This window comes from Cibotium barometz, chromosome 42 (genome assembly GCF_041138505.1).
Source record: "Cibotium barometz isolate CiBa-2024 chromosome 42, ASM4113850v1, whole genome shotgun sequence".
Classification (NCBI taxonomy): Eukaryota; Viridiplantae; Streptophyta; class Polypodiopsida; order Cyatheales; family Cibotiaceae; genus Cibotium; species Cibotium barometz.
Genome location: NC_141087.1, coordinates 5,785,366 through 5,857,454, shown reverse-complemented (window position 1 = coordinate 5,857,454; position 72,089 = coordinate 5,785,366). Strand labels below are relative to the sequence as shown.

The 72,089-nt window shown below is 40.5% G+C and overlaps 2 protein-coding genes across 4 annotated transcripts; one reads left to right on the top strand and one right to left on the bottom strand.

Annotated features, from left to right (window-relative positions):
- Nucleotides 1-2,793: 2,793 nt before the first annotated feature.
- On the top strand, nt 2,794-4,316 carry LOC147614108 (uncharacterized). The gene is made up of 2 exons (XM_086780643.1): nt 2,794-3,299; nt 4,069-4,316. The coding sequence occupies exons 1-2, from the start codon at nt 2,831-2,833 to the stop codon at nt 4,179-4,181; spliced, it is 582 nt and encodes a 193-aa protein (XP_086636769.1). The 5' UTR covers nt 2,794-2,830; the 3' UTR covers nt 4,182-4,316.
- Nucleotides 4,317-31,315: 26,999 nt separating this feature from the next.
- Nucleotides 31,316-66,419, bottom strand: LOC147614107 (serine/threonine-protein kinase STY46-like). Of its 3 annotated transcripts, XR_015263067.1 has the most exons (17): nt 65,551-66,419; nt 49,231-49,345; nt 42,706-42,806; nt 42,453-42,575; nt 42,278-42,344; nt 42,039-42,149; nt 41,771-41,821; nt 34,334-34,509; nt 34,127-34,234; nt 33,169-33,242; nt 32,825-33,000; nt 32,481-32,576; nt 32,280-32,360; nt 32,119-32,172; nt 31,871-32,005; nt 31,615-31,746; nt 31,316-31,508 (listed from the first exon to the last, which is right to left on the bottom strand). XR_015263067.1 is itself a non-coding variant. In XM_086780642.1 (16 exons), exons 1-16 carry the CDS (start codon nt 65,760-65,762, stop codon nt 31,675-31,677), a joined length of 1,752 nt encoding a protein of 583 aa, XP_086636768.1. In that variant the 5' UTR covers nt 65,763-66,419; the 3' UTR covers nt 31,316-31,674. The 3 variants fall into 3 exon arrangements, 1 of the variants encoding a protein (XP_086636768.1); XR_015263068.1 differs by having other exon boundaries at nt 31,316-31,746; nt 32,275-32,360; XM_086780642.1 differs by having other exon boundaries at nt 31,316-31,746.
- Between the last annotated feature and the right edge of the window lie 5,670 nt (nt 66,420-72,089).

The window sequence follows — 72,089 nt, the reverse complement described above, 5'->3', positions numbered from 1 at the left end:
TAGTTTAGTAAGTTTTTTTGGCTTTAAAAGGTAAAATTTTAGGTCATTTGCTGAATTGTTTGGGTGATACAAATTAATTTGGCATTTCCTCTATGCTTACAATTTTTTTTTGGGTTTTTTAGATCGACATAAACATTGATACATGTGTGCTTCATATAGGATTAGAATGAGGAATTGTTTTGCGTTGACTCCTTTTATGTTTCTCGCTGTCTCCTTTGCTCGGGTGGAAGATACACAATTGTAAAAGTACTAAGGGTATTGCTTATGTGTCTTTAGTAACAACACAAAAGTCCTTTACCTAAGAAATAATGCAGATCCCTTTTTATAGAGAGCTCATGTCCCTACTCAATTGGTTGAGCTCCTGGACATAGCAAAATTTGCAAGTTAATGTTTCAACCTTCTTGTATTGATTATTCTTTGTGAAGGAGATATCATTCTTTGGTACATGCATGAGTAACAAGTACATTCTTGATGTATCTTATTTTGACTTTTTGGACGTGATCCTTGCGGATCTTGAGTGAGTGTTTTATTTTAGCTTGATGGGGTTGTCGGCTCTAAGAGTCCATGTTGTATTGATACATTCTTTTTGGCTACCAAAAGCTTGTAACTATGGGGCATGGTTGTAATGAGGACTATTTATATAGCTTTTTTAAGGTTAATCTGTACTCTTGTTGAAGAAGATGTGGCATCTATTAGCCAAGGCTGGTTGAATATCGTGATTGTATGATTGTAGAGCTCTTTGGTCACTATCTATGTGATGTAGATTAAAGTTTGAGATTTTTTTAGCCTCCGCATACACATTGGTACGTATGTACTTTAAATAGGATTAGGATGACATGATCTTTTACGTTTGTCACCGACTCTACTGCTCAAGTTGAAGGTACATAAATGTACAAGTGCTAAGCATTTAGCTTATATGTTTATATGTTTCAATAATCCTACTAAAGTTATTTATCTTTTACGTTTGTCACCGACTCTACTGCTCAAGTTGAAGGTACATAAATGTACAAGTGCTAAGCATTTAGCTTATATGTTTCAATAATCCTACTAAAGTTATTTATCTAAGAAAATATACAGATCCCTTTTGTGGAGAGCTCTTGTCTTGTCAGTTGACCTCCTCGAGATAGTAAGTATTTGGTGGGTACGTAAATGTACAAGTGCTAAGCATTTAGCTTATATGTTTCAATAATCCTACTAAAGTTATTTATCTAAGAAAATATACAGATCCCTTTTGTGGAGAGCTCTTGTCTATGCTTAGTTGTCAGTTGACCTCCTCGAGATAGTAAGTATTTGGTGGGTACATATTCTAATCTTTTATTGCTAATTATTCTTTGTGAAGAAGAGAGTGTTGTTTGGTTCATGCATAAGTGCGTATAAGGGATCTTCTTTTTGTAACAAGTTCATTCCTGATGTGGCTATGTTTATATTAAAACTCTTTATACATTTGGTAAAACCATCAGACGATACCTAGGATGGGAGTTCTGTAAACCAGAAGGAGCCATAGTCATGTGCAAAGGGCTATGACAGATTCAAATGCACACATTCGAAGGCATTGTCAGTTATTACATGAAAGATCTTCACAAAGCACACTTCAAATTCTTCTCACACAATGTATCAGCAGAAGAAATAACTAGAGGCAGACAACTTTACGCACTCTACGGACATGCAGATCTTAAAAATAAAGTTCGTTTATCTCCTGTAAATCTTTTTGAGAGAGCCTATGTTTTTATGGATAACTATGTATCTAACAAGCTAGGTGCATCGCTTGAAAGCACACTTTTGAAAATGGTACGCACAGGCAAGTACTACCCTGCCGCGTCCTGGATAATACCAAAGACAGGGAACAGAATGAGCAGGAGGAGGTCATTGCGATTTGGAACGTGATGAAACTACCTCACCTAACACAGTGCATCGAAATTGATGAGATTTTCTTTGCAGAGAACCCTGGAGGTAGAGGGAGATATTTTGATGCAGCATACCAACATTCGGACAGCGATGAGGATGAAAATCCGAGGAACAATGGAGCGTATGCCAACATGCGGCCTGGGAGTCAGAACAATCCTATTATTATAGATGATAATGATGGTAGTTCCCAAGCAGAGCCAAATTATAGTTAATCTTATCTCTCTGCTTGTGAGAAAACATATAACTTCAAAAAAGCAATCGTGGATGGTGATGAGTTTGTTCCATTATCACCTTCCGTCTGTAAATATGTTGGGCTTACAGAGGAAGAGGGATGTTTTCTCTAGTTAAATTTACATTGTGTCTGTAAAAATGTTATACACTGGAATAGTCTGGTTTTTTGTAGTTTGTTTTGGAGTCCCTCTGTAATACTGTGATTTTCACAGAGAAGATGGTGATTACATGTACATTGCTTTTACTATCATGCCTTTGCACTATCACATGTATATTTTCTCATCAATATGATCAGCAGTTTTCCAATTTTGTGTTTCTCAAATTTTCCTTGTATATTTTCTCGTCAATATAATATATAATATAATATTTGAGGACTTCTCCATTATTGTATTTGTCAGATATTCTTGTTTTCAGTAATTGTTTCGTGAATTTATAATTTGCCTTTAAGTCTAATCTTCAAACCTTCGTTTACGAATATTTTGTTTGTCAAATATTTTTTATTTTCAGCAAATGTTTATTAAATTAAAATACTTGTCTTTAATCCTTCATGTGATGAGATTCGAACCCTTTGATTGTTAAAGTTATAATATTAATTAGTGCAGCTAATTAATGCAACACCGAAAAAAACCTGAATATGCAACACCGAAAAAAGTTGAGAAGCTATGTTTTTTGTGGATCAATTTATCACGATTTGATGAGGAAGCGGGGTAAGGAGTGGTTATGCTCTGATTATGAAGCAAAAGCTCAAGAAGGTAGCGCATATGATGGCCAGGAGGAGGAGGAGGAGGAGGAGCAGGAGCAGGAGCAGAATGTTGATCACGGCTGGACACCAGAATGGTGCAGGACTCCCTCTAGAGAGACAGAATCCTGGGAGCCGTGGGCGTCGTCGAAGGATGCCATAGCCTTGCAGGAGCCTTTGGCAAAAGAGGTAAGCGACTTGATTCTGTTGCACAGTAAGAGCGGTGAGAAAGGCCACGGGCCTGTGCTCAGCATGGACCCTTCCACAGTCTTGGCTTCTTACAAAGATTGCCGCGAGCGTTTCGTCATGCTTTACTTCACCGGCCTCGCCCATGGCAGGCCCCTCCCTCGCCCTTGTGAGCTCCAGTGCTGGGCCCACTCCGAATCCATGCTGCCGTACGGCATCCAGCACGTGTGGCTTCTGGGTAAGGGCTTTCTTGTCGCTTCTTTACAATCCAAATCCCATGCTGATGCCTTGCTTGCCATGGCTTCCATCTCATGGGGCAGCACCTCCTTGATGGTTTTCCCATACATGCCCTCCTTCTCCCCCGAGTCTGAGCCCATCGAAAACGGATACCCCGTCTGGGCCATATTTTCAAACATCCCCTTGTTCCTGCTCTCCCATTTGAAAGATCTAGCTGCCCAACTGGGCAGTAGCATGATTGTGCCACCATTCCATGAGTACATGACACATGCCTGCTCCCAGAAGGTCTGGCTTTACTGGGACCGGACCAAAAAGGTACCCCCCGATGTGACCCTTGACTTGGGTCCTCTCGGTGCAGTGGTCGTGCAGGTTGAATTTGGCCGTTTCCCGCCCTTCTGCTCCCTATGCAAAAAACCAGGGCATTTTTATGATGACTTGTTGTGCAGTTATCATTAGCATTACCGAGGAGCTATGTAACAAGTCATAGAGAGACTGTGTAGCTCTGTTCCCACAGCAACATTTGTTTTAAGGTTTAATTCAATGCCCCAATCTGTCTGCAAGCAAGTGGGATGTTTGCATGATCTTCATTGAGGACGTCCATGTGCAGGTGTAATGAAGAATTGTATCTTTTTTATCTTAAAAATTTGATTTGCCTTCGTAATTTTCAGCCTTTGTGGTAGTGTAACCAAGAGTTCCTAGTGGCCATACAATTTCACACCCATATAGCAGGTACGCTGTATGAGCTCTGAGACTTTTTATGTGTGTTACAGGTATCTCAAACATCATGAGCGATTTTGGAATTCTGCTTGTTAATTTAACAATGATCTTGAACGTTTTTTGCTATCCGGTAACCATAGCTAAATGTCGTGCCGTTGTATCATAGGTTTGGATGCAGGTTAGTCCGTGATGTGTATGAGGATGTTGAACTATTTCTTGGTACTCAACCTCTAGTTATTGAGATTGAGAAGGCTCTGAACCAGGTTGCTCACTGAATAAAACTTCATGAAGGTTGTTTGGAGTTGCATTTTTGATGCTCTCGATGCAAGAGTTTGCATGCTCATGTGTATGGTCATTAAACCTCGAACAAATGACAGTTTAAAGGTATTGTCCCAATTTGAGTTATTTAATCAGACTCTCTAGTAGTGCATTAGGTGGTCCATCCATGAGATAGCAAGAGTCGTTAAAAAGCATAGTAAGAAAGTGAAGCTGGTTCGGTAGGGTGTGGTGTCTTGTTATAGATGTATACAAGGAATTCAGTGAGTAATTGAACTAGTATTTAAATAGACTGTGGAATGAGGTCTGTAGGTTGCTATGTAGTGTTTCTTGCTTTAGCACACCATCTGACTCTACATGTTACACCATGTTTTTGGCCCAGCGAGATGTCAGCCATTAGCATGGATCTTCATATTTGGAATTAGTATGAGGACTGCTTTCGGTTGCCTCTTTGAACACAAAAGTGCTTTCAATGATGTGCTAGTCATACTTAGTATGCTCTGACAGCTCCAACTGACTTGAAAGGTGGAAGTTTATCTTGGTCATGCATTTTACAGGTGCATAATATTTCCATGGTTCACACATGGTTTGTTTCATATTGTGCTTTACACACAGTCTTCTTCAACTGTCCCTTTTCATTCTTACTACAGCCAATGTAGTACACATGGTGTAAGTTCGTTTAAGTGTAGTTTATGTTGAAGTGGATGTGTGTTTATTAGTTAAGGTCTTGGTTCGTTCCGTTCTTACTACAGCCAACGTAGCCTCATGATGTAGTACACATGGTGTAAGTTTATGTTGGAGTGGATGTGTGTTTATTAGTTTAGGTCTTGGTTCATTCCGTTCTTACTACAGCCAATGTAGCCTGATGATGTAGTACACATGGTGTAAGTTAGTTTGAGTGTAGTTTATGTTGGATCGGATGTGTGTTTATTTTTTTAGGTCTTGGTTCCTTCCTTTAACTGCTAGTATGGTGAGTGCTTGTAGTGGGTCCCCACGCTTGGCACTTATTACGGGTGTACCTTTGCATTTCTACATTTTTATGAGCGCAAACGAGGGCCTTAACAATGCATACAGGTGAAGAGAATGCACGTAAATATTTTAAACGATCCATGTTACAAACAACTCTCTGATACTCAAACTCCCCCATGGAAATGGTTGTGAAGTGCTTGAGAGTATGGGAGTTGCTCATTGTGAAGTGGTACACATGGTGTAAGTTAGGTTAGGTTAGAGTGGAGTGGCTAGTTTAGGTCTTGGGTCCTTTTGTTAACCGCTAGGATGGTCAGAGCTTTATGATGGGTATCCAATCTAGAAAGCTTTGCATTTCTATATTTTGAGAGTCCAAGCAAGGTGCCAACAGTGCATATGGGTGAAGAGTGTGCACATAAATTTGTATAAAGGACCAGCAACAACTCTGTGGTGACACAAAAGCAAGTGTGTACACACATGTGCACAAGAAAAATGACATCAAAATTTACTAAGGGTATTGTATCAAGTGTAGAGATTAATTGAACAACTGCATATTTACATCTACACTTGTATACACACACACACAAGAAAAAGGAAATCAAATATAACCAAAGGGCATTCTATCAATTGTAGGTATCAACCAAACAAATGCATATTTACATCTATCCTTGCTACCATGCTTCTTGTTAGAAGGCACATCTTCATGGTTGTGTTATCAAATAACATTCATAACAAAACAAAAAAAGTGAGTTCCAACAAATTTAGATGACTTATAATGATTGTTTCTATGGATAATACAATACTTTTTATACACCTAGAATCATTTCTTTAATCAAACTCTAATAAGCCATTTTTTCTCATTGAGATAGGGGAAGGATCTAGAGAGGTTAGTCATTTTCATCTCTTGTGCATACAATCGAGCCTTAATCAATATATAAGAAGATAAGATTTTCAACACAAGAAACATAGGGAAGTTGTGATTATTTGCATGTTCAGAGGATGTGGATTTCTCCTATTAACCTAGTTGTTACAAGTGTTTAAAGTTTTTCCGATTGGTTTGTGATCAATAGTTTGGCTAGTAGCTACTATGTTGAGATGGGATAGATTTCTCCCTATTAAGCCAGTTGTTACATAAGTCTTTCCTTTGGTTTATGATTAGTAGTCAGGTATGTTGAGATGGGATAGATAAGGCCTAAGATGAACCATTATATTTGTCTATTCCTCCCTCTTTAGTTATCACCTAGAAGACCTAGCACTAGATCAACAAGGGCAATGACAACACCATAAATCTACCCACGCCTACTTAAATCGTCTCCCTCTCACTGCCTAAACTAATACATTGAGTTGGAGTCTCTATCGGAGTAAATGCTCACTACCTCAAGATGAATTTAGGATGGGAGCTCCATAAACTTATTTGTCTTGAGAGAGCTCTTGCTACTGTGTTATGCCTTTTGCATGCTTGCACTTGCTTGTGAGTGTGAGAGAGTAAGAGAGTCAATCCTTCTTGTATGACTACCACCGTGAGTGACACGTTGGTGGAGTGAATGAGGGAATGGAGTGTCCATCCTTCCCATTCTCCTATCCAATACCTAACCATTGAAATGCAAAGAGATGCAATCCACTTGATCTTGCTAGTCTTTCAAGAATAACATCTGAAACCTTGTTTATTACTCAAAGAGATAAGAATCATTTGTTCTTTAAGACTTTCTTTCTCTTCTTGGCAATGTGGGTGCTAGTTTGAGAATTTCTTGCCCAATCTGAGTCACAAAATCCAATCAACTTGATGTGTACTTAAGTGATGCCATACCCAATGGTACCTATTTCTTCTCCCTCTTCACACAGAGGGGGATAAACTCTCATCCACCATTGGGTCCTTTCCATTATATCCTACCTTGGGGCCCCTTGAAATTCCAAGAATTCGATGTTTCTTCTCTCTTCCATCGATTCCATGCCTTCTAGGTTCTCTTTCTCCAAGATTATAAAGTTGTTACATAATAGGGGTAATTTATTCTTTTTGGGGCTATTCTCCTATCTTTGCTCCTAATAACTTCTTTCCCGGGTTGGTAGGAAGTTTCCCCTACCAACTTCTTTCTAGGGTTGGGAAGTTTCTTGAGCTTGCTTGGGTTCTTTTTGCTCCTAGTTTTTGCCCATTTCCACTAGATGAGAAATGATTTGGGTGTTGACGTCTTCTATATGGGTAGTCTCTAGCCCATCACCATAGTAAAAGCATGATTTTAAGCAAGTTCTTGTATAGAACCTTGGCCACTCTACTCATAGTTTGGAATAGCTAATTCCAATTCAATGATTCTCTCCTCTTGGAGTTTTACCATTACAAAAGCTATGCAACTTTGTAGATAGGGCATGCAGCTCTTATAAGATGATGAGACTCATTTCAATGCTGATATAAAGTTGTTTTTATTTTTTCTTTCTTGTTAAAAAATACAAAAAGTTAAAATTGTGTGAATACTTCTAAATTGAGTATACACAAGTACTTGATCTATCACAAAGGACCCCAAAAACACCACACAAGAACATTGATTTGGCTAAAAATCTCAAAAATTGAAAAAACATCTCTGCAACAGTATGCCTACTCTTTATAATAGTGCACATACTTTTTTTGAAATAGGACATGATCCACTGTATATTGCATAAAAAGTTGGTCAAACCATTTGTTAACACATGGTCAATTGACTTGACCATTCAATGTATGCCACATGGCATCTTAACCGTATCGTACCTGCATAATTATAATGGTATGTGTTTGGTTGAAAAAACTTTTAACATTGCAATGCTAAAAGAAAGTGTTGTAACAACACCCATGGCTAGCCTACATAAGGTATTGAGACCCAAGCAAAGGAAAAATAGTGGAAAACCAACTCAAAATTGAAACTTGCATTGTATAAGATACATGGGACATGTATCTGATACTCATCAAATAATGTTGTTCAAAATCATTGAAATGACAACTCCACCATTGAAGGATTCCTTAAAACCAGTTATGGGAAGAGTTGTAAAAGCATCAAAAGTGACAAGCGTGGTCATAGCAGGAGGAAAAGTGATAGAGACAAGAACCATGGGAATGCATACTTTATTATAATATCCCTATGTTCCAATATTCACAAGCGGGTATAGACCAACAATGAATGTTTCAGCATAAGCAATGAAGGCTATTATAGAAACACCCACATCTTGTGACCCCAAGAGCTATAACACCATTTTATGGAATGCCAAGGTAGTAGAAAGACCTCTAGCTCTAACAACTCTAATGGGGGATAAAGTGTTAACCAACCAACCTCGAACGGCACAATTGGAGCCATTTATATGGTAGTTATGTGTGGAGGTAGGGTAATAATGGGCGGGGCACTTTTTTCCCTCCTTAAGAGCGTGTGTACACTCTTATAAGTGTGTGCAAGTGAACTTATAATGTAACTTAACTTATACTTCGCTCATTCTCATCAATCTACTTTGTGTGTTATGCTTGCCTTGCTGCATCTGTGTGTGTGTTCTTTCTCTCCACTCTAACAATTAGTATCAGAACGGGTTCTCTTGGCCCTCACTCCCTTGTTATCTTCTCCTCAAGCTGTTGTTCTAATTGTCTCAAATTGAGTTATCCTCTTAGGTAGAGAAGATATACCCTATAGTGTGCCATTAATTATGTTAACAACTTTTTTATGCATTTCAGGGCTCATTCACATACTGTAAGATTTCCACAGATCATGCTTTGCTGCTAGTCAAAAAGATAAAGGCAAAGCCTTGTCTAAGGGTGGGTATAAATCAAAGTAGAACTAACCCAGTCTTCTAGAAAGGATGTTGAGAAGGGGGTGATAAGCCTAAGAAGAAAGGTAAATATAACTATTGTCAGAATCCAAGACATTACATCAATGAAATGCAAAAAGGGGAGAGAAGAAGAAGAAGAAGAGTTAGACATGGCTTTGGCTGATACATTAGCATGCAAGTGCTGAAAAGGAGTCGTCTTAGCAAACTATGCACATGATGATTGTGCACTGCAGTCATGACCCTTCTATCCATGATGATGTATGTGACTAATCAACATGTTTGGTGTTTTGATAGTTGTGCTAGCAAGCACATCACTTCACAACGTGATTTGTTTTCCTCCCTTGATTCTACTTCTCAAAGAGGCACAATCAACTATCAAGCATGTCTAGTGTTTTGATAGTTGTGCTAGCAAGCACATTACTTCTCAATGTAAGTTTGTTTTCCTCCCTTGAGTCTGCTTCTCAAAGAGGCACAATAAAATGTGCAAACAACTCCTCATATATAATAAAAGGAGTTGGTAAGGTTGTGCTCAAATGCTGTTGCAAATGGTGGGACAATCACTCTCTCATAAGTCTTGTTTATTCTCGAAATTAAAAAGAACTTGCTCTGCCAGACTCTCTGCCATTGCTAATGGTCAGATTTGTTGATGAGAGGTGTACAGTTCATGGCCGGATTGATGGAGACATAACTATGGTATAAGCTATGGGCTTTACAGGTTGGATAAGTATAAGAGATTGGCACATAATGCCTGTTTAGTTTACTGCCACATGTGCTATGAGTAATGCAGAACTATGGCCATGATTTGGTCGATTAAATTTTGGCAGTTTGTTATACCTTAAAAGGCAAGAGATGGTGCTAGAGTTTCCAAATCTTGAGACCCCTATCAAACATGTATGTGAGGGGTGTATTTTGGACAAGATGCAACATGAAGCATTCCTAAAAGATAGATAAAAAAGGGTTACCTAAAAATTGTGGTCCTATGAGGACACCATCACTCAGTAGATATCTCTACTTTGTGACTTTTATTAATGACTACTCAAGGTACATCTCAATGTATCCTTTAAAGGTAAACTCAGAGGTTTTTACATGCTTTACATACTTTGTTTCTATGGCTGAAAATGTGTCTGCATGTAAAGTTCACACCCTTTGTACAGATCGGCGGGGGGGGGGGGGGGGGGGGGGGGGAGTATATATTAAAGGAGTTTCATGCTTATATGGTTGAAAGAGGCATAAAACATCAATGCATGGTGCTTTAGGCACCTCAACAAGATGGTGTGGCTAAGGGAAAGAACATATCTCTCATGGGGATGGCACATTGAATGGTTAACGGTTGGGATCTGTCTCATGTTTTGTGGTTGGAGGCAATTATATATGCCTGCTTATGTGCTAAATGCCCTACCAAGGCCTTGTAGAAAATTACCCTTTGTGAAGCTAGGAGTGGTAGGAAGTCCTATGTGGCTTATTTGACTATTTTCTTATTCTCTTGTGCCGCCTGAGCAACAACGTAATAAGTGGATGATATGGTGGTAAAATGCATTTTTGTGGGATACAACTCAGAAAGCTAAGGATATAGACTCAACCATCTAGCCACAAGGTGGATTTCGTGAGTAGAGATATTGTCTCTGTTGATAAGAACTCATTTTAGCCCATGTTTTCATGTAAAAAACAACAAAATGTATGCTTATATGACATCTTTAATACACTCCTATGTTTGTACAATGTTGAGCACCATATGTGGAGGAAATGAATGCTCAACAAATTGCTACAAATAAACCTATTCTGGCTGAAAATTAGCTTAAATTTTAGCCCACATATCAGCCTATTGATGGATGATGTAGTAGATAACAAAAGGATAGTCATACAGGCCTCTAAGTGTGCCAAAATGTCTAGTGCATACACTACAATAGTATAGCGACTCCTTTGCCTAGTAGGACACATGCATGCTCTCATCATGCATCTTATTCTTTTGTGGATCATGCTCTCATGTCTAGTATATGAAGTGAAGAGGAACTTGTTTTCTTTAAGAAAACACACAAAAATGATCAGTGTATGCAAGCCATGTAGAATGAGTACGAGTCAATCCTAAAAAATGATACTTAGTATTTAGGAGATGCCTGCTTTGGTCACTTGAATTTGGTATTTTGTTGCACCTAAAAGGCAAGAGATGGTGTTAGAGTTTCCAAATCTTGAGGCTCCTATGTCAAACATGTATGTAAGCGGTGCATTTTGGACAAGATGCAATGGGCATCATTCTTGAAAGATGGACCAATAAGGGCTACCCAAAAATTATGGTCCAATGAGGACACCATCGATTGGGGGATATCTCTTCTTTGTGACTTTATTAATGGCTACTTAAGGCACATCTCGGTGTATCCTTGAAGGCAAAGTCATAGGTTTTTACATGCTTTAAAGGCACTATGTTTCTATAACTACTAAAAATGTATTTACATGTAAAATTGGCACCCTTCGTATAGATCGAGAGGGGGAAGTATATATCAAAGGAGTTTTATGGATGTATGCTAAAAGAGGCATAAAACATCAATGCATGGTGCCTACACACCTCAACAAGATGGTATGGCCAATGGGAAGAACATATGTCTCATGTAGATGGCATGTTGAATGATTGAAAGGCTAGGATTTGCCTCATGTTTTTTGGTTGGAGGTAGTTATATGTGCCACTTATGTGCTATATAGATGCCCCACCAAGGTCTTGTATAGAAAATTATCCCTTGTGAAGCTTGGGATGATAGCAAGCCCTATGTGGCACATTTGCATGCATTTGATTGTCTTTCTTATGCTCTCATGTCTGAGCAACAATGTAATAAGCAGATGATACATCGGTCAAATGCAATTTTATGGGATATAGCTTAGAAAGTTAAGGGTACTATCTTTCTACAAGGTTGATTTTGATGAGTAGAGATATTGTCTTTGCTGACAACTATTAGTCCATGATTTTATGTTAAAAAATAGCCAAATGTATGCTCATAAGACATCTTTAATACTTCTACCTTTGTACAATGTTAGACACTATATATCTAGCAAATGAATGATCAGTAAGGAGATGTAAATCAACCCATGTCGGCTAAAAATTAGCTCAAATTTTAGCCCACATATCAGCCTGCTGTTGATGAGGCAATTGTGGATGACGTAGTGGATGAGGAAAGGGGAGCCATATGGCCATCCAAGTGTGCCAAAATGGCTAGTGTAGACACTATAGTGTAGCAAATTAGCTACTCCTTTGAGTATCAAGACACATGCAGATTCTCATCATGCATCTTATTCTTTTGTGGATCATGCTCTTGTCTCCAATATATGTACAATAAAAAGGGACTTGTTTTCTTTGACAAAGCATATGAAAATGATCATTGGATGCAGGCCATGCATGATGAGTACGACTCAGTCCTAAAAAATGACAAGGTGTTTGGGAGATGCCTGCTTTGGTCACTTGAATTTTGGCAATTTGTTGCACCTTAAAAGGCAAGAGAATCCTTTGAAGGCAAAGTCAAAGTTTTTTTACATGCTTTAAACACTTTGTTTCTATGGCTAAAAATGTGTGTGCATGTAAAATTAACACCCTTCGTATAGAACGAGGGGGGAAGTATATACCATAGGAGTTTCATGCATACATGATTGAAAGAGGGATAAAATATCAATGCATGGTGCTTTGCACACCTCAATAAGATGGTGTGGCTAAGAGGAAGAACATATCTCTCATGGACATGGCACGTTGAATGGTTAAAGTCCAAGATTTGGCTCATGTTTTTTGGTTAGAGGCTGTTATATGTGCTACTTGTGTGCTAAACAAATGCCCCACCAAGGTCTTGTAGAAAATTACCCCTTGTGAAGCTTGGAATGGTAGCAAGCCCTATGTGGCTCATTTGCGTGTTTTTGGTTGTTTTTTTATGATCTTGTGCCTGAGCAACAACATAATAAGCAGATGTGATACAATGGTAAAATGCAATTTATGGGATACAACTCAGAAAGCTAAGGGTACTATCTGGCCCACAAGGTGGATCTTGATGAGTAGAGATATTGTCTTTGTTGAGAACTCATTTTATCCCATGATTTCATGCAAAAAAATAGAAAAATGTATGCTCACAACACATCTTTGATACACTTCTACCTTTGTACAATGTTACACACTATATGTCGAGCAAATGAATGCTCAGTGTAAGAAGCTATAAATCAACCCATGTCGGCTAAAAATTAGCTCAAAATTTAGCCACATATCAGCCTACTGATGATGAGGAAATTGTGGATGAGGAAAGGGGAGCCATATAGGTATCCAAGTGTATGCCAAAATGGTTGGTGTAGACATTGTAATATAGCAAATCAGCTACTCCTTTGCATAGCAGAACACGTGCAGGTTCTCATCATGCATCTTATTCTTTTGTGGATCATGCTCTCATTTCCAATATATACAATAAAAAGGGACTTTTTTTCTTTGATGAAACATATGAAAATGATCATTGGATGCAGGCCATGTAGAATGAGTATGACTCAATCCTAAAAAATGACACAGTGTTTGGGAGATGCCTGCTTTGATTTCTTGAATTTTGGTAGTTTGTTGCACCTTAAAAGGCAAGAGATGATGCCAAAGTTTCCAATGCTTTAGGTCCCTATCAAACATGAAAGTGAGGGGTGCATTTGGAACAAGATGAAACATGCATCATTCTTGAAAGATGGATCAATAAGGGCTGCTTGAAAATTGTGGTCCTATGAGGACACCATCGATTGGGGGATATCTCTACTTTGTGACTTTTATTAATGACTACTCAAGGTACATCTCGGTGTATCCTTTGAAGGAAAAGTCAAAGGTTTTTACATGATTTAGACACTTTTTTCTATGGTTAAAAATGTGTTTGCATGTAAAATTGGCACCCTTCATACAAATCGAGGGGGGAAGTATATATCGAAGGAGTTTCATGCATATATGGCCAAAAGAGGCATAAAACGTCAATGTATGGTGCTTTACACACCTCAACAAGATCAACAAGATGATGTGGCTAAGAGGAAGAGCATATCTCTCATGGAGATGGCACTTTAAATGGTTGAAGGCTAGGATTTTCCTTATGTTTTTTGGTTAGAGGCAGACATATGTGCCACTTATGTGCTAGACAATCACCCCTTGTGCAGCTTGGCAAGAAGCCCTATGTGGATCATTTACATGTTTTTTGTTGTCTTGCTTATGCTCTTGTGCCTGAGCAGCAACAACACAATAAGAGAATGATATGGTAGTAAAATGAATTTTTGTGGGATACAGCTAAGAAAGCTAAGGGTATAGACTCTACCATCTAGCCACGAGGTATAGACTCTACCATCTAGCCACAAGGTGGATTTTGGTGAGAAGAGATATTGTCTTTTTTGAGAACTCATTTAAGGACAAGCTTTCATGCAAAAACAACAAAATGTATGCTCACATAACATCTTTGATACACTCCTAACTTTGTACAATGTTGGGCACCATATGTCGAGCACCACCTTTTTGTACAATGTCGGGCAGCTTGCTAGTCTTACACGCACTCTCTACATTTCTTGCGCTCCATGGCACCATATTTCTCAACACCCCCCATTGGTGCCATATCTCTTAGGCTACTGCAAGGTGGTGCTTAGATGTGACGATTACAACATTCAATACCCCCCTGCTGATGCTAGATGGGCTACTCACGGGTAGTTAGGTTTGATTACAACAAAACACAAAAGACTAGGTCTACTCATTTGGTGACCTTCCAACATTTAAGATAAAACATAGGTTTGATTACAACAAAACACAAAAGACTAGGTCTACTCATTTGGTGACCTTCCAACATAGGTTTGATTACAACAAAACACAAAAGACTAGGTCTACTCATTGGTGACCTTCCAACATTTAAGATAAAACATAGGTTTGGGTAGTGATGCTTGTTGATCGCTTGTTTGCTTTAGAGAAGTGAGTCGCTAGAGCTTTCCTCTTTTCTCAAATGAAGACTCCTAGGTGTTGACTTAATGCTTCTTGTTTGCTGCTTTTTGGCTCTTGGTCTTTGCTCCTTGTCTTGACTTTTGGCTCTTTCCTTCTTACAACATCTTCTTGTTTGTTGTCAGCTTCTTTGGCTCGCAACACTGATTTGATTGATGCTTTGTGCTTCATGTTTTCTTCATTGAGTGCCTTTGATGCATTATATGTGGATGTCATGCTACTTTGGACTATGCTCATTTCATGCACTTATGCTTTATGCATGCTTTGGATAGTGCTTGCTTAAAAATTACTTAGGAACATGTATACAGTTCGACCTAAGGCTCTAGCACAATACCCCTTCATAGAACTAAATCACATTGCATAGTGTCTTATATGCCCAAGGACATTGGTCCTTTGAAAACACCGAGTTACAAAAAATTACATTTGAATTATGGAAACGACAACCCTTTTTTGTTTTAAAAAAAACATGAAAAACACCTCTTTTTTATAAAAGTTAAGGTTTTGAGTGTTTTTTAGAAAAAAAGAAAGTTAAAAAACACATCATTTCTTAAAATTTTGATCACAATCCATTAACTAAAAAACTTCAAATCTAGAAATACATCACTTTTTCAAGTCAAAATTAAAGTTGGTACAATAAAAAACACAAAAAAATACAAAGATAAAAAACTATCTTTTTAGCACCATCATCTTCAGCTAGGAGAGGTCCTTCATATTTTTTCATGAGAATTATCATTGTTTACTTACATAATTGACCAAAAACCTACAAAGTGAATCCATATACTAAAATTTCAACATCCTCAACATTTAATTTAATTTATCAATATGTCGATGACTTGATTTTCCCTTTCTAACTTTTTTGTTGCTTCTAATCATCTATGGATCACATTTTCCTGTGAGCGAATCATCTTTTAGGTTTTCAATACCAAAGAATTTCAATTGCTTTCACTATGTGTTCTTCTTTAAAGCCTTTGTGATCTTTGCTATCTAGAATTGCTATCCCATGACCAAAATGGATAATCATCCTCATCATCTGAAGTTAGCACTATAATCATGGCAATTCACTAGCATTTCCTTCCCACATTTCTTTCTCTTGTTGATGACACTTTGAAGTTTTCCTTGGACTAACATACATTTCCCTAATTTCTCCTTCAACCATAATCAATTCCCACACAAAATTCATTAACATTTCTTTCCCACATTTCTATCGCTTGGGTTTGTTGATGTTTTGAAGTCTTTTCTTGGACCAACATACCTTTCTCTGGTTTCTCCTTGAACCACCATCAAGATATCTTCTAGAATTGAGGGTTGACTATAAGTATAAAGCGTAAGGTTTGTGTTGCCACTAGAAAGCTCATTTTCAAGCCACACAAATGGAACCTTTAATGTCAAATATGTTTTCATTTTTCTAATGGGCTCTCTTTGCTGTTCAAAAAAACACTCCCATCATTGTAATGAACCAGCACGAAAATAAACACGTGTACACTTAATTGTCTCCTTAATTTTTTCCAAGCATTTGAAGTAGTCAATATCACATTTTTCCTTTTTAGATTTCAAAAATCATTTAGAGTAGTTAAAATTATGTACTTTTCTCTATCTATTCGGCTTTCAAGAATGCATAAAAGAAACTTCAAACCCTTATTGAGATGCCATAGTTCAAAGTTTGATTAATTTGCCCAAACTAGCATCTCACTAAAATCCTTTTGTGTTTGATCTTGAATTGATGTTGAAAGCTAAGATCATTGAGCTATTCTAGAGACACATATGGGTGATCCTTTTACAAACAGAGCAAAAATTATATGTTTCCTCAAGGATTTTAATTATGGGATTAGGAACATAAGCTTCTTCTTAAACTTGGCATATTGTTGGAAGATCAAAAGCACTTTTTTATTTGCTAATCACATAGAAAATCTACTAAACATTTGATCAATTTAATCATGTGTGAGACCCACCTTGATCTTGTTAAAAATTTTCTTATACACCAACATGCACAAGTATGCAAGCTATACCCAGTTCGTGTTTTCTCTACATGTATTATCCAATTGCAATAAACTATTGATAGAAGAACTCCTGGCCATTCTGAAATTATGAGGTTTGGGGGTATTTTTGAATGTTTGGAAAATTAATGTGGACACGAGAAGACATTACACCATTGAACACTAGTGCATCCACAACATGCATCCACAACATGCAGCTTAATGTTTTCCTATTTCAAGTTCTTTGGGGAACATATGAAGTGAGGTACTGAAGTCTTGTTTTGGTTCATTCCATCTATCACAAACCCTAAGTATATTTCCTTGTTATCTAAGCACTTTTTATACGTTTTTCAAGTTTCTGTCACTTTGTTCAAAGCATGTTGAATGGTATCTAAAAAATAGCAAATACTTTACACATATCAAACATAAACACAAATGTAAAAATAAAAAATCAATCTAAATAATCATAGCTCACCTCTCTCCTCTTTGGTCTTTGCATTCTCTTGCCTTCCCTTTAATTGTGCACAAGTTTGACATACACCCATCCTGGTCTTTTTGGAAAATTTCAAGTGTTGTCTCCAAATACAAAGGAAAGATGGGACGGAGAGAGTGTTCTCTAGGATATCCTGAATGATTCAATGTACAAATTGTTGAAATTAGGGCATTGTGATGAGCTATGGTGGATCAAACACTAGAATCAACATCATTAAAGTATTGGTGGATCAAACATTAGGCCAATACCTCAATTTATAGAGTTTACATCCAAGCATCTATTCCCACTGATTTCTCCTTGATTCACTCCACCTCTTTTGCTTGATTCTGTCCACCTCTTCCTAGAATATCTCCACACCTCCTAAATCTCCTCATGCTACCCTTTATTCTCTCCCAGTAGATACTTCTCACCTTTTCACAGGCTCTCTCACATTTACAGATTCTCTTTTACAGCCTCTTGCCAAGGGCTTGTTCCTGCACACACCCTATTCACTTGTATTTTCAACACCTCCCCTCAAGTGAATACTCCTAGTATACCTAGACCCTATACCAAGTTTGCCTCCCCTTACTTGATAGTCTGCGCGACTAGTGTCTACTCCTCCCCTCAAGTTAACTTAGCACACCTGGACCCTATATCAAGTTTCTCTCTTACTTGATAGCCTTACTTGATAGCCTGCGAGACCAGTGTCTCGAGTCCCTAAACTCATAGTCGTTGTTGACACTCTCTCTCTCTCTATGTGTCCAAGGCTTACTATAGTTGCCCGCGACCTTGACTAAAGTGCTCACACATACATCTCTCTACCATGTGGCCTACATCATCGGTGGCTCCAGAGGTGGTTTTACTTTGTTGGGGCGGCAGGTTACATGGGGTTGTGGGGTCTCTCTCTCTCTCTCAGAGATTTTCACATGGCTCCTCACTCTTTGGAGCCTCACATCTTCTCTTGTCTTCAGTCTTCTTGTCATGGCAGCTTCTCTCCACGCGTCCATCTCTTCTTTCAGTCTTCTTGGGGCAGCTTCTCTTCTGGTGTCCATGTCTTCCTTCAATGCTTCCTTTAGATCTTCTTGGTGTGGATCTTCCTCTTGGAAGAAGATATTCTTCTTCTTTCATGGCTGGGGCCATGAGCTCGTTTGTCAGGTCTTCTTGCTCCATGTGAGCAACATGTTTAAACATTTTGTTGACAGTTCTTTTGGGGTTTTTCTGTTTATCTTGTGTCATTATGCAATGCAAACCCAAATTTATGCGGGAGGTCTTACCTCTTGCCTTATCCTGGACAAGGGCAGTGTCTGATCCCATATTTACACTAATGTAAATACATAATGCATATGGCATTCATTCTTATGCACATTCCCAAATGCAACTCTGGCTATGAATAATCTTGATTTTGAGTGAGATTTACAGGCATTAACCAAGGGTTAAATGCAAAATGATGATTATCACAAATTTATCAGCACAATTACGGGATGGTTGGAGTATCAAACCAACTCCGAATTGTAATCTAAAGTTAAAGGGATCTGTATCAGATACCTATGGTTAATTTGAATCCTCAATTGCACCAAAATACAATGATTAGCACTGATTAATCATTGATTAGTAAATTAATGTACTATTTTGTGTGTAAAAAACAGAGTATGCGGGGAGTCCAAATCTGGTGTCTTAGACTTCAAATGAGCTCAAATGCTTTCAAAGGCATCAATAGCAGCAATGATTCTAGTAGAGGATTAAGCCAAGAAACACAAGATTTGACCAAATATTGAAAGCTTAATCTCTGTTTTACCAAAGTCACCTGCAGATTTGATGAAGAGCCTGGATCTCACTGTAGACTTGATGAAACTGAATTTTGTCTTCACTAGCTTGTAGAGCATGCTTGAAAACACCTTGGGCTAAGAGGAATTAGAGACATTTGAACTGAGCAAGCAGAAATCTCAAATCCCCTTTAGAAAAACGACGCCTGGTAAATTCATGATTTCTGCCGCATCCGTTTCGGCGGTTTGCTGCGTGGAGTTGATGAGCTTGAAGAGTATTGAGGTGGCTAGCTATGGTTAGAAGCACTAGGGCTAATTTTAATTGTGCAAGGAGAATGAACTCCTTCACTCGCTGGGGGTACAGAGGCTAGTTGGAAAAAAGAGGGAAAATCATAATTTTCTACTAATTCTAATTAGCAAAATAATTAACAAGATAATGAGCTCACAAAATGATGGATTCTAGGCATGGCTCTAATACCATGTTGAAATTAGGGCATTGTGATGAGTTATGGTGGATCAAACACTAGAATCAACATCATTAACAAAGTGATTAGCAAATAATTAAGATGTAATTAGTGGATAATTAACAAATAGATTAATGTAGGCATAGATACTCAAAAACGAGCAAATTCTCATTAGGACAATGCCTCAATTTATAGAGTTTACATCAAGCACCAAATCCCACTGATTTCTCCATGATTCACTCCACCTCTTTTCCCTGATTCTCTCCACCTCTTCACTTTTCCCAGAATATCTCCACACTTCCCAGAATATCTCCACACTTCCTAAATCTTCTCATACTACCCTTTATTCTCTCCCAGTAGATTCTTCTCACCTTTTCATAGGTTCTTTCACATTTACATCTTCTCTTTTATAGCCTCTAACCAAGGGCTTGTTCCCGCACACACCCTATTCACTTGTATTTTCAACACAAATTATAGACTTCCTTCTTAGTGAAAGTGTGAGGAAGATGAGTGAAGCTAGAATTTGAGATTATTTCTCTATTCAACATCACAAAGTTTTTCAACCATTATCGCACAAAAAAAAGTTGTGGAGTTTTGTGTGAACCAAATGCCAAGCTTGAATTTCAAGCAAGTACAAAATTTACTAGTAGTGAGCTTGGCAAATTCTAGAATCCAATTGCACGTTGGCTTAGATTCTAGAATCCAACTTAGGAATTCAGGAACTCCCAATCGATTCAAGAATCTTGTTATCTCATTATCTTTGATATTTTTTATATTAAACTTTTTAGTGCTATTTTTGCGTGCTTTTTTGTGATATTTTTGCATACTTTTTTTTAAACTTTGTTACACACGCGCGCGTGCACACACACACACAACACTGTGTGTGTGTGTGTGTGTGTGTGTGTGTGTGTGTGTGTGTGTGTAACAAAAGTTTTTTAAAAAGGTATGCAAAAATATCACAAAAATAGCATACAAAAATAGCACTAAAATTTTTAATATAAAAAATATCAAAGATAATATATGGATCTATTTCTCTCCCCTAATCTTCTTGTGTCTTCTTGTAGAGCCAGTGTAAGTCTTCTTCCTCTCATTCTTTTCTTTCCCTTATTCTTTGTTATGTCTTCTTCTTCTTTTTGTTAAGGGGCGGAGAAGGGGGGAGGTGGAGGCAATTTTGGCTGGTTGAAGGGAGGAGATGATGGTGATAGCATTAGGAAGGGTTGAAGAACTGGAAGCAGGGGGGACAATGTGGTTGCAAAGCAGAAGAAGGGGAGGAGGTGTGGAGAGTGGGAGCAGGGGAAGTAGAGGCGACAATGTGTTTGCTAAGAAAAAGAAGGGAAGGAGGTGTGGTGAGTGGGAGAAGGGAGGAGGATGGGTGAAGGATAAGAGTAAGGGGTAGAGGGAGGAGCAGGGTAGCTGCTCTGCTGGTTGGGAAGGGGGAGGAAGATAGTGCAAAGGAAAAGGTGGATGGGAGAAGAAGGGATGGAGGATGGAAGAAAGGAGGAGGCGGTGGTGGGACCTCAACCAATAGAGATTTGATATACAAATTTACCCCCAAAAAATATATAGGGCATGCTATAACCATGTATACGAATTTACCCCCGAGACGCTTTGGCCACAAGGTGGGGGCCCCTTAAGTGTCCCCCCCCCTTCGCGCTATATATAGTGGCAGTTCTATTATGTGACTGGTGATAACACTCTTTTACCACACCATCTCTCATTCTACCATGAACATCCTACCATGAAACCAAGTGTTTTATTTTTTTAAATCCTTTTTTTAAATTAGTCTTCTATATTTATTGGTCTCTTTGACTTTTTACCAACATCTTATGTGGTTAGGATTCTAGAATCCCTTTTCCTTGATAGTTCCCATGGCTTTGTCCAATAAATAGTTTAAGGTTTTAAATTTGGATTCTAGAATCTGTTTTGGCCAGTTCTAGAATCTAAGTGAGCTTAGACTTGGATTCCAAAATCTGGGCAGATAGTATGTTTGATAAAGAAGAGGACTCAAGTGATGAAGATGCTTTAGATGAAGAAACAGAAGAGAGTGAAGAGGAATCAATTATGGTGTCGAAGCCTTCAAGACAACCAATAGAAATGCCAAAAATCCAAAAAAAGTAAGTCCAAATATTCTCAATTTTTATCTGAAGTCAAGCTAGTACCATGTGGTCTAAGGACACCTGTAAAATATTTTCAAGATAATGAGCTTAATACCTTGAGAGAAAAGATGAAAACACAAAATCTTGTAGATAAATAACCATTAGAATTACCCATTCAAAATATTAAATACCCTCCTTTTAATCCCAATACAAATAGTAGGCCACTTGAGGTGAGAGACTTGAATGAAACATGGTTTCACAATTTGAAGATCACCATGAAAGAAAAGCCAACTGCCAATGTCTTAACGTATGTAGCCCTCGTAGATCCCATGCCCAACGTCTTTTGACAAATCACATGAGGATGAGTATAAGTACTTTATGTTGGGAGGAAATCATTCTTTGCAAGCAAGAAAGATCTCAACATCGAGTATTCACATGTAGAATCTTTCAAGATAGCTCTTTCTTGGATATATGCAGGCTTAATAGATAAAGAAGCAAAGCTTATAGCTTAGGATCATAAAATCGATGTAGATATGAGGCTACAAATGACTTCCTTTTACAGAAGATTAGGTATTTCCACAAAGATTACTTCAATCATGTAAAAGTCGAAAATAAGCCTGATGGCTAGGGTCAACACAAAAGGAGGGCATGAAAGCACATGATAAATTTTTTCAGCATACTTTCCATAAAGGGAAAATATGGAACATGCAAGAAGAATTATGGGAGGTTGGCAAAATCAAATTAAGCCTCTAGTAGCCCCAAAATGAAGAGGGGGAACTCAAGAGCCCACAAAGAAGCCCATCCCAGAGGACTTGAAGATTAGACCATGGTGTTCTATAGGGAACCCAAGAGAACTCCATCATAATTGTTGTGTTATCAAAAGTTAAGTCTAATGAAATTTCCCTTGACAAAATGGAAAACGAATTTGAGAGGTATGACATCTTCAAAACTATAATTTTTTTTCATTTTATTTTTAAGTGAACATCTTTATAACTTTAGACCTTGTTTTGTATCTATAGACTAAAAAAATTTCTTCATATACAAAGGATCATGATTGAAAAAACTTAATTGCAAAGATTACGAAGAGGTTCGGAGGTTTTATCCTTCAAGTAGTGACTTTGAAAATTTGGAAAGATACTTCTTCGTTTTTTCAAAAGTGGCAAGTATAATTTTTATTTCTCTATGTTGAATTAGATTCTAGAATACAAAAAGGAATTTTTGGTTTATGTAATTATTCTAGTACCTTCTTAATACTATGTGTTTTTCTCTTAATATAAATAGATTCTAGAATCCATAAGTAGTTTTAGTTTCCTAGCACTTTTTGTTTTTCTTTCATTTAAAATAGTTTCATAAATAATATTTACTTTGTCTTAGTACTTTGAGTCTCTCTCTTACTTGAAATGTATTTTGGAATCCACAATAAAATTGTTTCTCTTATTATTTTACTACTTTCTTACTATTTTGTGTATTTTACTTTTTGAACTTAGATCCATAAGTTTCCACCAAGATGGTTCCTATAGAATTTGAGCAATATTTGAGTCATGCCCATAAGGAAAGAAGAAGAAGACAAGAGATAGTAGAGATTAAAAATGTTGTGCTCAATTCTCAACTTACATTTTAGATGATGTTAGTGCTCCACCATTGTGGTGGTGTGTGCACAAAGGTGATGTTGATGCTTCGCCATTGTGTTCACAAGGGTAGAGTTGAAGATATATCTCCATCTATAAATCCTCATGTATTCTCCTTGGGCATTACAAATATTCCTTATGGGTTTAATTTAGAAGGGTCAGTTAATGATGAAAAAATATAGCTAAAGTGATATAGTCAAAGTAATTGAAGCCTTCAGGAAGATCACTACAAGTGATTCTTGGAGGATTTTTTTGTTCATTCACATGAGTAAATAACAACAATGACAAAGGCCCTTCTTGATGCTGAAATGTCTCCTAGTCCATTATGTGGTAAGTATAATTAGTCTGTCTAGATTGCCTTTAAAGTTGCCATCACTTCTAACACTAATTTGCATCTATACTTTAACTATTATCCGTCTTTTCTTGCTATTTTATTATTATCTATAAAGGTTATGCTATGTGTGTCTAATGTACCTAGACCTTCTTGGAATAATTAGAATACCCCAAAGTGAAGTTATGTTCCCTTTGCATAGAAGAGGTTCTTGTGAAGCATTTTGTGCAACCTCATGCAGGACTATTTCCATCCTGGGCAACATTCACCCTCTTACAATTGTAGAGATGATTTCACCACTTATCTTAAAGTTAAGGACTTAAATCCATCAATATATGCACCAATGCTATTGGTCAGTTTGTTGTCGGCTAGGTTCAAGACTTGCCACATGATCATCTACTCATGGCAGGTGAAATGTGTCACACGTGTCATCCGAGTTTCTTTTAGCTTTCTCAAAATGTACAAAGTGCTCTCCCACATTGTACACTTTGAAATTCTCAAGAATTGGCCTAAGGTCTTCCAGCTTAGCACTTTCATCCACAATTCGATTGGCTTTCTCTCTCAGCTTTAGCCAAGGCTTTCTTTCTGGATCTTCTCTAGAGCGAGAGCTTATCAATTTTTGCAGAGCTTGTGGACTCTTCCCTTTGTGTTTGATAGGAATTTGGGTAATGTCTAGCTCTCTTTGTCATTGATGGTGGAAATCTACATGGGTGTCAATTGCATCAACGTATCAAAGCTAGTGATCTTCATTTCCACCCTTGCAGGAGAGATGCGACTCTTCAAGGTGGTTTTGTTTCTTTTCTTTTATTTTATACAAATATAGTTTATGTCCCAATTGTACCAATATTGCTTCCTAATGTAGGGTCTTATGTTTGCCTAAAATTAAAAAAATAGTTTGGATGCCGCACAAAGTTCATCATACAACTTAGGCTAAATGTCTGGACTTTCAAATCCCGCAAAAGTCCCATAGGTTTTATGGTGACACAATCAACAAGCTTCGCTTTTAGACTTGTGATGTAATGAAGGATGTTCTTCTCTCAATACTGCTTGGTGATGATGTTGACTCTAGCACCTCCATCCAAGATGTAGGTTGTTGTTGCTACTTCTCTTAGCACTTCTTGGTGATGATGTTGATTCCATCATCTCCATCCAAGATAGTTACTTGTAATCCTATGTACTTTATCGCATTGGTATTGTTACTCTTGAAGTAGTGACCTAGTTTGTTTGAAAGCAAAAACAAGAGAGTCTTTGATTTCTTGTTCCCTAGCAAGCACTTCTCCTTTAGACTCATGTGATGATTCTAGTGGCGGTTGCTCATCCATGCCTGCTCTAAGTCTTCCATCCGTCCATTTAAGTCCTTCCATGAACTTGGGCTTCAAGCAAGCAGCCAATGGGGATCTATACTTGAAAAGATATGAAGGCAAAGAGACCAACAATACTTCCAGGAGTTTGAACTCTCACCTCGGTAGCTATCCAAGCCTACAATAGTATACAAGACATGCACGGACCCTTCTAAGAGAGTGGAACTCTTAGGTCATCTCTCAAGACCTTTGAGATAATTGTGGCAAAGATCAACCCTACTAGAAGTGGCTCCTCCTTAGCCACAAAAAGCACTAGTTCTTTCTTGGGTCTTCTCTCTAGTATGGTTAAGGAACAATAGCAAGTCTTGGGGTTGTAGTTTCGAAAAATGTCTTAAAAAATTTCGAAGAAATTTGAAAGAATTTCAAGTGACCAAGTAATATTCATTAGTATAGTTCTTTTTCACTGCGAAATTACTAAGCAAAATAATCTTTGATTTATAAATAAGAACGTATATATTTTTTCCAGCAATTGGATTATGAATTTATTTACGTTTATGTAATAAACAATTAATAAAAATTTAATTATCACTAAAAATGCTCAAATTTATAGTATTAAAATGATTACTCTTTTTCATGATATCAATAAACTAGAATGTTTTTGTAATAAATAATCAATAAAAAATAAATTATTATAAAAATACTCAAATTTATAGTATTTAAAAAGAACTACTCTTTTTCATGATATCAATACACAAATAAATCAACTTTCATGATTGATATGAAAAAAAATTAAAATTTAAAAATCTTAATAAAACAAGACAAGTAATAGACAATGTTTGTTTTAATATTTAAATTCATCTAATTTATACATTAAAAAGTATATTTTAATATTTGTTGAAGAAACATTGCCATGATACTGAAATCACATGAACATGACTATTGAAAAAGAGAAAGAATATTGACTTCAAGACAAGAAATAAAAACATAAGGCTATTATCTTACGTTGAAAGTAAATAACATATGTTTTAAAAAAACTATCAAAGATGAAAATCTACTAGTGTAAATTTGTTGGAAATTCTCCTGTAAATCTCTTGGAAATTCTTCACGACGAGTACTTTCAGTAGCTGCAATTAGTGGGGTGTGTCAAGTAGTGTTTCATGAACCTACTTACCTTCCTCTTCATAGTGCACTAGGTCCATCATCTCTCCCCTGACATCACCTCCTATATAGGAGGTTGAGGTTTCCCAAATGTCTTGAGAACACGAGGATTATTCTCCATGCTTTTCATGCCCAACTCTTGATACTCATATGGAAATTCTTTTATAGCCCGCGTGACTCTTTGCTATTAAACTTCACTTGCAAACAAAGGGTCTAACTCCATAGCAGCAACATTTCGACCCTTTTTCAATGCACTTACTATGGTGCACTTGGAAACATATCTAAAATCAAATCTCCATAATGAAAAGAGTTCAATGATATCCATCATTAGCAAATGTGGCTTTTGATAAGCCCATGTGCTTGAGTTTTCTGTACACATCTAGTCTATCAAAAACATTTGTGCGGTTTAGTTTTACTGCGAAATTGTAGGTACCTTGACTTGGAAAAAAATTGGTTCCCATTCCCCATTTCAAAAGTCAATCTAACTTATAACCATGAATATTATGTTTTGTCCTTTTTAAAAAAAGTATAATCTTTTTAATGGACGAAAATGATAAAACAAGTTACTATAGCAAAACTAACTTTTTATATTTTTCCTCTAGCTTAAACTACTAAATTTGTGGGCCATTTAATTTATGTGCTAGAGATAAGGTAGAAAAAGGATCAATGTAGTATAAATGGACAACTTAGGTCTTATTACTTTTCTTCTAGCTTAATTTCTCAACTTTTGATACACAACTCAACCATCCATCCTAAGAAAGAGATCAGCTAGATAAAATGATTGATGGAAAAATAAACAAACTTTTAAAATAAAACTTCAACTATTTGATTGTGAGAACATAGACCCAAAGAGGTTTGAACAAAAAACTCTCACAATGTCTGCATTTGTAAAGTATTGCCAAATATGGAAAGTTAGAACCAATTTAATCTGGAGTTTTCTTTCAAAATAAATGATCTAAATATTACAACTATTCAATCATGCAAATAAATCCTTACCACTAAGTTAAGACTCCTCGCTTTTATGTAGTGGGCACAACAAAGCTCACCAAGTGTCCGAAGTGCAAAGTTCTTGGACAACACAATGTGAGGCATCACAACCATTGTCCTGAATTGGTTCGGGTTTGCAGATGTAGCTAGGGCATGGACGCCTTTGAGAATCAAAATGGTTCATGGCAAGGCCACACCACAATTGTCAGTCACATCACCATGTAGCCCGCATGCAGCATAACTGTCATCTTGTGCTGTTTTATGCTATTGAAGCATGTGCCACCTATGAGCACTCATTTTTTGACTCAACATCAAGAATCCTCCCAGCAAGCACCCAATTCAGCCAAATTGTTGTTGCATTGCGGGGTAGGCATCGGCAATATCTTGATAGCGGTGAAATTGTGAGGATTCAACGTGCAAACTACTAATTCACATCCTAGTCCTAGTAAACCCTTCCACTATTAGCATGTTGGTTAGCATTGATAACCCAATGTTCTCATTTAAATGTAGCAGGGTGGCTGGCTAGGTAAGTGACCTTGTTGAGTATACCGGTCACTATTCCTTTTTAACTGCTTGCACGTATAGTTCTTCTTGAAGTGCTTTGTCATCATACACAGTGCCATGATTTCAAAAGCTTAACATCAACCAATAGATATGACAGAGGATAAGCCTGGTGAAGGTGCCGAGGAAAGATCGAACACTGAAGAAGAAAAAGAAGAGATTTGGATGAAGGGTTTTTGAGAGCTGGAGCTCCCCCCCTGCATGCACCTGACCTCCTGAGCCATTGCTTCCCTCCCCTGCCTCCTCCCCCCTCCCCCCCCCTTCGAGCTATCCTCCATCCCACTGTCTCCTCACCCTTGCCTCTTGCTACTGCCCCCAACCGATGCACTGCCGCCCCCAGCCTGTGCATACCCCACCTTCTTTTGTGCCCTCATCTCCCGCTGCCTCCCTCTGCCTTCGTGCTGCACACCACCACCCCCCCCCCCGCCCCCTCCATCCTCCCATGTGCACCCTGCCCACCTTCCTCCATCCTCCTAGTGCCCCCACCTCACTACCTCTCCATTCATGCATCCCTCTGCCTCCTCTCCCGACTAAGAGCCCTTCCCCTTTCAGGCATCCTTTACATCTCTGCCCCCTTCTGCTGCTTTCCACCTCTGCCCATCGCTGTCCTCATTCTTTCTGTCCGTCGTCCCCCTTTTCTCCCGCTTCCTTCGCAACAAGTTTTTGCACTCAAGGCTGTTGTTCTTTCGGCAAGTGTCGGCTCCCTTTGGTCTTCACCTCTTCAGGAGGACTCCTGTCATGTGCACACATATGATCCAAAGCTAATCCCTGATTAGACAACAGATAAACAATAGGGTTTGGGCAGTAGCGGCCAAGCACTGGAAGGCAGCTTCATGGACCAGGATCAGGTTGGCCAGGCATTGCAGGAGGTTTACCACAGGTCGGCAGTTTTTATGTGCTTTTATATCCACTGGAGCTGGCCAACAGCAGTCGGCCAGATGGCCTGGTTGCCAAGGGACTAAAAAAAGGCACAACATTGTTCATTGTTATTCATCTCACTCCCTCAAGGAGTCGGGTCATAGGGAGTCTTAGAAAGGGCATTTAGTACCTCTTTGGGAAGACCAAAGGCCACAGAAAACTGTACACCGTTTTGTACCAATACACAGCCATCTCTCGCTCCTCTCTGTGCCTATGTTGACCGTTCTTGCGTGAAGAGTTCCTATGCAGTACTTATGGCTGAAAGAAGACTATCAGAGCTCCTGCATGTGACCGTGTATCAGAGTATCAGGCTCAGCTATGCTAAGTGCTGTCAGTGTCCCAGAAGAAGTGGACAAGTCCAAGGAGAGTTACTCAGCATGTGTCAAGACCCCCAGAAGCTGGTTGGTGTCAGCAAACCCAAGGGAAGGATTTTATGAACATATGCACAGTCCCAACATCAGATTTCGAGTGGAGTAAGAGTTTGGCAAGGTTTTCAGGGCCTGTTTACAAAGCAGGTCTCTCCTTCTGGATTTCAAGAAAGCCTACAAGACAGGTTAGATTGGCGCTTTCTTGAGGGGACTGTGCAGGATGGGTTTCCTGTCACCTAGGTTTGAGGTGTCTCCGGCCTCTATTCAGCCTCTCATTGTTAGGTCCTTATCCAAGGTGCTCGGGGTGACAGGTTTCCACTTTCTCGCTCAGTTTGCTAGGGATGTCCCCTTGCGCCCTTCCTCTTCCTCTTTGAGGCAGAGGCAATAAGCAGTCTTTTAGTTTGCCAAGAGACCGGACTACAGGGCCTCAGGCTTCCTATCACATCTCAGGAGGAGGAGCTCCTCCACGTAGATTTTGCGCGGCCTACCTCTCCAGAGATATTTGAGATGCATTTGAGATCTTTTGCAAAAGCATTTGAGATCTTCTTCCGGGCCCCATGCACACAGATTAACTGGCACAACTCATGTGGATTTTTGGGTTAGCTCATCCCGTACCCCATCTTCTGAGCTTTTCGGAAGTAGCTTCTCTACTGGAGCACGACCGAGCTCTCACTCGTTGGTTGAGTAGTGGTGGTGAATTAGGTCCTCGCCACCATGTGGTACATCACCTCCTGCTGGGCCTTCTCCAGGGCGTGTATTGGTCAGGTACAGCGGTTGATCCACAACTTCCTTTGGACATACACAGATGGCAGGCTGGCATGGGCCAAGGTGGTGTGGGGAGTCATCATTCAGCCTCGCCAAAGAAGTGCCCTGGGAATTATTGATCCTTCTATGCAGAGCAGAAACCTTATGGGCAAGTCAATCATCAGAGGACTACTCCCAGGTGGTGAGCCCTTGAAGGACTTTCTCAGGGCCTGCACTCCTGTTCTTGGTGGTCCCTAGTCCCGAGCCCATGTTGGATCTTCACAGAGATGAGGACCCATGGCCTTAGCCAGGACCAATTCACAGCCAGCCACTTCCGAGCCTCGGGCCACATTCGTTTTGTTGTTCTCCCCCAGACCTAGACGAGGAGAGACTTAGACAGCCGCTGGTTTGGGACCCCTTGATTACGGTTCCTAGTGGCCACATGTTTGGCTCCCATTCTCACGTCTCATGGGGCGCATTGAACGAGAGACCTACCCAGTCTCTTGGAAAGCAGCTCACATTCAGGCATCTCCCCAAGAGGCTCAAGAGAGGAGCCTAGCTTGGATCCGAGGTAGAGACATACTAACCCTCAACATCAACTCTGCTATCCCTCCTAAATGGCTCGCACACCAAGTGCCAACAGCATGTCCACACTTTGAATTGTTCAAAACAACACACTTGTTTTGGAGCTTCGTATATTCTAGTTTGTGATAAGTGTTTGAAATGGTACACCGATAAACCTAAATTTAAAAAACCAACAAGCTGCCACCTGAGTGCAGGAGGGGGTCTTTTTATGATGCAAGTGTGGTCCTACAAGGTGAACCATTTGCTAACGGGTGAATCACTGGCCCAAGATCTATTGGAAGGTAGAACTGTCCAAGCACAAGATGAGAATATGCTGAGGAAGTGCCTCCAGATTGTGTGCTCTCACCGTGATACCCCATGGTCTGTGCCATAAGTACCTCGACCATCTACCCAAGGTGCCATCCAATTGCAAGCCCATGAAGCAAGCTGAGATCAGAAAGCCATTGCAAAAGAGATGTACATGCTATTTTTTCTGCAAGCTCACAAAGCAAGCTGGGATAGGGAATGCAATGCCAAAGAGCTATCTAGAAAGCATTCTACAATGGGCAAGATGCAGAGGTTTCAAAGGATGGCCTGGCTACATTGTGAACCCCTGAGTTCTCTATTAAAAAAAAAATCAATCCTCGACAAACTGCCTATTCGTCCACTGAGAAGGTAACCTTGCAGATTCCCACAGATTTCACAGGTTCGTCTATGCCTTGGAATTCTACCATTCAAGCAAGCCATACCAACAAGGTAACCTAACTTTGAAACGATTTGAGTTCCCTCCAAGTGATTGCACTCTTAGTCGAGGGTGCTCAGATTAGTTTACATGGAGTCCTCGCGAGGAAAACCAGAAAAAGGACAAATGCTAATGAGCATGCCAGACAGGGCTTGGAAAGAAAGGAACTTAAGAAAAGGAGGATCTAAAATGCTGGTTAGGCAAGAGGAGAGAGACAAAAGAGATAGAACAATGGTAAGCCAGAGAAGAAGAGATGGGAGGAATGGCTAATCAATATTTGGAGTACCACCAACATCTTTAGAGTGCAAACTTAATCCACGATTCTGCATGATACATGACTACTGGCTTTGCAACAATGGCAATATATACAAAACAACTTGATTTCCAACTGTCTGCACTTAAGCAGTAATCTCCAGGCAGAAAAACAAGAAAAATGGTATGTGAGATCGCTTAGCTAGGTAGCTCTCATATCTCAAAAACATGTACATCATCCACAATGCTTAGCGACCTTGCTAGCCCAACATCTCCTTGGACACACAGAACAAAGCAGTAGCAACACACTCAATGAGAAACAAAATGCAATCAAAATTGCAGCTAAAAGTTAGCCTACTTTCTCAATGAGAGATTCTCTTCAAAGTCGAGAAGAGTCCCCCTCCTTTCTTCTCCTTTTTCTCCTCTTCAGCAACCTACAAAGTCATGGCACAATGGTCAGTGAAAGGTCTACTCAATCAAGTGTGATCTCAATAGTGGTACTCAACTTTTTAGAAAAGTCAGACTGGTCTTGATAGACACCCAATTATCCCAACAGACCTCTTTCAAAATGTCCTGAAGAATTGCCGTTATCTCGAAAAATTCTGGGCGTTCAGCCGGATCCTGTTGCCAGCACCTTGGAAGTAGCTCTGCAAGTCTTGGATGGATGTTCTTAGGGGTAGTAGGCCGCAAACCCTGTGTAACTTATTACATGTAAGATACACCCTCAAACTCCTGGTTTTGCACAAACTTCTATAGAGTGATTTTTTAACATGTCCAAAGAAATGAAAGAAAATGACACAAAATACCTTTTGCACCACCCCGACTGCAGCTTGCAAGGGTGTCAGATCATCGTATGGTAGCTGCAAAGAAAAAAAAAAGGCTACAGCAGGCATAACACTAAGCATTTCAATACACAAGTAAACAGGAAAGGAGTGTGGCTACAGGGAATAGAATCCGCATACCATACCTTGGCGGTCAACAGCTCCCATAACACTATACCAAAGCTAAACACATCTGCTTTGCGATCGTAAGGTCGGTGTTCAATCACCTGTCCAATACCACATCGTCAATGAAGCCAATCTAACAATGAAAATGAATGATAAATGGACCAGCGGGCGACTGTAGCCTTTCAATACAAGAGCTTCAAGTGCTTGACAAAGGAAATTACCTCAGGAGCCATCCATCTGTAGGTACCAGTCTCTGCCGTCATTACACCACTTTGAGCTTGGACACGGGCCACTCCAAAATCAGCAACTTTGATGACCTGGATTAATATTAACACACTGTTTATATACTTTTCAGCCTTCAATACTACCTTGTTTTAGATATTATGCACCCCTAGTCAGACTTGACCTCATTGAAGGCAGTTCAATGTAAGCTCTTTGCAACCCTAATCATGGTTTGTGAAACAAGATAAGGGCTACCTTACCCCTAAAACAAATTTTTTTTTAAAGAAAGTGGTTTCCTTGGATAAACATATAGGGGTGTATGCTTCCGAGGTTTCTTTCTTACCTCATGCTCATCCATCAAAAGGTTCGCTGCCTTCAAATCTCTGTGAATGATGTTACTCTGATGCAGATAATCCATCCCTTTTGAAACATCAATTGCTACTCTCAGAAGTGCTGGCAGCTTGAACACGCCTTTGTGCTTGTGCAAGTAGTCATAAAGACTTCCTCCCGACATGAACTCTGTTACCATCAGAACACACTTCAGAAAGAAAGCAGCTTAATATGCTACACCACAGAGCGACTCCCCTAGCAACTTTATATCCACTTTGTGCCTCTCGGACCAATAAAATACACCTTATACAAAAGATACATATTTCAATTGCATCCACATGTAGTATGAGTGTATACCTGTTACAATGCAAAGATTAGGAGGCCGAGTGCATGCACCAATAAACTGCACGACGTTCTTGTGTCGAACTTTCCTAAAAATCAGTAAGATGCCACAATTATATAATCATAGTTCAGTCAGAATAAAAGAATACCCACACATGCTGCCCCCCCCCCTCCTCCTTTCTGCGAGAGGAGAATTTTCAGTCCCAAATGCAATAAGCAGAGCACCCTTAGTGCAGCACTTATACATGTGTATAGATTTGTGCACGCATTCTATTTAGCATTGTAATTGTTTTGATTGAGTAAAATATAAAGATCTTACTAGCTAAGTCTGTTACACAGAGACGGACATCCTTCAGACAAGCCTGCAAAATGATCTCTCATGAGCTGGTTCATTTTGTCCCATGATATGCTAGTGCTAACTAAACAAACATAATATACTCTCCTTGCACGAGGACTGGATCAAGAGAGCAAATGGTCCACAACCATAAGCCTCTTTTCATATGACAAAAACTAGAATTGGAAGCAATAGCAGCCTAGCTAGTTAAGTTAGCCAAATCCAGCTCTGGAAGAAGCGTAAGGAAAGTTCAGGTTATTTCCCAAACTTAACAAAAACCAACTGTGTATGTGCATGTGCACGTGTGAATGTATCTGTTATCTAATAGTGCTAGCCTTGTTCATGGCTGATTCTTCCCCACAATTCCAAAGAAGTGATAAAAACTCAGTACCTTTGTCCACTAAAATGGACATATCTTTATGCATGAATCTGCACCCAATGATGATGTGAGTGGGGATGTCATAGCATATAGTCTATGCATAATGCTACACACGATGGAGCGACGGTTTGAAGTTTTGCGAATAAACCCAAACCAACACAAGAAAAGCAGGTTGCAGGTAGAGCCTACATTGCCCTTCTCGTACATACAATGAGATAAAGGAGCAACACAAGCATTAATGTAGACATGTGTAAATGTACCTCATGATATAGACTTCCTGTGCAAATTCTTTTTGCAAATCTTCGTTCAATCGCTCCGATTTCAGAACTTTAATTGCCACATCTTGTCCACAATATGTACCCCTGAACCTGCAATTCATTTGAACTCATTCAAAAATCTCTCTTCAGGTTAAAAACATAAAGATCACAAATGTAAGAGCCAGCTTCAATAAGATATAAAGTACGTACAGATCTCCAAATGATCCACTTGCCACCTTATGGTCGAATTTCAGTTGATTATGATCAATTTCCCAGTCATCAGTGCCATCTGATGGAATCCTCAAAAACTCCACGTCAGGAGTCTTACCTTGTGGAGTTGACTTGCTCGGAGACGACGCTGGAGAAACCCTTGACCAAACTCTTTTCTGCATGGAGAATAGTTCATGACTGGAATCCCTCCGAAGCTCCCTCTCTCTAAAATTAAAAAGCTCCACAACTAACTATCACTGTCTCTTGTAAAAAGGCATTCCATATGCACTTAGATTATGGTGATTTTGATACATTAATGCTGTAATATGGACATGTAAATTCCTTATTATGTAGATTATTTTATAAGGTCATTTGCACTGCCTTATCTACTACAGAGGCCGAGTATATTGCAGCCACAGAGGCTTGCAAGGAGGCATTATGGCTATCTCGGTTAGTGGTTGATTTGGGCTATACAGGGGATATTCCATTGTTGCATTGTGACAGTCAGAGTGCCATCCAGTTGGCAAAGAACCCTGTCTTTCATGCCAAGACGAAGCATGTGGATGTGAAGTATCACTTCATCAGAGAGGTGATAGAGAACAAGCAAATTCAGCTTGTTAAGATTCATACGGATGACAACCCGGCTGATCTATTGACGAAGAGTTTGCCTCCGGAGCGGTTTGCTCATTGCAGACACTTGATGGGCATTGGATGAGGCCATTTTCAGCCTTGATATGGCCTTGTATATTATCATGTACATGCTGATTTTTTTTTTCTTTTACTTAAGGGCACTTTGCCTTTAAGTGGGAGGTTGTTGGGGTAAAGGCGTTATGCCCACCCTTATAGTGTGTACAAGCCCATAAGTTATAGTACATAGTACACTTAGTACTTTTAATGTACTAAGTGCACTATGTGTACTAGTGCAATATACATGTGTGATAGGGGAGTCACACACTTATGCTACTCATGAGTTGACTTATCCCCACAACTCTCTCTCTCTCTCTCTCTCTCTCTCCCTTGTTTCTCTGTGTATGTCTCCCACATGACCTAACCCTAATTTCTGTTTCTCCCATCATCCCCCACAAAGGCGAACGATGGAAAGACTCCAGAGGAGACATATTCTAGGAGAAAGCCATCAGTTTCTCATTTCCATATTTTGGATGTGATGCTCATGTTCATGTTCCCAATTCTCATCGGACGAAATTTGACCCCAAATCCACCAAAATGATCTTCGTCAGCTACAACGAACACCCCAAAGCCTTCCAGCTTTGGGATCCCAACAAAGAGAAAGTTATATTATCTCGAGATGGGCACTTTGATGAAACCCCGGAGACTTCCAGATCCCCAGAATCACCAACAGCTTCATCAACACCTTCCTTGGTTCCACCCTCACCAATGGTTCTTACCTCTCCTCCACCTCTACCGAGTACCTCTCTCTCTCCACGGTGGCTTCACTCTACATTGCGGGATTCTCAAGTCCCTTCTCCGACCATTTATCAGTCTGGGATTGCTCCATCCCGATTGAGGAGATATGCCAAATACAACCTCAAAGTGTTGGCATCTTACAGTTAATTTTGCATTGATGACTTCCTTGATGCATAATGCGGAGCTTTCTACACAAGAGGAGGCCTTACAAATTCCTAAGTGGCAGCTTGCGATGGAGGCGGAAATGGATGCCATTAACAGAAATCACATGGAGCTTGTTCCCTACCCTTCTTATAGGAAGGTTATTGGCGTCAAATGGAGTTATAAAGTGAAGTTTCTTGCCATTAGTTCACTCGACAAATATAAGGCCTGCTTGGTGGCTAAGGGCTATGCCCAGAAGGAAGGCAAGGACTTCTCGGAGACTTTTGCTCCCACTGCCAAGTATACCACCATTTGCATTGTTCTTGCCATTGTTGCTCACTTCTCTTGGCCCATCTTTCAAATGGATGTCAAGTCCGCCTTTCTCAACAGGGACCTTCAAGAGGAAATATACGTTGAACAACCCCCTGGCTTCATCCGCAATAGTTCCGAGGACCATGTTTATCTTCTGCGGAAAGCTCTTCATGGCCTTAAAAAGGCTCCTAGGGCATGGTACCAAAAGATCTAAGCTTTCATTCTCTCTCATTCCTTTGGGAGAACTCCTGCGGACAGTAACCTTTATGTTTTGATAGAGGAGGATCACATTGTGATTATCATTTTGCACGTTGATGATCTTATTCTCATGGGATCCGACCCTGACCGCACTGCTATGATTATGGATCTTTTGAGTCATACCTTTGAGCTGACTAGTCTTGGTCTTGGCATGGAGATTTGGCAGTGCCCACCGAGGATATTTCTCTCTAAAACAAAAGTATGCTTCTCAGATTTCGGAGAGGTTTGGTATGAAGGACTATCGCTCATTATCTTGCCCTGTGGATTCAAATAAGAATTTGAGTAAAAATGATGACTCTCCACCCCATCATGATTCTACTTAGTACGAAACTCACGACGGACTCACGTTTTCCACAAAACTTCAAAGCTGATTCTAAACTAGGGAAGCAAGGGTCTGAGAAGAAAGCTAAGCCTCAACATTCGGCTCCCATCCACCCAAATTTTCAGCCATACCCCGATTCTTCTTCTTTTCCCCCACCTACCCATGGAAACCCTTTTAATACTTCTCATCTTGGTTACTTTGGCGGAGGCTCTGTCTTTCATTCCATGACGGGTGTACCCAACATGGGCATGACTGGGAGCTATGGTATGCAACCAGGTATGCATGAGGGTATGTATGGAGGTATGCCAGGAGGTATGTATGGAACTTTTGGTGGTGGTGGTGGAAGTGCTTTTGGTATGCCTGGTATGGGAGGTGGTATGATGGGCATGGGATCTAATGCTTTGGGCAATTCTTTTCTCAAACCACATCCATATGATAATCTTGTTCAGGACGAGAAGCCAAAAGATTATAAAGAGGAAGGTGATGCAGTAAAGTTTGATACTTTTAGTGGTGCAAAGGATCGTTTGAAGGCTCTCGCCTCCATTCAACAGTTTGATGCGGCATTTTTTGGTGGTAACTTCACAGAGGCATCTAAGGTACGAAAGGCAGCTTCTTCCCTAAAGGGAAATGCTCTTCAATGGTGGTCGACACACACTTCTTCATCAGGGAATAGCACCTAGCACTTGGGTGGAGTTCATGCAAATCTTCTCTTCTTTATGGTTGAAACCGACTTTTGAGGTGGATGTTTTGACAGCTTGGCATCGATTAGATTCCAAAGATTGTAGCAATCTGGAAGAATATAACAAGAAATTTTGGGATGCTCTGCTACCAGTCACATCCTTTAGGCCCGTGTCACTGGTTGAGCAGGTAGACATATTGTTGTGGGTTACCCAAGGAGCTTCGTGATTATTGCATTAAAACAAAGATCATTAATATGACTCAGATTTTGAGCGGATTTTTGATCATTTGACTAAAGGAGAGCGAGTTGATCATTATTCTCTCAAAGAAGGATTTTTGATGATGCATGACAAATTGTGTGTCACATCTCATTTGAGACAAAAGGTTTTGACAGAATGCCATGCTCCGCCTTATGCAGGCCATCGTGGTATTGAGGCTACAGTGCAAGCTTTGGAGGCATTCTTTTATTGGCCTACTATGCGCAGGAATGCTCATGCTTTTGTTCGTGATTGTATCATTTGCCAGAAGGTGAAGTATGACTGTCAAAAGACTCCTGGGTTACTTCATCCTTTGCCTATTCCAAATAGACCGTGAGAGAGTATTGCTATGGATTTTATCTTTGATCTTCCTAGGACAAAGAGTGGAAATGATGGCATCCGGACTATCGTGGATCGTTTCAGCAAGCAAGCACATTTCATTCTAGTCAGGAAGAAGATTAATGTAGAGCAAATGGTGAGGATATTTTTGACAAATATCTTTAAGTACCATGGGATGCCCACATCTATTGTCAGTGACCGACATCCTCAAATGACGAGTTTATTTTGGAGAGCATTGTTCGAGAACATGAAGTTCTCATCGTCTTTTCATCCACAAACAGATGGGCAATCGGAAATTGCCAACTTAGTTGTACTAGATCTTCTAAAGTGTTATGTTTCGGATCATAAGGAATAGTGGGAAAAGTATCTTCCTTTGGTGGAGTTTGCTTACAACAACACCATTCACACTTCGACAGGTAAGGCACCTTTGGTGATTGGGTGCTTTTGAGATTTGAGACGGCTAGACTCGGGAAAATGAAGGGTAAATAGAGCTTATATCCTAAACTGAGTATGCGGTACTATGGGCCTTTTCAGGTGATTGAGAAGATGAGTGATGTTTCTTATCGTCTTCAGTTACCAGATCATTGGAGGATTCATAATGCATTCCATGTGAGTCTTCTTAGACCTTTCAGAGGTGAGGTGCCTACAGATCAGGTTGATGAGACACAACCAAAAGTAGAAGAACTTGATGAGATTCTTCAACCGGAACAGATTCTAGCACATAAAGAAAGAAAAGTCAGAGGAAAAGTTTCACGTCGATCTGACGAAGTTTGTGAACTATTCACCTATGGATTCGAAGTGGATGGAGGAGGGTGACTTGGCAGATTCACCGAGAAAGTTTGAGAAGATCTCCTCCACGTCAAGCAAGGAGGCATCTTCTCGGGAATGGTACAAGGGCTACGCCAACCTCGAGTAATAAATAAATACCTACGGGGGCACCACGCTTTGGGGCCAATTGGTCTTTTGTGCAAGAGCACTCTAGCTCCACTTATTCTTTTTCTTCTTCCTCCAAGTTTATTATTCCAGTTCGTAAAGAGTTTTAAGTGTGATTAAGTGTGCTCACCGCCCGTCAAGTTTCTGAAGGCCAGTTGTGAGGACTTCCTAGTCTATTAAGACATGATTAAAATTGAATACAAGAACTAAAGATAATTAGAGAGCGGAAAGTTGAGTTGTTTGCATTGAGACAGAGGTCTTTCTTAAATAGAGGCCGAAAGGTTACAAGTGAAGAGACACATCCCTGGGAAGGGGTGTGGCTCTTGAATCGATGGTTATGTTCTTTGGACTTAGGGGTGTGTCTTTTAATGAATAGACATGTCCTTTGATAGTGACCCATGTGTAAGGGTGTGACCCTTCACATGTGTCCTTTCACTTAATAAGGGATTAAGGAGTAATTCAAGAGAGATTAAGAGAGTTAAGTCACAATCGTGATACTTCTCATTGGTAGGCTACTGTTCATGTTCTCAGATAGATGCACGACACCTTGACACATGGGATTTCATATGGCTCTAGTCTTGATTTGGTTGGATATTCAAATTCTGACTGGGCAAGTGATCCAGATACCTGGAGGTGTACTATGGGCTACTGTTACTTACTAGGTACCAGACTCATTTCTTGGCAAACAAAGAAGCAACCTACAGTTGCCGGTTCTTCAACAAAAGTAGAGTATCGTACTTACTTTGAGTTCTTCAACAAAAGTAGAGTATCGTACTTACTTTGAAACAGTCAAAGAGCTTATGTGGGTTCATCATCTGCTTGATCATCTTCATGTCCCTCCTCCGATGCCTACCGTTGTCTACTCCGACAGTCAAAGTGCCATGGCTCTTGCACGGAACCCAATCTTCCACTCGAAGTCCAAGCACATTGTTGTTCATTATCATATGGTTCGTGACTACTTGGCACTCAATACCTTAACACTTGAGTATTGTCCTACCAGTGAATGTGTGGCGGACATCTTCACCAAGGCGCTTTCTAGACCAACTTTGGATCACTTACTTCCACGCGCCGGTATCGGTCCTCTTCAGTGGAGCTAAAGAGGAGGCGTTGGAGGGGTCATCTCCATTGTTCTGGGTGCTTCCCCGCTGTTTCTACTCCCCTAGCCAAGGAAATCTTCGCATATTTTTATGGATTTTTCCCACATTTTTTGGCACCTTTTTCTGGAATGTTCCATTCTATGCTCTAGTCGGTCTGCTTTATGCTGGCCGATTGGGCTCTCTAGGTGCTATATGAGCATGGACTTTGCCCTCAGTTCTATCATCTCATTTTCCGCATATTCTGGGATCTTGGTTGCACCTAAAGAGTGCCTCATGCTGCCTACTCCAGCTTTGTAACCACCTTTTTGGTGCATATCATCTTCCTTTAGTTCCTCTGCATCCTGTATTTGTTAACTTTAGTTCTCTTTCATTGTTTGGCACTTTGTCATGAAGGAGAAACCAGCTACTTGGGGGGGGGGGGGGGGCGGGGATGCCCTGCTGAGCGAGCTGATGAAAGGGGGCAGGCGGAGAGAGAGAGGGGGCGGTGGAAGGGCAGGGCACGTGTTTGAGGCGGAGGCTGGGGAGCGCAAGTCAAAGGGAAAGATGGCACACCGCGAGAAGAGGCAGCAGCGAAGGGGGCGCAGGCAACGTAGAGATTCACAGGGGGGGGCGCTCCAGCTCAAGAACGACTCGCCGCTAAGAATTCATGCTGAACTTTTAGCCTTTTACTCCTCATACGGTTGTTCCAAATGGTGAAAGAACGGAGGATTGGATTTTCCATAGGGCAGATCTTGGACCTTATCCTAGATTCTCTTTCCCTCAGGTTTCAGCTGCTTTGATCTATAGGTTGATTCTTCATGCGCCTAGGTTTGTCAATGGAGTTAGTAAGATTTGGCTCCTCACTAAGGCAACTCAGTGGTGGAAATAAAATCTAAAGAAAATTCGGCATAGTAAATTGCCACTCAAATGTCGATTGGTGGGAGTGCTCCCAGTTGGAGAACTTCTTGAAAAAAGACACATAGCTGCACCAAAATGCCCTTCTTGCCCTTGCATAAAGGAAACAGTGATGCATCTTCTTTGGTCTTTCTTGTCTACAAACCAAAAGTTTCCTTTGCCAAATTTCACATTTTCTTTGACTCAGATTTCCAGGGTATTCCTTCTCCAGATTTTTTTGGCTCTTTGGCAGGTGGCCTTCTATATTGGATCATGCACAGCCCTTTCTAATCTGGACTAGATATTGGGCATTATGGCATGCGAGAAATCAGCTGGTTTTCATTCCGTAAGGATTGAACGCTATCCCTACTTTCATCAATCCTTGCATTAGTCTTTGTTTAATTCCATCCACCTGGATCAAATTGATGATGGCCAGTTGGCTTTGTTTTTTCAATGGTTTTAGCTTTTGTGATTGCTCTTTAAGAAGTTTGCCTCTTCTTTGAGGACTTCTTTCTTTGTACAGTGAAGCAATAGAGCATAGTCTTTTACAAAAAAAAAAGTGTGTGCAGCTGTTGCTCCAAACCCGAACCCCAACAGCCATCCCTGCCAGCAACATTGTGGATGGCTGATGAAACTGTAACACCCTTGGAAATGACAATATGCACCAGGATAGAGGCAGGTATTGAATATGATCATCGTATTCATTCTATTGTGGATGACGTTATGTCACGAGTAAAGAGAAATTGTGTCACTTACAATTCCTTAAGGAAGGACAAACAGAACCACAGGATAAAGGAAGTACCTCTGTACCAGCTATTGCAGCCTCCAATTCTTGCTGCAATTCTTGTATATCCTGCACGCAACAAGTCCCATATCCTCAGACTAATCTCACTCCTTTAATCTACAGATTCAAAACTGACAAGGTTCATAAACCTTAAGGATGTGTTGACCCATGGTACGGCAAGGATCAGCATTCTCATAGACCTAACATAAGCCTTAAGGAAAGGTGCATTGACTCATGGGCCAGCATCCCTATAGAGAAAACTAAAACTGTCTTGTAAATTCCATACCTCAGTTGGCCAACCATCTACCACAAAAACATCTAGCGAGTAGCCATCGACTGTTGAGAATACATGAGCTTCTCGGATGTTCAATCCGACATCCGCAAGCAAGGAAGATAACTGCATATGCAACTCCAATAATTACCACGAAGCACAAGAACTCAGGGCAATAGTGCATACAAAGGTACCAGGTAAAATTATTCTTTAAAATGTGAAGAGTCGAGCTCTTATACGCAATTTGGCATTACCTGACTGAGAAGCTTTGGTTTGTCCAATGTTGAAAAAGTCACTTCATGCATGGGCATGTGAGGAAACCTTGAACACCACCCCCCACCACCACCACCACCAAAAAAAAACATGATATTGCAGGTATATTTGCAAAACCTCAGGAGGAATATGATCCAGTAACAGTGCAACTCTTACTTGGATAAAGAATGACTGTCACCACTGCTGTCTTTATCATCATCAACTGCTGAGGGCTTAGTCAGCTCTAGAGCCAGCGCTTCCAAATTGGCAGAGGACCCAAATGAAGGAGGAGGGTGTACACTAAACACAGCAAGATTGAAAGCAGAGTCACCTAGCCCAATAAAACACTAATAACAAGGATTGAAACAGAAAATACTTGAAAATAGAAAGCGTAAGCAAACTTAAAATAACAAGCTAATCATAAACATACTTTGGCCGAAAACTGCCTAGAGCACCCAAAATGTCTTCCTGCTTTGGTGAAGGATTCGTCAAAACAGCTGTTTCTGTGTTCTCCAGCCCAACAGGGAGAACCTATCTTCACAGAAACCCATAGATTCAGGTCAGGCAAACATGTGTAGAAACCATAAGTACATAACAAGACTGAGAATATGTTCAGCATCTTAGCTATTGGGATTTGCTTCTTTACAGAAGGGATTTGCTTCAGGTCAGGCAAACATGTGTAGAAACCATAAGTACATAACAAGACTGAGAATATGTTCAGCATCTTAGCTATTTTTGCCGCTACAATATCTGCAATCTTGTACACAGTGACTTTTGAAATCTCATAACTTTTCAAATACTCCGCAAAACCACAAGCTTGTTGATGTCACCCGAGCTTCTCTTTAAGCTCCTACTCCAGTGATTTCATTCTACTTTGAGTGTCCATAAGAGGTTACTCTTCAAGGCACTCAGAGAACTGCTCGGACCTTCATTCGCCATAACTTCCAGGTTTGTCCAATCCTCATGCTAGTCCTTGGAGAATGTCATAAGGTATTTCCAAGAGTATTTTCTGAAAATCGGGAAATAAGGCAATTGTATTTGCAATGGTCAAGGAATCTTGCCAAGATTTAATCGGCTTATAGCCCTTGTACATCTGGACACGCTCACAAATTTTGGTGGCTTTTCTGGGTTTAGTGCTCCATGTTCAAGACACGTATTCTGCTATTGTAACAAATGGCATCTACCAAACTCAAGTATGCAGTCAATTATCCCAATTGACAGATTAAGAGCAGATTACAGAAATCAACGAAAAACTGTAAATCAGCAGAGGGCTTCTCCATGCATTCTCCACTTTACAATATCTAGCTTGACCATTTGGTTCATATCTTCGTGAAAGTATTTTCCTTGATGTACCTTTTGCTTGTCTAATCCAACTACTACTGGAGTTCTGGGCTGATACCGCACATCATAAACGGACTAAATCATGTGGTTGAATGCTTTGTATTGTTATAGGCACACTCTAATATGGGTATACTCTTTCAAATTAGTTTGCCTCTTATTAAGAGATGCACTAAACATTATCTCAATGGTTTAATTGACCCTTTCGTTTTGACCATCAGTATGTGGATACTCGGGAAGTGACTGTCAAACTTATTATCTTGGTCACTAACAATGCCGGTTGGTAGTCCATAAAGTCAAAATAGACAATGCACAAATAGACGAGCTAACTCGAAATTTTTCACAACTTTTTCTAATTTGAATCAAATGAGCCATTTTTATCAATCAATCGACTACCTCCCATATAGAGTCGTATCCTCTCTGCATCTTCCATAGTCTTGTAATAAGAACCATGGAAAATCTCCCATCTACTACTTGGGATCTCCAACGGATTCACAAACCACCTACCTTATGACGTTCTACCTTCGTCATTTAACATTTTCGGCACTTTAACACAATCTTGAACATTCTTACTCATATCTAAGAAAAAAAAGTTCTCTCTTCATAATAGCACATGCCTTCTATATTCCAAGTTGTTCCTTGATGGACTCTACTACCCTTGATGGACCCTAGGAATTCATTACGAAATTGAGAAAAGTCAATTTATTTACTATTTCCAATCGGCCAAAAGAGTTGACTATCAAATTGAAATTCCCTTTCCGCAATTTGAAATCGAACTCTTGGAACATCTAAGACCAAAAAGCCTTTCTGTCACAAAGCATGGTTGATTATCCATTCATCATCAGTTAGCTTTAAATTTGGTACCATATAAATAAGGACACTACTTACTTAAAGCGTGGATCTTAGAACAAAGCTCCTTCTTATGTACCGAAAAATTTAAATATGAGTGATCCAACTTTTTGCAAACTGGTCTTTCTTTTCATAAAAGAACCACTCCCATAGCATTATCACGTGCATCAGTTTCGACCACAAAGTAATTATTTGGGTCTTCCGCTTCAGCTCAAAGTCTGAAAGGCTATTCAAAAGCTTTGCTTTTGGGGTTCTTTCCAAGTGAAGGCATTTCCTTTCCCTTTGAGCTAATATGTAATCAGAACAGCTATATTAGATATTGAATGTGCTCTTAAGATATACTAAAGATCATGATACAATATAAAAAGACAACCACAAAATTTCCCAAATAAAGTCTCAAGACACTATTCATCAGTGTTATAAATGTAATTGGTACGTTGGTCAAACCAAAAGACATAACACTGAACTTGAAATGTCATGTATGAGTTCTAAAAGCCTTTTTTGATACCTCCCAAAACCTAATGCGCTCTTGGCCTCTTTGATCAGCTAAAGGAGCTGCATATTTTTCAAAGATAGATATTCAATTTGGATATCAAGTATGCATAAATTGGAGACAAAGAGATCTATTTAAAGAGTGATAGTCCATCCGTACACACATAGAATCATTCCTCTTCTTCACCAGTTAAATTGGCAAAGTCAAATATTCAGCCAATTGCCTCCCAACTTCTCTTGTTCTACTTTGCTAAGCTTGTATAGATTCTCAATGTGAGGACTACCACACAATGGATCAATACAATGATCTACTTTCCTACTAGGTGGTAATCCATCCGGAAAATCTTTTTAAAAAATATCTTTATACTTAATAGATTGACTCTAAAAATTCTACCAAATAATTTTCATCTTTCTCTAAAGAATAGAGAGAAAAAACATCACTATAAATAAGGTCAGAGAGAATTATCTTTATATCCTTGGCGCCCATCAAATGTTGTAGCTCCATAGAACCATGGTTGTTTCTCGTATTGATACAAACCTATTCGTATTGTACGGTTCGTACGGTACGGTACGGTACGGTACCGTACGATATCATACGGTATGATTTTTTTTTTTAAAAATTCCCCCTCCCCCCCACCTTGAAAAAAAAAACCAAATGCTCAAAAATTTAGAAATCCTACTCAACGAAGATCCCAAATGCCCGCAATACTTCGCAACTTTCGTGTCCACTCAGATTCCATATGGGATTGCTGAGAGACCTAAAAAAATCTGGCAAGATAGACTTGTAGTGTACACTTGATTGGTTCTTGCTACATCACTTGGAGATCCTTGGTATAGGTAGGCTAGATAGTCATATCCTCAAGTTACGTACGAGAGAGAAGATTTGGACACGGCCATTTTAATTTACAGGAGTCCCTAAACCTATCACCCTAGATGCACTGCCCGTATTTGTGCAAGGACAGTCCCTTAGTCATAAACGCTACACTGGGAGACCTTTGGTACCGCATTACCCATGCAGGCTCTTTTTTGGAGACAATTGGGAGATCCAACTTGGAGAGACACATCTCCATGTTCTGGTTCCTCAAGCACTGTAGACACCTCCCCTCCCAACCTTTCCTTGCATTCAAGCTTGAAACTCCATAGTTTGTAAGTGTTATAAAAAAAAACCGTATTTTATCGTACGGTATCCCAAAATTTCATATTATACCAAAAATTCTCATACAATACGTATTTTCATACCGTAACAACTATGCATAGAACATATAAGAGGTGAAGTGGATACATCATGTTCACTTTGAAGCTGGATTGTTCTTCCTTCAAACTCAAAAGCAACTGAGATATTTAAAAAATTTCTTTGCAAGGTTTAGCTCAATCCATAAAGTCATTCCTTGACTAGGACAACATCTATCCTTTCGAGGTTTATAGTTTAAAAGTCTAAACCTTCTTATATCCTTGAACTTCCACTTCGACACCATTAATCATGGTATACCACACCACTATCACCATTTCGTCCCTTCACTAGTCTTGACCAATGTTTCACACACTAGGTGGAACCTAGGTGTGAACGGGGATTTTCCACAGAAGAAAGATACAGCATTTTACTAGCATGGTTTGGCTTGAAAGATGGCCACACACCATGAACAGCATGGGATTTTATTCATCAAAGTGACTAATAACATTAACTTGGAGCACAAGCCAAGAAAAGCTGAAAAGTTGATATTTTTGGGCAAGCTCAGCTATTTTGCACTAAAAGGGAAAAGTGCTGCAAATATAGCTAGTCGACTCTATTTTAGACGGGATTGGGGCTGTTTTTGGAGAGGCGCATCACTTTGGAGCCCTCTCTCTCTCTCCTTTGCTGGCTGACTTGCTCCCTACCTCCTACAGGGCTGGTCGACTCCTTCCAAGACAGCCACAGAGCTGCTCGACTCCTTCTAGGACAGCCCGAGAGCTGGTCGACTTCTTCCAGGGCAGCTAGATGGCTGGTCGCTTTCTCCCAGAGCCTAACAGTGCTGGTCGACTTGTTTTTGGGCTGATTTATGGATCCTTTATGGAGCTGTTATTGGGCTGATTTGAGAGCTCTTCCGGGATTGTCTATGGCTCTGTTTTCGGGCTGATTTGACACGAAACTCGAGGCTGTTTTGGCCTCCGTACTAGGCTGTTTTATGGACAGTGTAAGGGCTGATTATGGGACTGTTTTGAGACAGTTTATCAGATGGCTTTTGGAGCTATGTTTGTATCTTGGCTCTAGATTGAGATCTAGGCAAGATTTGTGTTGATGCTTTGTAGGAAAATCCGGTGTTGTATGCACCCGCACCTTGGTATCTTGTAAAAGCTTCTGTGTGAATAAAGAAGTTCCTACGGGGGCCGGCCATTCCGGCTCAGTGCGTTGTATTTATATTGTATATTGTTCTTCCGCTGTGTCTTCATGCTCTGTGTTTGGTACCTAAAGTGTTGGTCTATTGTTATTTTTCGTACGGGGTTCCCTACTTGTGACAGTGGTATCTGAGCATAGGCTTTCTCAGAAGCAAGAGGCTTCCTTCCAACAATGAGAAAGAGAAAAGTGGGGCCTATACTGACCAACAGCTTTGCTATTGAGCTTATGAAGCAGTCATGAGCATGTCCAGTAGACAGCTTGGTCTTAGGATTTATGGATTCACAGATTTTATCCTTGGAATATGGAGTTGGTTTTATGTGCCCGTGTTCAGCACTTTTTCCATATGGATTATTGTTGATTATAAATCAAGCTTATGAGCAAGCTATATGGAGCTATATCTCACGATATCTTATACATATGCTGAGGAGATATTTCTTTTGGCTTCATGACGAACCTAGCGAGAAAAGCTAAGTTTACTTTGAGTTTTGCAAAGTTGCTACTTTTTGCAAATTTTATAAGTGTTTTTGGACACTTAACCTTTGTATGCCTGTACAAGGAGAACTGTGTGTTGTTTGTTTGCCTTGAACTGTTTTAGGTAAACATTATGGTTGAAAAGCCTGGTTTGTATGGTTTTTCTTACGGATATGTCCAAGGACTATGGACCTGATAGCTCTCACAACTTCGTTAATGTTAAACCTGTGCAGAAGCTAGGAGTGAAGACAAAACCAAGTGATGACATGTATCGTGTGAACATGGTGGCAGGACATGGATAGATATGAGACAGGTGTGTGTCTTAATTACCAATATCTATCTAGAGTTATACAGAGTACCTAGATTTATTTTTTTTTTTGAATCTAGATAGGGTCGATGTTATACAAAGTAAGGAATGGTTTTATAGCCATGACGTGCAAGGCTCATATTTTTTCCTTTGTAATGGAAGATGCTTCAGTCTGTTTAAAGGGTGATTTTGCGGTCCCACCCTCCATTTTGTGGACTCGGCAGGACTTCGTAATATACTGTAATATTTTGTTATGAAGTGTTTCATTGCGTTTGTACCTTTTCATCTATTGCTAATTGTGGTTTACAACGGTTAAGTTAAATGTTGGGGGACAATGGTTTAGAAAGCATCCATGCGGGGTTTTGTAGTTGTGGTCTTCTAGCTAGGATGGTGTGAGTACACTGTACAAGATGAGCCAGTTGGGGGAGGGCGAGATTGACTGAAGGGTCGTAACATGATGCCTACTTAGACTTGACCTATTTCTGCATGCAAAGTAAGACTACATACAAGAACTATGCAGAGAACCCTAACACACATGCGCAAAGCTGATTGCAGATGCAAATACGCAAACCCTAATTTCATTGCATGCACAAATCCTACCTAGGATTGAGCTAGACACTCTAATAACAATGTCACATGAGTGACACAATGGAAGACTCAAACATAGATTAACACTGAGCACATGAGAGATTAATGCTAATCAAAACTAAGCAAGACACATTAGAGAAGGAGAGATGGACCTAATCTACTATATAATGCCAAAACATGCTATATTTACAATGATGAACTTGAATCTTGACTTAGATCCTACTTATGCATACCTACTACTGATGCATACAAAGTTTATTACAAAGATGACTTCTATATTCCATGTCTTGGGCATCTGTTGGGCTCCAAAACTGCCCCATACTTTGCCTAGGAAGCATGTCCACGTGGCACTCGCATGGGTGATGCACGTGACACTCTCTCTCACACACAAAATACACATGCATGATTTCCTACGTACACAGACATTCCATACCGTGACAGTTTTCCAAAAATAGAAAGTATACTATAGAGCCTTTAAAGCTAAAACCTTCCTGTTTTTCAACATGTTAAACAAAAACAAAGAGCCTAAAACTTACATGGACTGCCCTAACATGAAAAACTGGGCTGTTTTCGTGAGTTTGAGCCAGTTCCAGCAATCGCTTGTGTGTCAAAACGTCTTCAGCTCTCTCAACATTGACATCCAAAGCATACCTGTGAAGTGTCAATTAAAGAATGTTTATTGATTTGAGGCTGATCAAAAGCTCATAAATGCAAAAAAGCATACAAAAAAACTAGGGGTAGTCTCAAGCCATAAATCACAAAACCATATCATCAACCATATACATTCAACTTTAAATGCATCTCTCTCTCTCTCTCTCTCTCTCTCTCTCTCTCTAGGGACATGACTGTAAGGAGGCTTGGAGGCTTTTCCAAGATCCTCGCTGTAACTTCCGGGGTGCCCTGGGGCTTCGCAAAACACTTGACCATTAATGCAATTAAACACTAAAATCGGCCACAGCCTTAACACATATCCATCATCACTTTGCATAAAATATAAAAGCTAGACAAAACATCCACAAATGCTGAAAGTGGAGCTTGCACATGTGACGCAGCATAGAGGCGGGAATGGGCTAATATACCATATATATCACCATGAACAAGTCGGGCAGCACCATGGGCGACCAAAACAAGTTAGGGCAGCACCAATAGAGCTGGTACAACAGCTACAGAATCTGAAACAGTAGGTACAGCCTTCCACTCAACCAGTACAACATGTACAATGGCTGGTACAGCAAGTACAATGGCTAGTACAACCGGTACAATGGTTGGTACAACAAGTACAATGGCTGGTACAACCAGTACAATAAGTACAATGGCTGGTACAACCAGTACAGTGACAGGTACAACATGTACAACAAGTACAAGGGTTGGTACAGTAAGAACAATGGCTGGTACAACTGGTATAGTGATTGGTACAATAGGTACAGCAAGTACAATGACTGGTACAGCAAGTGCAACGAGTACAAGGACTGGTACAACAAGTACAATGGTTAGAAATCATAATAAAATGATTAAATACCCTTGCCTTCAGTATTTCTTCGCGATGGAAGCCTCCAAAACAGTCCCAACACCCGTTATTCTTCATGGGCAGCCTTCAAGAGAGAGAGAAAGAGAGTAGCCATCATTAGGGCAACCTGTAATGGTGCTAGAGGCTAGTGTGCAGCAAGAGAGCCTCCTTCAAAGGAAGAGAGAGGGCTCCAATTTATAGATTTGGGCCTCCCATGAGCTAAAATGGCAAGAGAAAGCTATAATGACAAGTGTGAAGCCACTTGTCTCACTTTGATCCACTTTCTTGCCACGTGTCCCAATCTAAGAGATGGGTTCTCCCATAATCTTTATCTCTTTGGCAACTCTTAGTATCTGCTCAATTCTAGACGTAATGACACGAATAAAATTTCCATCGGAGTCAGGCCAAAAATAGCAACTCTCCCGAGTGTGATCCTATGTATTCTATGATAATCCCCCATTCCCAAAGCTTGTTCTTTCCAAATATTTGGACGTCCTAGAGTCCAGCAGACCCCTCTCATACTGGGAAATGTCTAGGCTAGTGACACTCGCCAACAGACCCCGATTACTTCGCCGAATACCTGGCACAGGCACACTTACGTCACCTCCGTTTATCAGGTCCCTAATCAGCCACCCATACCCCACCTACCAGGAGCTCGCCCCTCATAGTCATCCCTTTTCGGTCTGAGCATTGTGAGAGATGCCATTGATAGGTTGCAAAATGGAAAGGCATAGGATCATGATGGTCTGGTAGCTGAGCACTTTTCCCACGCCAAGGACATTTTGGCACTAATACTAGTCCATGTGTTCACATGGCTCTTTGTGAGGGCTTTCCACACAGCTGGTCATGTAACACTATTGTACCTATCCTGAAGGCAAGAGATACTATGGATCCAAATAACTATAGAACTATCATGATTGGTCACATAGTGGCCAAGCTTTAAGGATCTATTTTGGAACATGAGCTGACTAGATGGGTGAAGACACAGCAACTTACAACACTAGGGTAGGCAAGATTCAGGAAAGGGCATTCCACATTAGATCATATTTTCACATTGAGGGCCATTATTGAGAGGAGAGCTCACAGGAAGAGGATCTATTGCTGCTTTGTAGATTTCCACAAGGCATTTGATACAGTCCCACGAGCCTAGCTGATCTATTGCTACTTTGTAGATTTACACAAGACATTTGATACAGCCCAGCTGATGAGGAGACTACAGGACTTAGGAGTCCCAGTGGAGATGTCATGGATGATTCTCTCCCTATATGAGTCAATGATGGGCCGAGCACGTGCCCCAAGGGGAGACTTAGACATCATATGTCACCATTTGGCCACCCAATTGGTGCACCCGTGCTTTCTTATCATGTATGTACATTGGACTAGTGTCCATGGCAATTGTTAATGCAAGGGATTGATGCCACTCATGTGATACTGTGGACTTGGCTTTCCGTTGGGACTTGTGCCTCCGTGTACATGCCCGAAAATGCTTGGTGGATTGGTGTTCCATTGGGTCTAGTACCTCGTCTTCTTGCCTGGAGCACGTCTATTTTGGTATAGTCTCATGAACGGGGATTGTCCATACCAATGCTGCATTGCATAGCATCTTTATGTGCTTGCTTGCAATTGAAATTGCATGCTGTTTTCATGCTTGCTTGACCGATGTGTAGTTCCGGGTAAGGGACGCCGCCCGCAAACCGTGCGTGTGAAACTGTCTGCTGACATGGTTATGTGGCATGTGACAAGTGGTAAGTATTGGTCATAAACCTAGCCTTAGGAGTTAGCACTAATTTATAAGTGAGTGTGTACACACTTCATTAAGTTTTGGGCGACCAAAACTCACTTATAAATTATAACTAGCCCGGTGTTCACACACACTTATATCCCGATGTGGACATAACCCAATGTCCACCGCCCAGACCTTATCCCCTTTGTACAAAGGGAGTAACCAGCCATGTGTCCACTCTAGCTTGCTCCACAAAGCACCTGTCTGCCACCTACACTGGACAACTCACCACCTCACTCCTCCTCTCTCTAGAGATTGGCGCCTCCTTCATGAGGACTGTTGGGCTGCATTTTCTGCACTTTCTCCTTCCCAACTCCATTTCCAAGCTTGCTAAGATGTTTCTCAAGCTTCCAAGAGTGTTTCTGGATGCTAATCACTCTCCTAAACACTCCCAATGACTAAAATTCAGTAAAACGGCTCTCTTTATTGCTGTAATTTCTCGTCTTTTTGTTGAAAACCCTAATTTCAGCCCTCCTTTCTCAAGTTGAACCATAGGGGAAGCTTTCCCAAGGTTCCCTTCATCCTCTTGAAGACTTTTGTCGCGAAGAAATGCGACAAATTGAAGATCTCATCACTCCAAGGACTTCCATCGGGAAGACTTCCGTTGTCATCGACAATTGGTAAGCTTTTATGCTTAAATATGGAAGCAAGTTGCAGGAGGGAGGAACCAGATTACAAGATCACATACCCTGTGTAGTGTTCTCTTGTCCTACGTGCTCTCTTGCAAATTGTTGATACCATGTGTTGGTGGAACAATAGAGAGAGATGGTAGGGAACATGGGCACTTGAGAGGGTAGTGTGGATTGCAAGTCTACATCAACAAACACTTGTTTGCAATACTGTATTCATATGCATTGGTATGGAAATCTGATCAGAAATGCCCATGACACTATGTGCTTGATTCTCCCAAGATCAATATACTTTATTTGAGAGAGGGGTCGGCTGTTCCGGCTCATTGTGTGTCTCTTGTCAATTCAGCAAATTACTTCTTGTATTTGAGCAAGTGTCCATCAAATCTTAGTGTATTTAAGTGTATTGATTAGCATTGTGTTCCCAAGTTACATCATACACACCACGATTGGAGTAAAGCAAGGCTGCCCATTGTCCCATACCCGCTTTGGACTCTACAAGATGAGGTGTCAGATTGGCTGGACAGACAAGGAGGGCAGGAAGCACCACTAGCAGGAGTTCTAATACCATCCTCTTGTATGCAAATGATATAGTCCTCATCTCAGATTCACCGGAAGGGCTACAGAGACATTTGGATGCTTTGCAGGCCTTCTATGAGGTAGAGAACCTTACTGTGAACCTTGGCAAGACCAAGGTTATGATCTTTAACACCACACCACATTGGATTGGCAAGTCTGCCCTACAGTTTACATACAAAGGAGTGACAGTTGAGTATGTCACTTCATATGTATACTTGGGAATCACTTTTACCAGTCCAGTATTCTCTCTAAGGAGGACAGCAGAGACTAGATTGACACGAGGGTATGCAGCCTTGGGATCATTAGAGAAGAAGTGTGCTCATGTACAGTTCCAAGAACCTAGAACAAAGCTATGGCTGTTTGACACATTAGTCACTCCTACACTATTATATGGGGCTGCCATTTGGGGGCCAAGCTTATATCACAACAGAAGGAAGAAGAAAAAAGAACCCAATGACATAGAAATAGAGGGTGAGGAGGAGCTTACAGAAACAGAAATGGAGGGTGAGGAGGAGCCCACGTGCCTAGAGACTGAGGATGTATATGATGGATGGGGACATATGGAGAGACATCTTGTGATGATGATCTCAGGGATGATCAGGAGAAAGCTATCTGTGCCACATGAGATATATGATGGATGGGGACATATGGAGAAACATATTGAGATGATCTCACGAATGATCAGGGGCAAGCTATCTGTGCCACATGAGATTGTACGGGCTGAGATGGGAGGCCACCAATGGTAATAGAGGCCCTGTTCGAGACATTGACATTCCTACACAGATTATGCGACCTCCCTCTACACAAATACCCTCACTTAGCTTATGTGTCCTCTAGACAGCTAGCCCAGGATGGGGATACAAAGTGTTGGTATGCACAAGTGGTTACATGGTTTGGACTACATGGCATGCAAGCGGATGCTTTGCCACTATTTCAATACAGTATAGAGGCCCCCCACCTATGACCTCAGCCATACACAGCGGAACTCGGTGATCGGCAGGATATCATTAGGCTTGAGACTCAGAGGACTTGGAGGTCACCCACAAAACCACTCACGATGAAGATGAGCTTCTACCATGAACGCATGCTTCACTTGACAGAGGATGGCTTCATCACACGGCTCAGATACATGCATACACACCTATCTTTTGGAGTGAGGTGTGTGATTGGCCACATCCGTACATCCTCCCATCAACTGCAGATAGAGACAACCAAATATGGACCAGTGAGGATTGCACCAATAGATCGGATATGTGAGCTGTGTCACATAGAGGTTGAGACAGAGGAGCATTACATATGTAGGTTTTCGGTATACTACGAGATCAAGGGTCATGGACTGCCATGATCAGAGATGCCCAGGACTCTTCCTCTTGGAGCTCTGCATCTGCAAACACAGACTCTCCCTACTACACCACAGGCCAGCAACAACGAGGGGACCGAGGCAAAGGGCAATTACAGACTTCTTCCGGGCAAAGACTTTTAGAGCAATCTCCCCTCCATCTGGATCCCATGCACAGACCTGTACAGCAGCCCCCACCCTATCACCCGAAACCCAAGCGGCAACAGTTCGAGCCCGATCAAGAGGAGTGCCATTAGGCAAAGCCACTGAGCTTTGCAGAGCACGACGCCCTCGCGACGCCCTCGCCCGCGACTCCGATACTTCAGGCAGTTCACGAACATCATCTCCCACCATAGGAGGACCTTCTCTCACCAGCTCAGTCCCACCACCTTGAGCACCATGCAGCAACTCCCGATGAGGGATATATTAGGATCAGGGTAGAGAGCTATACGCTCTTAGTTCTAGTACCAGCTTTAGCTTCATATTTTTAGTTCCTAGAATTTCCATTTTTTTATGTGACTTAGACATTGTATCACATGGACTTGATGTAATTATTTTGGTCTCATAAGTCACTTTGTCATTTTGAAGACGTTAATATATCTATCTCTCTCTCTCTCTCTCATGTGTGCACTGAGGGTATGGGTGCAGGACACCTTGTTGGGGTAACAGATGGCTCAAAACATCCCCCTCTCTTTCCCCTATTATATTTCAAAAGAAACGTTTACAAAGCACTATCGGCACTTGATGATTTCTCACCCAAATAGCATGAGAGGGATATCTCTTAAAAGATAAACATTCATCTTTATCCCATACCACATTTTCATTGGTGATGAGTTTAAAAGGCTCGAACGCGCCCCAAATGCACTAGCACACAAGGCCTTAAACAAGCGTCATCACATAGCCTCCAAGCGCACCTACTTCTCTCTAAGGAGCTCAACCATCGCCAAAAATAGTCCCAAATTAGCTAGAACAGCAGTAAACCACCCAAAAAAACCACACACATGTGCCAAACAGCCACATCCCCCCTAAACCCCCTGTGCAGACCTCTCTATACAGCCTGTCCGATACACACATCCGTACAATGTCCATACAATCGTTCAGATTTTTGTATAGCGTTCGTACTATCGCATCAAATGGTCGTGCGGTCCTTGTGTACCTGAAAATCTCTTCACAGCTTTCTAATGTGAAGGCATGAGCTGCGCATGAACTTGCTCAACAGGGAAACACCATAAGATGTCACCATTTGGTCACCCAATTGGTCCACCCGTGCTTTCTTATCATGTATGTACATTGGACTGGTGTCCATGGCAGTTGTATATGCCGGGGATTGATGCCACTCATGTGTTACTGTGGACTTGGCTTTTCGTTGGGACTTGTGCCTCCGTGTACATGCCCGGAAATGCTTGGTGGATTGGTGTTCCATTGGGTTTGGTACCTCGTGTACTTGCTTGGAGCACGTCTATTTTGGTATAGTCTCATGAACGGGGATTGTCCATACCAATGCTCCATTGCATAGCATCTTTATGTGCTTGCTTGCAATTGAAATTGCATGTTGTTTTCATGCTTTCTTGACCAATGTGTAGTTCCGGGTAAGGGGACGCCCGCCCGCGAACCGTGCGTGTGAAACTGTCTGCTGACATGGTTATGTGGCATATGATAGGTGGTAAGTATTGGTCATAAACCTAGCCTTAGGAGTTAGCACTAATTTATAAGCGAGTGTGTATACACTTCATTAAGTTTTGGGCAACCAAAACTCACTTATAAATTATGACCAGCTCGGTGTTCACACACACTGACGTCCCGAGGTAGACATAACCCAATGTCCACCGCCCAGACCTTATGCCCTTTGTACAAAGGGAGTAACCAGCCATGTGTCCACTCTAGCTTGCTCCACAAAGCACCGACTTCCACTGTCATCGACTCTACTTGCAATCGGTAAGCTTTAGTGCTTAAATATGGAAGCAAGTTGCAGGAGGGAGGAACCGGATTACAAGATCACATACCCTGTGTAGTGTTCTCTTGTCCTACGTGCTCTCTTGCAGATTGTTGCTACCATGTGTTGGTGGAACAATAGAGAGCAGATGGTAGGGAACATGGGCACTTGAGAGGGTAGTGTGGATTGCAAGTCTATAACGACAACCACTTGTTTACAATATTGTATTCATATGCATTGGTATGGAAATCTGGTCAGAAATGCCCATGACACTATGTACTTGATTCTCCCAAGATCAATATACTTTATTTGAGGGAGAGGTCGGCCGTTCCAGCTCATTGTGTCTCTCTTGTCAATTCAGCAACTTTACTTCTTGTATTTGAGCAAGTGTCCATCAAATCTTAGTGTATTTCAGTGTATTGATTAGCATTGTGTTCAACCAAGTTACATAAGATATATCCAGTATGGTGTTGCATAGATCAATCCAGCATCCGATAGCCTGACTATAAAAGGTGGCATCCACACAATCCCCTGCATTAGAGCTGCTAATTCTTGACGCCTATCTCAACAGGAGTTGCAATCGGCTTGCAGTTTTCCACACAAAACCACTTCAAAATCCCATTGACATACTAGTTTCAGAATAGCAATGCCATCATCTTTCTATACAAATTCTGTGCCCAAATAATAATCTTCTAAAGCCTTTCAGCTGCCAATGCTTGACTAGCTTGGAGCTGCTAGGTAATCTGCAACATTTCTTGTTTGTGGGTATTCATCAACTTCTCCATCTTCAAGATTTGGCATGGATGGTATCATGCAGGGCCCGTACTTTCTCTGCATTGGCTTTGTTTATTTTTTCCTTTCTGTTTGAAGTTGGAGCACTTTGTGATTAGCATCCTTGAGAGCTGTCGATATTGATGTCAACTTCTTTTGTAATTCCTCTTCCTTGGCTTGGAATGTAATGTGGACCTCTTGAAGCTGTTGAGCATGGATGCTGGCTTGTTCCTTATTGTGTGCAACTACTCTTTGAATCTGTTCTTTGGCTTTCTCCATTTGTGCCTTTAGGTTTGTATTTTCTTTAATTCTTTGTACCAATGTCTGACTAAGAACGAGATTATTGCTTTCGAGTGTTTGACACCTTACTTCTTGCTCTTCGGTAGCCTTTAAGCTTTTTAAGATCACATCTTGATGGGTTGCTTCTGAAGCTATTAAGTGCTACTGGAGCATTTGAACTTGATTTGTGGCATCTTGGACCTGTTTCCATAGTGTTGCATTTCTATCTTGAATCGTGTGTGTAGATGGCAGCGCCACACCCACTACTCTTGTTCCCAAATAGAGGCACTGGCTGCAGCCGCTCCTTCCAATTCAGAGTGTGGTAGCTAGAATAGACTATCCAAGCCCTCTAAAGTCTCGTTAAAGAACTTCTCATAATCTAGATTATGTAAGACTTTTCTGGAATTCTTTCTGCATTATCCATCCGTTATCGTTTGCTAGGGCTGGTTGCTTCCTCACTTCTCTTTCTCTTGGGTGCATCCAATCTTTATTCGGGGACTTCTACTTGTATTGAGGTTGCCTCTTCATGGCTTTGGTGCCCTTGCAACTTCTCTTGTTCTCTGGTTTTCTCTGTACCCAACTCAGCGGATGTATAAGATTTTCATCTCAAAAGCTGCCCCCAAATCAGCCTTAATGGCTGAAACTTTCTCTTCAATGTTCCCTCTCAAAATCATGTCATCAAAATAAAGCAAAATTGTCACAAACTCCTAATTTATCGGATCATTTGGCTTATATATATACCTAGATGAATCCAGGAACATGCCCGAACTCACCTTTTAGGAATGTGCATGTTATATACTCATGGTAGTCAACCCACAAGACTATAACTATCAACTCCATTATGCATAGTATGGACTAGATACTATGACATCCCCACTAACGTCATCAATGCCCAATAGTGGGTGTAGAACTATGTGTCAAGATATGCATGCTCTCACACATGCACTCCACACACACACACACACACACACACAGAAGAGCATATATTCACACAAAGCCCTTCGTACTGAGTTTTTGTCAAACCTCCGGAGATGCAGGGCAAACTCAAGCCATAATGAAGCCAAGCACTAAGGGAAGTAGCAAATAGAAAGAATTAGTACAACAAATAAGTAGTTGATAGGGCAAATGCACCGCTAAAGATAGAAAGAATAAGCAAAATAAAATCTTGTAGGCATGTGTCTAGACTCTGGACGGGCCCATGATGGATATCTAGAACATGGCGAGATTACAAAGGGATCTCTAGCGTGGCCCATAGAAATTGCCTTTGGACTTTCCAAGCAGGACCTCTGGGATTGCACGCTCTCGCCATGTACATAGCATGTACTCTATGGCACAGTAAGATTTGAGGACTCTGGCCATGTACACACAGTGTACTCCATGGCATACAAGAGATCAAATGGGTGACTATCCAAGTTTCCATGTGCATAATGCATTCATATGCATGTTTGACACTTAATTTTATTTTTGTGATCTTGGTTTTATTGCCTGGAGAATGCTTGATTTTGTATGTGATAGTCAATAGGGCCGGGATGCTTGGGCTCCCCTGTGGACGTGCGTGTGCACACCTGTCTGGGCCTAAAAGATTGGTCTTATGTGTTTTGCAGGTGGTAAGTACACCCTTGACATAATTTATACCATTATGGTTCATCTATGCCAACATTTGTGCATGAAGGTTATTAAAGAAGCCCATGATAAGGCTTTCAGGCATGTATAAGTGTGAGCACCCCGGGGTATGCAAAAGGCCAAGGAGATCTCATGTATGGACACTCTTTCCACAAGTGTGGATCTCATAAGAGAAGAAAAGCAAAATGATAAAACTTATTAAAGCTTTCGACAAAAGAATGGGAAAAGCAATATTTAAAGACCATCTGGGGCCTATTATGCACACATATCAAGGAAGCGACTCTCTCTCTCTCCTTTCTATCACAAGGTTGTACGGAGCTGTACATAGTTATACGAACAGACTATAAGGACTTGTACCGGCAGACTGTACAGACAGTTCAGAAACCCTAAAAAAGTGCACAAACCCTCGAACTGCCTCAAAAACCCTAAAAATTGCTTTTTTTATTGCCCTAAAATCAGCGGAACAGCCGGAATATCGAATTTGTGATCAGTTGAATCCTAGAAAACCCTAGAGAGATTATGTGTAGCAAGCAACTTCTTCTCAAGAGCTCTTTGTCATACACCAATAATTCTTTTCAGCATTATTCAATTTGCGGCTATAATAAGCCACTGACCTACCATCTTGTTGTAAAACAGCTCCAATAGTTTTCTTGCCTTCGTGCTCTCAAAAATGCACAAGCTTACATGAACTCTCCTCCTCCAAAATAAAGGGAATCACCTCCTTTTATAGGTGAATTCCTTTCTAAAAAGCTTTCTTAGTTCAAAATAGAAAAAGATTACACATGTTAGGTTGCATGGGAAACTTTTTCACATGTTTTAGTTTGCATGGGAAACTTTTACACATGTTTAGTTTTGCATGGGAAACTTTTCTTTGCCAACAACTAGAAAGAGTTAGTTCTCTTTTCCTCTTTGGAAAATAGAAAGAGATGCTTATAACTCAAGTTCTAAAACGAATTTGCATTTGCAACTGAAGAGACAGTTGCTGAGATGGCTTGGGCGAGTCGCCACGTCACCTCAAAAAGAAAATAAAATAAAAAATTAATTTAAAAAAATAAAAATTGCCTGGGGGTTTTTGAGCACTTTGATTCCGATTCCAGCCTCTGTTTTTCCTAAAGATGAAGGGAAAGGCCTCAAAATCGACCTCCAACTTAAAAGGTACATATCTTGTAAAACTATCAAAATTGAAAGTAGTTTAAGTAAGAAACATACTTAACCTCCTGCAAAATACAAGTCGCTAGATCAGCAACCAATATTATGCACAAGTTCAATGCTTTAAGATGAATGCCTAAATGTTCAAGCATTTTCAAAATCAGCATCTAATGCAAGATCTTCAATTAGCTTATTGTGCATGTGACTAAGGTGAGTACCATCCGTTCCATACACTTGTATCCATCTATACGCTCTCCCATAATGGTAAGAGTGCATAGTCCATCATGCTTATGAAGCATGTCCAATCATACTTCCTCACTTCGGGATGGAAGCATGTCCATTCATGCATGCAATATTATGCTTTCCCATTTCGGAATAGAAGCATGTCCAATCATGGTTCCTTAGGAAAGAACACATGTCCAATCATGAAGTTTGCCATGCTAGGTCAGACAACATGTCCAAGTTTTATTAACTTCAAAATTCTTGATACAAAATTCCCTGTAAGCTGATTAGGGTTTTGGATTGGGGATTTCTCACAAATATAGGCGGGTGACAGTGTCCGTTATTGGCAAGGCTCTAGAGGCATTCCAGGCAATGAAGAAAGTTGTCTCTGAGTCATGAGTTCTGAAGTTGGCATCATGGGACGATCCTTTTGAGGTAATTATCGATGCCAGTAACTAGCTTCTTCTCTACCAAGTGTAGAGAACCATTTTTCAAGAGAGAAGGCTATCATGTGAAGACAGAGGTGCTACACAAGAAGAGGCTTTGAAGAGTTGAAGAAGAGCTTGCTGATTTTCTTCATCAAGGGACTTCACTCTTGTGAGCATCCTTGCCACAAGAGAACCGGTTGTGTGACCCATTGGTAGGCCATTGGGGTGGCACACAGACGGGTGAGTTTCTCCAACACATGTGTGTGTGTGGTAGGCCACCACATACAAACCAGGAGATTCCAAAGGCTTTGTTTTCTATCGTGTTTGATGGCGGTACCATGCTGATTCAAATCAGCCCATACACTTGTTAAATTCTGGAGGAATAATTCATATTCTTGTGAAGGGGCCTGGCCATTCCAGGTCTATGATGTGTCGTCTCTCTCTCTCTCTCTCTCTTTCATTTATTCTTCCATCTATTTGGCTCAAGTATTGTTGGCTGAAAATTCACAAGTTTTACTTCAATTTTCAGCCATGGTTAAAAGTGGATTAATGTGATTTAGCAGTGATAAGCTTGTTACGCAACCTCAGCGAGTTTCAGACACCTTTTGACGACGTGTCTTCGCGCCATTGAGCAAGTCAGTGAGAGGTGTTGCAAGGTCAGAAAACTTGTCCATGTGTACTATAGACCTGACAAAGACCCACAAATGAGCGGATTTCCTGGGCTGTAGTGGGAACATCCCAATTAAGAATGGCTTGTACCTTTTCAAGGTCAAGGCTAATACCTGATGAACTGATGATGTATCCCAAGTAATGGATTTCCTGTACTCCAAACTCACTCTTCTTGGCATTGATAATAAACAACTCATTGTCCTGCAAGAGTTGTAAAACCTGTGCCACATCTCGGTCATGCTTCTCTGGAGTCCCTGAGAAGATAAGAATGTCATCTAAGAAGATGAAGACGCATTTGCCAATGAGATCCCGAAAAACCCGAGACGTCATTTTGATGAACATCGCTGGTGCGTTGGTGAGGCCATAGGGCATCACCACAAATTCGTAGTGGCCACACTCAGTCCTAAAGGCGGTTTTTGGAATGTCAGCCTCGAAGATCCGAACCTCATGGTAGCAACTCTTAAGATCTATCTTAGAGAAAAATTTTGCACCATTGAGTCATTCTAGGATGTACTCTATTCTGGGCATGAGAAATCTATTCTTAATTGTTAGCTTATTGAGCGCCCTATAATCCACACATAAGCGTGCAGACTTATCCCTCTTTTGGACAAACAAAATGAGAGCGGCAAAAGGTAAGGAAGACAGTCGGATAAATCCGGACCGGAGTAGCTGGGCTAACTACTGCTCCAGCTTACTCTCCAATGCCTTAGAAAGGCGGTAGGGGAACTTGCTTGGAGGTTCTGAACCGGTGGGAGATTGGGTGGTCTGAACCAAGAACCAACTCTAAGGTGAGGAAGACGATCGGATAAATCTAGACCAGAGTAGCTGGGCTAACTCCTACTCCAACTCGCTCTCCAATGCCTTAGAAAGGCAATAGGGAAACTTTCTTGGAGGTTTTGAATCAGGAACTAACTCTATCTCAGGTCTACTACGTGGGAGATTGGGTGGGAGGTCGTATCGCAGCATAATGTTGCTGTATTGAGACAAAAGATCAGCCATCCGCTTCTCCCCTGCGGGTGCTATATGAAATGTATTAGACTGAGAGCAGACATATAGTAACGCACAGTCTGCTGCTCATGAAAACCTTCAACAATAGTGAAAGTGTCCGGCCTCCAATCAGGAATGGGTGCATACTGTCTAAACCACTAGATCTCAAGGATCATGTCGCACCCCAAAAGAGGGGAGAGAATAAAATCCCGCTAGAATGTGGCCCTCTGAACCTGAAACTCAAATTGTTGAGCTTTATGAGGAACGTGTGTGTAGACCAGGGGTAAACCCATCCACATCTAGATGATAAGGAACCAAGGTACAGCTCATCTTGGTGGCCAACTACGGAGAGATGGCATCCTCAAAACTGCCCATATGAAAGAGGACAATGAACTGTTGTCCCTTCGCAGTGCCATAGGCACAGATGAGAGCCTTTGTCTTTCCCTCGGCCTCACCCTCCTGCTTATCATCAAATACCACTGGTGGCATTGAATTCAAAGAGGGCAAAAGCTGAATGGCATTCGAGGCTAATGACAAAGGTGTGGATGAGGATGCTATAGTTGCTACTGTGGAAGTGGATGCCTTAGTAGACTTTTTAGCTTGAAACTTAGTGCAATCTTTCTTCCCGTGTCCGACAATGTGACAGAAGAAACAACGGTTCTCTGTCTTGTACCGTGTCTGTTCATCCGACTGGAGATAACCTCCAGTGATGCCCTCCTTAGCTTAAGCTCATGAGTCTTCTTGGGCGTAGAATCTTTTCTATTGCCCGATTGACCCGGATAATTTTTATATTGGTCCTTTTGGTCTTTGTTGTTATGAGCCCCCTTACCCTAGGTACATGACTGCTATTGGGGCTTTGGGGAAGACTGTACCTGCTTGGGCTTACCTCCGTTCAACATCAACTCCTGATTCTGAGCGAGGGTCAGTGCCCGTGCGTCAGTCTAAGGCTCAAAATTCCTCACTGGGTACCTAATGGTAGTGTCTAAACCTCGAATGAACTGCTTGAGCTTATCTTCTTCCAATATGCCCAACTCTTGGGCCATTGTAATGACCTTGTTAGAATAGGTCAAAACAAGGGAACCACCCTGAGTGAGTTTGTAAAAATCGTCCTCAAGATTGGTCATGTACTGTGGTGAAAGAAAACGGGCTTTGAGGTCAGCCACGAAGGTGGTCCAATGAAAACAGAATTGGCCTATGATCTATGTGAAGTTGTGACCAATGCTGCCACCAAGTAACAGCTTTCCCAGTGAGTTGGGATGTTGCTACATGGACTTTGTCTTGTGGATCTGTCATTTTAGCTATAGGAAAATGTGCTTTAAATTGATGAATAAATTGAGTAACAGCAACATGATCACACTTACCATCATACTTACTAAAATTTGGAGAGGTTCGTATGACGGTGGTGGTAGGGGCGGTGGAGAACGAGGAATTCAGAGCCTGCTGAGGGAGGGCCGCCAGAATCTACGCCATTGTTTGCTGATGCTGGATTTACACAACCTCCCAATCGAGTCTTTGCTAGAACTCTCAGTCGGTTTTTTCTCGAGGGCACTGGTCTTCCTCATATTTGCGTGTGGCTTCCTTGTCCCTTTGTTCCTCCGCACATCTCAATTCTTTCTCTTCTTCTGCTTTTCTTTTTGCTTCTTCATCTTTTCTTCTTTGTTCTTCGTGTCAATCTTCGTATTTTCTTCTTTGTTCCTCCATAGTGAGAAGGACCTGTGCCAGATCTGAGATATCTTCTTTGGGCTTCTCTTTTTCGGTGGCAAGCTGCATCTTCAAAGAATTTATTTGCTCCATCATTATGCTTAGGAGCTCTTCTGTGCTTGGCAGAAGCGTTCTTTCTGTTTGGAAGCTTTGTGCTTCCATCACTTCTTGTTGGCTTTCTTCTTGATATGATTTCTCTCCTGACATGGTGGAGGCCTGGGTGTTTTTCCCGGACCATAGTTTTACCATCCACCGGATGCTCTCACTTCTTTAAGTAGCCAAGTTGGGTCACCACCCTAATGCTTTGATACCAATGTTACATGCGCTGAGCTTGATTCTGATAACGCACAATAGGGCCTTCTTTATACCTTTATGTGGTGAGAATCTTTAGCATCCAATTTAGAGAGTAGAGAGAGAAGAGAATGAAAATGAAGATGATGACACAATATTGGGTCCCAAATACCCATTGAAGGGACCCCCCTACAAGCAAGAGTACTTGCTTACATTATCCTTTGGAGAATGTTATACAATGCTCGAGTCAACAAGCGATATGAATGCCCAACACAAGGACAAGGAAGACCGTATGTCGGCTACGTATTCACCAAATCCGAGGCTTTGCTGAAAACTCTTCAGGCCACTGATGCAAGTCCAAATAGCTGTAGGATTGCACATATGTTGGCTGAATGTGAAGAGGAGCTTCCTTAGTTGCCTGGAGTGTCTAGATGTTGATCTGCTTCTGCACTTTTCTTGAATACCTGAATGTTTTGTGTGGGACTGAGGCACATGTATTTATATGGCCTCAGTATGCTGGTCAGCTGCCTGAGTTGACTTTAAAATCTCTCTCTCTCTCTCTCTCTCTCTCTCTCTCTCTCACGCGCGCGCGCACAAAACAAAATACTTTCCTTAAACAAAGGCCCATGAGGCACAACATCGTCTAACACAGTCCCTCCAACAGGTTCTTCAGTATATCTTAAGCCAACTGAAATGGAAGGTTACAAATTGGCTTGGATCGTGAGGCAAAGGCAGACTATTTTTTTAATATGAAGTTTTCTTCATTCTGCAGCAATAATTAGAGATATACAACAAACAAACACTTCTTACTGCTTTGATGGACTAGATTGAATAGAATTGCTTTTTAAATAAAATGAGTGGACACAAAAGTGGCCATGAAAGCATCATTGCACGTAAGAGTGGCTAAGAAATATGTTAGCATGGCTAAGAAAACCATGATTGGGTGTAATGTTTTGCAAACTATACCTAGCAGGTAGGCGCTGAAAATGGGCATGGATGCCTTCGGTGAAACCCAGGCGATCGACATCCTCATTGCCGGAATCTCGGAGGCGCTTGAGAACCTCATTACAGGCCTCTGCTTTCTTCCGTTGCCACTGCTTGCTGGGAGAGACGGGTCTTGCCCCCCCGCCCGCCTTGGAGGCGGTGTCAGCATCCTCCATAAGCACCTCCGTCTGCATTCACCGCGTCTCAGAGCAGAAACCCTTAATCCTGCGGCTTTCTGCAAGCTCGCATCTAGGGGCACGGCCAGCAAAGAGAACTGGGGGCAAACTCACTGATACTGTTCCTTCAACCGCCTTAGCTCCAAGATTGCTGACTATGGCGCGAAAACCCTACTTTCTCTGCTGCTACTGTCGCTAACCTTTCTGCAGAATCTACTTCTCGTGTGCTAACAAAATCGTTCTGAAGATAAATCCACTGATGCCGTTCCTCGAATTACCATAGCTTGGAGCTTGGCCCTCTCCTGGCTATGGCGTCAAAGCCCTTGTAGCTACTTTGGTTCGCTAAACTGGTAGGGTTCCCGTTCAAAGGGTTTGTGATGCTTTCCAAAGAGCTGCAGAGGTTAGCGACTATGCATTGGTTCTGCAAGACCGATACTATTAAACTGCGTTAGGGTTTGGGATGTGGTGCAGCTATGGAGGTTTCTTCTGTCGCTCTTGTGTCTTTGACCGTGCAGGGGGCGGCAGAATTGGGTGAAAGGAATGACTGGGGGCTGGATTCGTTGAGGAGCGGGCAAGGCATGCAGGGTGAAGGGGAGAGGGTGGGTTTGATTTGCGCCAACTTGACAACTTCCTCCCACATAGGCTGCCAACCCTTTACCTTCACTAGTAAAAATCTCTTCTTCTTTTTTCACTCAGCTCTTCAGGTCCCCAAAGGCCCCCCTCCCAAGAAAAAGAAACCCCACCTTGTCCCACGTCCCAAACCCACCTCTCCCTGTCTTGTACCCTCTTCAAGTTAATGCTCATTGAGTCACTTTCCCTTCATAGATTGAGTCCCACCCAAAGTCCCTTTCACAAGGGGACCAACGAGACGGCGCTCATCTGGAGCAAGGGCAACACACTTTGTGACTCATCTGGAGAGAAATTGGCCATAATAGCTCAATATGGGGGGCGACCGTGGGTTCTCCCTTGTGAAGCCACCTTTATACATTCCATGCAAATCGTACTATGGCAAAAGCACCCATAGGATTACATAGGAGTGTCAAACATCAGTTCCTCCTTTTACATGTTTTACAGAGGAAGAGTTGAACGCATCACTTCTTGAGTTACCAATTGATACATGGAGTGTTGTTGGACAACACTCCTTGACCCACCAACTTGGAAGCTGAATACAAAGTGTCCTCATGAATGTAGGAGAATGAAGCTAGCCCATGATGTTATGTGATGAGCACCAATCGTGTAAGAGTGTTGTTGGACAACACTCCTTGACCCACCAACTTGGAAGCTGAATACAAAGTGTCCTCGTGAATGTAGGAGAAGGAAGCTAACCCATGATGTTATGTGATGAGCACCAATCGTGTATTGAGTTGGATAGATAGAATTGGATGTATGAAAGCATGTCAATTCTCCATCCACTTGAGGTTTCACTTGATCTGTAAAGCCTCTAAAGCCAGTTTTACACCAAAGTGGATGATGAGTTGAACACATCACTTCTTGAGTTACCAATTGATACATGGAGTGTTGTTGGACAGCACTCCTTGACCCACCAACTTGGAAGCTGAATACAAAGTGTCCTCATGAATGTAGGAGAAGGAAGCTAGCCAATGATGTTATGTGATGAGCACCAATCGTGTATTGAGTTGGATAGACGTATAATTGGATGTATGAAGCATGTCAATTCTCCATCCACTTAAGGTTTCACTTGATCTGTAAAGCCTCTAAAGCCAGTTTTACACCAAAGTGGATGATGGTGGTTGGAAAGCTTAAATTTTAGTTGAAATGTTGGACATGGCACCCATCATCAAAGTCTTAAGTTCCACCTACAAACACAATTGTTGCCTAGAAAATATGATGAGTGGGATGAAGCGTTGATATCAAACACTTGTTTTGGCCTATGCATTTACTCCCCTTCAAACATAGGAGTGCTACAAAAATGGACTCACGATAGTCACGTGGGTTGAAGGTCATGTTTTTCTATTTTTGGAGCAACTTGTCATTTGGGCAATGGCTCTTGGAAAACACCAATTTGTAAAAACTTTGAGACTACTTAGTCATCAACCCATTGCACAACAACAAAATAGCTCCCTATCGTTCTTAACTACCTATATGTAGAGCCATGCTTTGCAAAGCCATAAACATAGGTCATTGGGCAAGGACCTTGAATCATCTTACAAGCCATATTTGAGATCCACCGTGCCTCTTATATTTGCCCATCAAAATACTAGCTTAAACCTGTCACCCACCTCTCTTTTCTAACTATTCACAAGAATAACACTACCATTTGTATTCGATTACTAAGGGGCTTCTTGTTGCCTCCCCAAAACATCCGAAAGGGGTTTGGACAAGGCATGGCTCTTTGTATTTACCCTTGCTCATAGCAATGCCCAAAACAGCTAATCACTTCCCTCTTGATTTCATGAACATATGAAAGCTTGGCCACCTTCGTTTATGACATTCTCCATGTTTTAAGGTGTTATAGCATAAGCCTCGTGCTAACTCCTTAAGTGCCTATAGATGTACCTTGCATACCCTTGGGCTCGTCATGTGATGTACGTTGCATACCCTTGGGTTGGTCATGTGATGTACCTTGCATACCCTTGGACTAGTCATATTGTATATATATTCAACATAGCACGTCCATGCATAAAGGGGTTTTTTCTTTTGTTTGAGAGACTTGCATGCCATATATATACAAGTGGGGAATAAATAAATAGTTGTTCAATGTAATTAATTTATGTAATTCCCACAGGGGGTTTTTGAATTCAATATTCAATTATGTAAACTTACATGATTGAATAAATAAATAGTTGTTCAATGTAATTAATTTATGTAATTCCCACAGGGGGTTTTTGAATTCAATATTCAATTATGTAAACTTACAACAAAAAGGGGGTATTTAGATACATGCATGCACAAACATGTTGAATGTGTTTTCACATTACCCGTGTACCCTTCCATCTGATTGTGCCACCCTGCCACCCTCCCCTCGTCTCAAAGTCTTAATCTAGGCTAACAAGCTAAGTAAAATTTATCTTTTGCACATCATAATCTAAGCACATGCCCATCATATTGTTTATTTCCTTTGTTGCTAGTAAAGGCCGCATTATGTCACTCTCACTACTTTTCTTTCCACTCCATTTTGAGACACTTTGTTTTACTGGGTTGGCTCTATACTCACGTGTTGTATCTTATGCTTTTAGGCTGAAAACACCTCACTATTCAATCTATGAGCTTTGTAGCATGAATGTATGCACTAAGGTATTCCATATTATCCTTTAACTTTTGTGAATTAAATGCCATCACAGACCTTGAATTGATTACACCCACCACCACTATGCCTACCCTTCTTCTTAGATGTAAATACATGTCTACCCCCTTTTAACTTTTGAAACATCACAACCATTGACAACCAACCTACTCCTCTTCTTAGTTCAATCTATATGTCTACCCCCTTTTACTTTTTAAAACATCACAAGCATTGACAACAACCAACCTTCCCCTCTTGTTAGTTCCAACTATATGTCTACCCCCTTTTACCTTTTGAAACATCACAACTATTGACAAAATATGTGTGCTTCTCTTTATTTTCTTAGGTCAACCATGTGACTTTAATCGCCCTTAGCATAGTGCCTAACCAAAAAGAACATAATGTAGCTTCCCTCTATTAAAAGATTCTTGCATCAATCATAGAAAACATTAAAGTTCACTAAAACCCCTTCATTAAAATTTCAAAGGTAACCACCAAGAATGTACAAAAGCTAAAACTAGATTGACTCGTACATAAACATTGAAGCCCTTGTTTGATTATGACCCGTTGGATTCAGTCTTTAAAACAAGACTTTGGGTGCAAAAAATGGCATCGTAGCTAATTTACCTTCGATGTACTTCACACAAAACCCTACATTGCAAGGGGTGTGTGTGTGTGTGTGAGAGAGAGAGAGAGAGAGAGAGAGAGAGAGAGAGAGAGAGAGAGAGAGAGAGAGAGAGAGAGAGAGAGAACACAATCCGTTATTTAGGGATCTTTAATTAGTTGGTGGGGACAAGCAATACTGCATGCTAAGCCTAATGGGGGATGATTTTTCCTTGTTCAATGGCAAGTGGACAAAAGCCCTTAAGCCCTAATCTATATAAAAACAAAGATGGCTTATCCATTATATATATATATATATTAGAATATGTTGTGAAGGTTTCTATTCCCTTGTAGTATTCCGAGGTTTGTACACCATGTGGAGACATCTTAGAGAATACACCTTTTAGTATAATATGGCTAGCTGTCCCCTCTTCTCAGTTATTTACTCCTTCCCACTCAAGTTGCCACTTGAAAAGGTAAACTGAATTACATTGTCTTTATCCTTTACTTGTACTTTATTCTTTTATAATACTCTATCTTGAAAGTGTTTCAAGTGTTGCATGTGGACCCAACAACAACACGGTGGTTCCATGAGTGTCCATATCGATTTGTGTCTTTGGTTATTCACAAGCTCATTCATGCACACTTGTGGAAGATATTCATTTATATTCAAGTGTGGTTGTGTTCAAAGATCAAGATACCATGAGGGTGCTAACGATATATTTTCATTACAAATGTACTTGATGGCTTAGAATTTATAAAATGAAAATGAAATCGTGTAACCTTGATGAAAGCATCTTTATGAAGCATACTTTGACATTAAATGCAATGCATACATAATGATATCATACTAAAAAAACTCAAAAGCTCCAATTTACAATATAATGAGAATTTCAATCTCAACTTTAGTGAGTGCGTAAGAGTATCCTTTTGTTTATATTTCTAATCACGTAATTGATAATATGCAACACTTTACATCATATTTTCTTATCAAGCCTATCTCTAACAATGTGTAATGATAATTTTCACACATGATCATCTCTTTCCTTGTTACATTGCGCAAGAGATTCGTATGTATGCAAATTAAATTTTGTAATTAAAATAGTTTAAGTGCACACATGATAATCCTTCTTTTTTTGGGTAGGTGATACTAATATGTTAAAATAATTAAATCCTCTCTCTCTCTCTCTCTCTCTCTCTCTCTCTCTCTCACACACACACACACACACACACACACATGGGAACAATGTTGGACTAATTAAAATGTTTTGTTTTCACTATCAAATGACTCCATACATGCACTGTTCAGAGTTAGTTCTCCCCTCACTTTTCCACTCACATAGAAATTGAAGCAGCCACCCCTTTGTTTTCTCATCTTTTAACGTGACTGATTAATCATTGACCCAAATCTTTTGTTTACCTTGTGATTATTTCATTAGAGGAAAATTTACATGCAAGTCTGAATTATTTTACTTAAAAATTAGTTTATATCTATGTGTCCAATTCATTATATCTATGAGAGCTTTACAATTTAGAACACATTTTTCATTGATCACAAAAGATCCATTTATTTACTTTTCTAGTTTATGAAGTATTAAAATTTGAAAATTATAGTTGATCTTGGATCGTGAGTGAAAGTCTCCATAAAAACTCTTGAAAAAACTTATATGATAGTACATATTGCACAAAATTGATCTTTCAACAAAATTTCATTAGATTTTTTATTGCATCTTACTTATGATGGAGATTCTCTCAAATCTAGATATTGTAGATGTTTATGATGTGAATTTATTAATTATTGTGTGTGTGTGTGTGTGTCTGTGTGTTAAAAGCGATATAAATACATTTAAATTATAACAGTGAAGCGATTACTTATGATGGGGATTCTCTCAAATCTAGATATTGTAGATGTTTAATGATGTTAATTTATTGATTATAGTGTTGTTTATTAAAAGTGATGTAATTGATACTAGCAACAAATACATTTAAATTATTGATACTAGTATTATGTGTTGAAAGTGATATAATTGATACTAGCAACAAATACATTTAAATTATTGATACTAGTATTGTGTGTTGAAAGTGATATAATTGATACTAGCAACAAATACATTCAAATTGTTTATTCTAGTATTGTGTGTTGAAAGCAATATAATTGATACTAGCAACAAATACATTTAAATTATAACAATGAACTAAAATCATGGCAACTACAATACACCTATAAATGGTTTGGAGAATGCTTGTAAATGTATGCGAATAAAACCCTGAAGTTCTAACTAGCTTACTATAAACTATATAACGAATATATATATAGATGTACCAAGAGGGACCACTTTAGCTAACAGTAAGATGACATGGAGATTGTCTCCTCATGATCCTTCTCATTTTTTCCTTGTAGCATCATTTCTTTTTATCCACCTCCTCATGATCCTTCTCATTTTTTCCTTGTAACATCATTTATTTTTTTCCACCTCCATTGTGGCTTGTTGGAAATG

Coding starts and splice junctions, on each gene's coding strand:
- LOC147614108 (XM_086780643.1), top strand. CDS start 2,831: ATGAGGAAGCGGGGTAAGGAGTGGTTATGCTCTGATTATGAAGCAAAA. Junction 3,300..4,068: donor CCAGCACGTGTGGCTTCTGG/GTAAGGGCTTTC, acceptor TGTGTGTTACAG/GTATCTCAAACATCATGAGC.
- LOC147614107 (XM_086780642.1), bottom strand. CDS start 65,762: ATGCAGACGGAGGTGCTTATGGAGGATGCTGACACCGCCTCCAAGGCG. Junction 42,345..42,452: donor GACAGTCATTCTTTATCCAA/GTAAGAGTTGCA, acceptor GTGGTGTTCAAG/GTTTCCTCACATGCCCATGC. Junction 34,235..34,333: donor AGTGGATCATTTGGAGATCT/GTACGTACTTTA, acceptor AATGAATTGCAG/GTTCAGGGGTACATATTGTG.